Source organism: Pristiophorus japonicus, chromosome 8 (assembly GCF_044704955.1).
Source record: "Pristiophorus japonicus isolate sPriJap1 chromosome 8, sPriJap1.hap1, whole genome shotgun sequence".
In the NCBI taxonomy this organism is placed as follows: domain Eukaryota; kingdom Metazoa; phylum Chordata; class Chondrichthyes; family Pristiophoridae; genus Pristiophorus; species Pristiophorus japonicus.
Window position 1 is genome coordinate 47,088,950 of NC_091984.1, and position 72,089 is coordinate 47,161,038.

The 72,089-nt window shown below is 45.4% G+C and overlaps 1 protein-coding gene across 1 annotated transcript; it reads right to left on the minus strand.

Moving 5' to 3' along the window:
* Positions 1-4,417: 4,417 nt before the first annotated feature.
* On the minus strand, positions 4,418-56,668 carry LOC139269121 (bestrophin-4-like). The gene is made up of 9 exons (XM_070888223.1): positions 56,517-56,668; positions 41,994-42,088; positions 29,627-29,860; positions 26,072-26,226; positions 23,032-23,109; positions 13,647-13,799; positions 11,560-11,640; positions 10,556-10,710; positions 4,418-4,751 (listed from the first exon to the last, which is right to left on the minus strand). The coding sequence occupies exons 1-9, from the start codon at positions 56,666-56,668 to the stop codon at positions 4,418-4,420; spliced, it is 1,437 nt and encodes a 478-aa protein (XP_070744324.1).
* Between the last annotated feature and the right edge of the window lie 15,421 nt (positions 56,669-72,089).

Consider the following 72,089-nt stretch of genomic DNA (forward strand, 5'->3'; position numbering starts at 1 on the left):
CTCGGCTCTTCTAGGCCCCATACCCCATTTGCCGCACCTCCGTCATGATCTCTCACCGCTCCTCCACCACAAAACATTCACCGCACCTCTGCACCAAACATTTGCCGCACCCTCTGCCGCAAACACTCTCCGAATCTCAGCCGCGATCCCTCACCGCTCCCCCGCCCCGATCATCCGCCGCATTTCTGCCTCGATCTCTCGCCGCTTCTCCGCCTCAATCATTCGTCACACCTCGGCCACGATCTCTCGTCGCTCATCTGCCCTGACCTTCGCATTCCTCTGCTGTACCTGGGCCCCGCCAATGTTCCTGCCCACGCTCCATACGGCGACCTGGGTTTTGATGACGTCACCCAGTCGCCCACCTCGAAGCCATCGCACACTTGGAGCATCTCGTGCTGGAAGTTGTAGTGGCTTTTATCCTCCTGACCTGCGGTGGTGTCCTCTCGCAGGTCGGTGTGGCCTTGCATTGAAGTATATACCGTTTAGCACTGCCAAACTCCCTTGTTGTCAACTTTCTAGCCTTTGTTTCCTCTGCCTTCCAAACTCACTTACTAATTTTCTGCCCTCCAACTCCAGCTTTGTTCCTCTCCCTTCTGAAACGACTCTCGGGTTCCCAACCCCCTGCCAAGCTAGTTTAAACCCTCCCCAACAGCACGAGCAACCCTTCTGATAGAACATTGGTCCCGGTTCTGTTGAGGTGCAACCCATCCAGCTTGTACAGGTCCCATCTCACCCAGAAACAGTCCCAATGCCTCAGGAATCTAAAGCCCTCCCTCCTGTACCTTCTCTCCAACCACACATTCAATGGCTCGATCCTCCTATTTCTGTACTCACTAGCACGTGGCACGGGGAGTAATCTGGAGATTACTATCCTTGAGTTCCTGCTTTTTAATTTCTTTCCTAGCTCCCTAAAATCTGTCAGCAGCACCTCATCCTTCTTTCTGCCTATGTCAGTACTAATATGGACAACTACCTTTGGCTGATCACCTTCCTCCCTCAGAACTTCTGGACCTAGGACACCTAAATCTCTGAACACCAATATTTAATAGTTTCTCACCATTTAAAAATATATTCTAGTTTCCTACCAAAGTGAATAACCTCACATTTCTCCACATTATACTCTGTCTGCCACCTTATTGCCCATTCACTTAACCTGTCTATAATCCTTTGCTAGCTCTGTCCTTGCAGCTTACTTTACCACCTATCTTTGTATCATCAACAAACTTGGATGCGTTACACTTGGTCCCTTCATCTAAGTCATTAATATACAGAGTGATTATCTGCAAGGACATCTTCATAGCCTTCTGCACATACGCGCTGTATCCCGGAGCTGTGAGCACCCGATACTTCTGCGCATGCCCGCTGTTTACGAAAGCCACGCATGCCCAGTACCTAACAGTTGCGGTCTGTAGTAGCCATGTTTTCCTCAGCTCCATGGGAGAAGTTCACTGGATCTGTGCTGGCTAGGGAGAGGGAATCAGAGGGCTGGAGGATCAAAGAAGGAAGCAAGGAGGTCAGGAACACGGAGAGCAAAGTGGGATGGGGACGAACGTGATCCATATTTGGATTTTCAGAAGGCATTCGATAAGGTGCCACATAAAAGGTTACTGCACAAGATAAAGGTTCATGGGGTTGGGGATAATATATTAGCATGGATAGAGGATTGGCTAACTAACAGAAAACAAAGAGTCGGGATAAACGGGTCATTTTTCGGTTGGCAAACAGTGACTAGTGGGGTGCCGCAGGGATCGGCGCTGGGGCCTCAACTATTTACAATCTATATTAATGACTTGGATGAAGGGACCGAGTGTAATGTAGCCAAGTTTGCTGATGATACAAAGATGGGTGGGAAAGCAAATTGTGAGGAGAACACAAAAAATCTGCAAAGGGATAAAGACAGGCTAAGTGAGTGGACAAAAATTTGGCAGATGGAATACAATGTTGGAAAATGTGAGGTTATCCACTTTGGCAGAAAAAATAGAAAAGCAAATTATAATTTAAATGGGAAAAATTGCAAAGTGCTACAGTACAGAGGGACCTGCGAGTCCTTGTGCATGAAACACAAAAAGTTAGCATGCAGGTACAGCAAGTAATCAAAAAAGCAAATGGAATCTTGGCATTTATTGCAAGTGGGATAGAGTATAAAAGCAGAGAAGTCCTGCTACAACTGTACAGGCTATTGGTGAGGCCACACCTAGAGTACTGCGTGCAATTTTCATCTCCGTATTTAAGAAAGGATATACTTGCATTGGAGGCTGTTCAGAGAAGGTTCACTAGGTTGATTCCGGAGATGAGGGGGTTGACTTATGAAGATAGGTTGAGTAGGTTGGGCCTATACTCATTGGAGTTTAGAAGAATGAGAGGTGATCTTAGAGAAACAGATAAGATAATGAGGGGGCTCGACAAGGTGGATGCAGAGAGGATATTTCCACTCATAGGGGAAGCTAAACTAGGGGACATAGTCTTAGAATAAGGGGCCGCCCATTTAAAACTGCGATGAGAAGGAATTTCTTCTCTCGGAGGGTTGTAAATCTGTGGAATTCTCTGCCACAGAGAGCTGTGGAGGCTGGGTCATTGAATGTATTTAAGGCGGAGAAAGACAGATTTTTGAGCAATAAGGGAATAAAGGGTTATGAGGAGTTGTGTCCTTGATCAGATAAGCCATGATCTTATTAAATGGCGGAGCAGGCTCGAGGGGTCAAATGGCCTACTCCTGCTCCTATTTCTTATGTTCTTATGTAAAGGTGGGGGGGTAGAGTGAGAGTGAATGTCATCCAGATGGTCAGATGGATCGTGTTCTTCCAACACGCACCACGTTCTCCCCCTAGACCTGGTTGATTTCTCAGAAAGCTCAATGCATGTGTGGCAAGGGACATCATTGGACTGGACAAAGTCCAGAGGTCATAGCCCTGTCACTATTCACTTCATACCCAATAAACCTGTTAACAATCCGTGGCCCACACACAATGCCCCATCAATGGGGTGGGTTGGGAGGGGAGGGATGTCATGGTGAGGAACTTGTTGGGGCCTGGAAATTTCAGAAACATGGGTTGGGGGGGTGGGGGGAAGGTAGGTTAGGAACTCTTAGGGGGATAGCAACTTGTTTTCGGGGTGGGAGTATGTCTTCAGATGCAAGGATGAGCCCTGTCTGTTCTATGCATGCTCTGTTCTGACTGGAGACTTTACAAAGTAATTGATTACTTAGGCAGGCAGGATCTAATTACACATTCCAGAGAAACTGCTGGGTATGTCTTGTCCTCCAAGGGGACCAATCAGAAATCACGTCTTGTCCTCCAAAGTGACAAATCAGAAATCTGGTGTTGGAAAGAAACACGACCATTAATATAGATTGTAAATAGCTGTGGCCCAAGCACTGATCCTTGTGGCACCCTACTAGTTACAGCCTGCCAACCTGAAAATGACCCATTTATCTCTACCCTCAGTTTTCTGTCCATTAAGCAATCCTCTATCAATGCTAATATATTACCCCCAACCCCATGATCCCTTATCTTGCGTAACAATCTTTTATGTGGCACCTTATCAAATGCCTTTTGGAAATCCAAGTATACTACATCCACCGGTTCCCCTTTATCTACACTGCTAGTTACATCCTCAAAAAATTCAAATAAAGTTGGCAAATTTATGTTGACTCTGCCTAGTCTCATTATGATTTTCTAAGTTCCCTGTTACCACTTCATTAATAATGGATGCCAGCATTTTCCTGATGACAGGCTAACTGGACTGTAGTTTTCGCTCTCCCTCCTTTCTTGAATAGCATATTTACATTTGCTTCATAATGAAATTCACATTCATGTTTAAAGATTTATTTACATTTCTGAACTTCAGTTGGTTAAGGGTTAAGCTTTAACTTGAAGATTAGACACTTGCAGTTTGAGTCAAGTTTTTATTTTTTCAACAATGATTATATCAATCTCAACAGAAGATCACTAGTTCACACATGGCAAGGTTTTGCTCTTGGGAGGATGGATAACAGAGTTGCATTAATTAGATTTTATGCTGCCTGTAGAAAATACAGTCCTGTTACCAGAAATGGGCACCAAGATCCAGTTGACCATAGCTAGGAATTGGTGCCTGAGGATGTGGGGTTGGATTGCAAAAGGGATGAGTATATTTTATATGCAAGACTGGGCTAACAAGATTTAGATTCTAAACTTGCATTTATATAGTGCTTTACACATACGTGAGACAAAGTCAGTTCTTTCTTGGAGAAGAAGGGACAGCCAGCATGGATTTGTTGAAGGCAAATTGTGCCTGACTAACCTTGATAAGTTCTTTGAATTAAGGCACAGTCAGTCATTGGAGTGAAGATACAGGGAGTTGGAATTCAAGGGTATTGTAACTGGACAAAGAATGTTCCAGTTAGTGCTTACATTTTTCATTGGGTTTTCTGCTGTAATTAGCAAGGGTTGTCCCTTTTTTGAAATTCTGATGCTTCGAATCTATGAGGAGCCTTTAGCATGACACTAGGACTAGAAGGTTCACTTTCTGAGCCCTCTTCACTGATGCGAGTGACCAAATCGAGTTCTTCATTAGGCTGGCAATTGGAAGAGGTACTCTCCACACGGTTACGTAACAAATTTACCCCTCGATTGCCTCTGCCAAAGTTTTTCAGACTAATAGCTGGTGAGGCAGCAACATTAAGGAAGCGATTGAGCAAGGGGGTGTGCAACTTGAGCTCCATTTCTGACTCTCGCTCGACTTGTCTGTTGAGAACCGGGCTATCAATCACACTGAAACACAAAGTGAAAACATGAACAGCGCAAGTCTAATAATCTTGCCATACACTTTACAATAGACAGTAAAAGAATTGTTTTCACTTTTTCCATCTGAGGTACCAAACCATTTTTATTTAATTGATATCCATTTCCAACATGGGCTGTCCTTGTAGCTTCTGCCAATTGGAACAGAATTATAACATACTTCATGGTGTGGACTCAGCTCAGAAATCAGCCCAGGTTCCAGAAATGAATTGGAGCTTTAATTTCTGGTGGCTCTTCAGAAAAGTTGTAAGTTCAGTATTATGCATTTGTTGAGCAGATGAGGGATTTAACTTGGTTTTGCAGTTCTATGCCCATAAATGGGGAATAACTGACGGAAAGAGTTCATATGCAGTGTGTCTTGGAGATTTAAGCCATGGTATATATATATAGATTATCTACAAGTGTGAGTGAGGAGAGCTAAGCATGAAGTTTTCTGGTGCTCTGTACTGGTAGAGTCTTTGCATTGAGCTGGTTAAACTACAATACTTTTCATGGGCAATGCCAACCCATCACTGAGTTCTCTGGAATAAAAACACAAAATGCTGGAAATACTCCACAGGTCAGACAGCATTTGGAGAGAGAAACCATTTGTCAGAACTGGAAAATTTTAGAGATACACGAGTTGTTAAGTGGGGGAGGGGGGGTCGGGGGAAGAACAAAAAGGAAGGTCTGTGATAGGTGGAAGGCAAAATTGGGAGGTAATGGGACAAGTAAAGAAACAATCGTCGTAAATGGCAACCGCAGAATTATTACCAGCACCTGTTATCTGAAAATATGGGAGCAGTAGTTTTCATCTGAAATTGTTGAACTCAATGTTGAATTAGAAAAGTTGTAAAGTGCCTTATTGAAAGATGAGGTGCTGTTTCAATGAAGCTCAACAGAAGGTCGAGGAACAGTGTAGGAACCAAGGTCAGAGTGGGACAGAATTAAAATAGCAAGCTTGGTCATGCTTGCAGACTGAACAGGTGTTCAGCAAAGTGATCACCCAGTCTGCGTTTGGTCTCCCCAAGGTAGAGGAGACTACATCGTGAGCAGTGAATACAGTATACCAAATTGAAAGAAGTACAAGTAAATCGCTGTTTCACCTGGAAGGATTGTTTGCGACCTTGGATGGTGGGAAGGGAGGAGGTAAAAGGGCAGGTGTTGCATCTGTTGCACTTGCGTGGGAAGGAGAGCAGGTATTGGGAGTGATTGAAGAGTGAACCAGGGTGTCGTGGAGAGAACGGTCCCACAGAATTCTGAAAGGGGAGGGGAAAGATATGTTTGGTGGTGGCATTGCGTTGGAGGTTGCACAAATGACAGAGGATGATCTGTTGAATGTGGAGTCTGGTGGGGTGGAAGGTGAGGACCAGGGGAATCCTATCGTGATTCTGGGAGGGAAGGGAAGGGGTGAGGGCAGAAGTGCGGGACATGAGACGAAAACGGGCAAGGGCCCTGTCAGCCATGGTGGAGGGGAATCCTCGATTGTGAAAAAGGAAGGTATATCAGAAGCACTGATATGAAAAGTGGCATCAAACGACGGAGACACAGAAACTGGGGGAATGGAGTTGGGTGGGAGGAAGTGGGCTTATAATAGATATTGGTTGACAACCTATCCCCAGATATGGAGATAGACAAGTCGAGGAAGGGAAGAGTCGAAGATGGACAATGTGAAGACAAGGGTGGGATGGAAATTTGAAGTGAGGTTTTACAGTTCAGAACGAGAACAGGAGGCGTCACTGTATCAGAAAAAGAGTTGAAGGAGGGGACCTGGTGAAACAGCGATTAATTATACCTCTTTCAATTTAGTAGTATTCCAGTTCTGATGAAAGGCCATCGACCTGAAACATTAACTCTGTTTCTCTCTTCACAGCTGTTGCCTGACTGGCTGAGTATTTCCAGAATTTTCTGGTTTTATTTCAGATTTCCAGCATCCGCAGTATTTTCCTTTTGTACTGAGTAGTCTGGACTTGTGTAGCGAGAATTTCTCCGTGTAGAGCCGATATGTACTCAGTATCAGGCAAATAAATTTTAGGGGGTGACATTAACTCTGCCTGCTCAGCAGAAACCGAGCAATTAATGGCCCAGAAATCCCGGTCAGCTGCTTCCCACGGGTGATCGAGGGAAAAACTTAAAAAAGATGCGCACCTACCAGTTCCTGCTGCACCCACGCGAGTTCCCAGTCCTGAGGCCTACACTGACTGCGCATCGGAGCACGTGCACATCAGGGCATGCGTAGGGCTGGAGCTGCAGTCACGTGGCTCAGGGCAATCAAGGTAAAGTATGTTCTCATTCAAAATAATGGGAACTCTGTAAGTTGGAGTTCCCATTACTATGAATGAGAAACCTCCCCTAAACTCACAAAAATTATAAAAAATAGAAAAAAATACACGACATATTTTTATTAATTTAAATTAAAGTTATTTATGTATTATAAAAAAAATATACTTTTCCGATTTTTAAAACATTTTTTTAAATTATGGTTTAAAATAAACTTACCATAGTGGGGAGGGTTTTTAACAATAAAATGTGCTTTTATAATTTTATTTTTAAATGCTTTTGTGTATTTTAAAACTCTTATGCCTGTAAAAGTAGGCCATGTGCCTGCTTTTATCAGGCGCAAGAGTTTTCAGGACATTTGCTGGGCAAGATATGGGTAAATCCTGCAATCTTGCCCATGCGAATGTCCTCGCTCCCGAGATGTGGAGGATCTGTCAAGCTCCAGCTTGACCGATCGGAAAAGCCGGTTTTCAGAGCATGCGCATTGTGCGCTGAAAGCCGGCTTTTGCGATGCCTTCCCGGATCCGTACACACTCCGTATGTACCCGGGAGACAGGAATTTCTGGCCCAATATCACCCAAGTTACTTATCCGGCTGGGAGCAGACCAGTTTATATTTTCACCTGCTCACCTGCACAGATAGCAAGGAATACCTCCCAAACCTGGCGCAGTCCTTATTAGCATGATAAAGTCATCGGGACCCGACTGCAATTTTAACTCGGCAGCCTAGGTGGGTTGTGGTAGTGAATTTTCTGCCAAACCGACTAAGGGATTGAGGCCAGAAAAAACCTAAAAAGGTAGGTTTTCAAACTTTTTTTATCCTTCCCTCATGGGCAGAGGTGGAGCAGAAGTGCTCCTAAAAGGAAAACTTAGGCCTCCTCAGCTGCTGACTCGTCACCCATTCCTGATCGGGAGCAGCAGTCCGCGACAGAAATTAGTGGTGGGATTTAATGGAGGCCTGGGAGTTAAAATACTCTGGGCCTCATTTCTTGCTCACCTGCTGAAAACTGGCCTGGAGTTAAAATCGGGGTGAGATCTATCCGGATTTCTTGTTTGAAAGATTCTTACACGTGGTATTGGGTTTGCATATATATCAGTATTGTCTAATTGGTAACATTCTTATCTTAGTTGTAAAGCTTGTGGATAAACTGTAAAAGCGGATGGTCCCAGCATTCTGGACAAATTTTCACCCCTCAGACAACTCCACCAAAAACAGATTATCTAGTAATTCAGGAACTTGCTGTGTACAAAAAGCTGCTGTTGCGTTTGCTGATTGGAGACTGAACTTCAAAAATAATCTATTAGTTGTACAGCTCTAATGGGATGACCTGAGGATATGATAAGGATATATGTATATAGATGCACTTTCCTTCTTTCTTTATATGTGACTGACTACACACAGTTTTTCTTTTATACTTTCTATTTTCTTTTCTCTTCTGCTTGTCTGAATTCTTGTGCCCATATTATACTGGCCAAGACAGCAGGTAGACACTCATCTATGAAGTATGACTGAGTCTCCTAATTTAAGGGTGGGGAGAAGCTACTAGTCAGTGGTACATAAAGAAAGACTTGCATTTCTATAGTGTATTTCATGACCACCAGACATCCCAAAACACTTTACAGCCAATGAAATACTTTTGGGTGTAGTCACTGTTGTAATGTAGGAAACATGGCAGCCAATTTGCACACAGCAGGGTCCTACAAACAGCAATGTGATAATTATTGTGTTCTGAACACAGATGAGACTGCACACAGGGTGGTTAAAGTAACAGTGACCTCAGTCTTTATTAAGACACTCCAGCGTGAGGAACAGGCCTTAGGGGCTGGCTTATATACAGTTCAGGGGATGCACTCCCTGGTGGCAGAACATGGGAGTGCATACTTTACAGATACACAACAATAATGACCAGATAATCTGTTTTTGTTATGTTGATTGAGGGATAAATATTGGCCAGGACACCAGGGATAACGCCCCTGCTCTTCTTTGAAATAGTGCCACGGGATCTTTTATGTCCACCCGAGAGAGCAGACCTGGTTTAACATGTCATTCAAAAGACGACACCTCCGACAGTGCAGCACACCACTGGGGTGTCAGCGTGGATTTTTATGTTCAAGTTTTTGGAGTGGGACTTGAACCCACAACCTTCTGACTCAGAGGCGAGTGTGCTACCCACTGAGCCACTTGTATGAAAGTGAGTGGTTATTGGTCATCAACTGACCATTAACCACTCAATGTTTAGCTGACATACAGCAAAAAAGGGATAATATTTTGGGACTGAGACTTGATTTTATTAAAATGAACATTTAACACCAAAAAGGCATCTGGCTTGAAGTTAATTAATGTGACAGATTTTACTGTTGGGTATGGGAATCATCATCATCATAGGCAGTACCTCAAAGCGAGGATGACTTGCTTCCATACCAAAAAGGGATGAGTTCACAGGTGTTTCAATGAAGGACCTAATATTCCAGATCCAGAACTACATGTTGAAGTGTGGAAGATGCCTGTGCATGGATTTTTTTTAACGTGTAGTGACCGTTGCACATCAGCCACCACACGGGCTTGACAGAGCTAGGTCTTGGTCCAGTGGCAAGGATTACCCAAGACTAACTGGAGACCAGCTCTGCTACACAGAGCGAGCGCGCACACATATCGCAGTGTGGGCTGGCCCGTGCTACCCCTGGGCCCTCGCCTCTCCTGGGCCCCGAACTCACGCCTCTCCTGGGGCCCGGTCATTCCCCTCTACAGACTCTTGCCGCTCCTTCGCCCCTCCTGGTGTGCCTGCCCGCACTGCAATCAGCGACCTGGCTTCGTAGCCGTCGCCCTCCTGCAGCAGCACGCGCTGCTCCCTGCAGTGGTATGCCGCCACATGCTGCTCCCTCCAATGGCCCCAGCCTGCTGATGGTCTTGCAGGCTGGGACCGCGCTGATTTCCGGGCCAGACCGCTGCACAAACACACACACACACACACACACACACACACACAGAACACACACACACACACACACACACACACACACACACACAGAAAATACACACACACAGAAACACACACATACACACACAGAAACACACACACACACACAGAAACACACACACAAACACACACACAGAAAATACACACACACAGAAACACACACACACAGAAAAACAGAAACACACACACAGAAACACACACACAGAAACACACACACACACAGAAACACGCACACAGAAACACGCACACAGAAACACGCACACAGAAACACACACACACAAATACACACACACAGAAAAACACACACACAGAAACACGCACACAGAAACACACACACACACACAGACACACACACACAGACACACACACAAACACACACACACAGAAACACAGACACACACACACACACACACACACACATGTGAGCTAACTAGCTCCAAACTTTATTAACCAGGATAAGTTTTTATTTTTTAATTACTTTTTCTACCAGTTTTCTCTCAGCACTCTTGTGGAGATGTGAAATGGAACTTTCACTGACCGCATGTCAAAGGTGGATCCTAAAAATGATGGTTTGTGAGTCTCGTTGGCAGTGGCGATGGTGTAAGGTGGCTGAGCTGTGGATTCATTCCAATATTTGTCCTTTTCCATGGGCGGAAGGTTCTGGTACATATCGTCCACCGAGAGAAAGGACACCTGCAGATAGACACAGTTCTGAATGTGCAATTTTATATGTATGTTTATTTATTGGTGGTTTTTTGCTCAACATAAAGAAGTCAGTGCTGGGAAATAAAATATATGTTTTAAACCCGTCAGCATCAAACAGTTCCAATATAGATATAACATAGAAAAGCTCCCTTCAGTCTGGTTGACTAATGTATCCTCCTTCTGCTCTGTTGTAACCGTGTGAGATATGTTCTCCTCCCAATCATCCTTATGGCCTGTGAAGCACTGCATTGTGGTTGGTTTTGTGCTAAGAACTGGGGTGATGCTGCCTGAAAGATTTTGCTTATAGAAAGCCATTTTTACAGAAGTAGGACTGTATAGCAGGCAGAACAAATTCCAAAGGAAATCTTTAAGACATTGTTATTATTTAAGGCATTACTAGATAGCAACATGGAATCACTGATTCTTATTTTTCCGTTCTACCACCCATCCCCATTTTATAACACATGTGATTCTCTTTCCCCCAGCATGTCCTGACTGTATGATCAGCTGCTATTGTAACCACCTTGTGTTCCAAACTCAGCACACACTCCATATTGCATGAGCTGCTGGCACTTTAACGCAAACGCTAAACAGCACTGTGAAGTGGAGCTAGGCACTTGCCAACTGTGCAACCACCTTTTCGTTGGGGTGAGTTGAGAGAGACAGAACAGTGGCACTATACAACAAACTGCTGATTAAAATTAAAGCACAAGTGAAAAAATAAAACTAAGGAAAGAATCTCCTGTAACTCTCTGCAATTTTAATCATTTTCACATGCACCAAATCACTTGCCTTACTCATAATAGTTAATGGTCTAAAACCACAAGGTTAATGTACCTGAAGGTTGCGGTCAATCAGCTTGTTTGTTTCAAAATCATCATCATCCTCTCCAAATGGATTAATGATCTGCTCTGCTACCTGATTGGGGAAAAAGACAGTGAACCAGCTTCATTATTAATGTTCATTTCTTCTGTGGCTATTTTTGTCTTGTTCACTTTATCTCCCTGAAAGTATTGACACGTTGGAGTACAAGAACTGCTTGCATTTATACAGTGCTGCTAATGCAGCGAAACATCCTAAAGTGCTTCGCAGTTGGCCATCAAAGCTGAGCATGAGTAGGAGAGGAAGGTTAGGGGAGGTGATCGAAAGTGCAGTTTCAGAGGATGGTTTTAAAAAGGTTTTTTTTAGGGCGGAGAGAGATATAGGAAGTCAAAGGAGCTTAAAGAATGTTCCAGAGTTTGGGGCAAGATGTCTGATGCCTTTCTCACTGATAGAGCAAAGGGAGGGGAGATGCAATGTAGACCAAAGGGCAACAGTGAAAGAGGTTGCAGAGATAAGAAGGGGCAAGGTCTGTGGAGGGATTTGAAGACAATAATGAAGGTTTTAAAACTGATGTGCCAAGGGACAGGAAACAAATGGAGGTTGATAAGGATTGGGCTGATAGTCAGTTAGATATTTAATAGGGTTGGATGCAGACAGAAGAGTGCTGAATGAGTTGGAGTTTATTTAAGGTAGAATTCTGAAAGTCAGCAGGATGTGTGAGATAGTATGTATGCAGAGGAGATCTGGATAAGTTGGGGGTTTATGTAAAGAGGTAATCAGGAGGCCATTGAGGAAGTTGTTGGAAAAGTTGAATCTAAAAATAACAAAAGCATGCATGATAGTTTATCAAGTGTGGAAATGCTTTGGAGGTAGAATGTGGCGGTCATGGTGATGGACTGTCTTGTGTATGTAGGCACTTTGTTAATGACTCCACAAGGCAGGGATATGGCACTTGAACGGTACAGACTGTAGTCCTTTATTGCAACTGAGATGAGGATACCAAGAGGTGAGCTCCCTTTTATTCTGGGTTACCTGCAGTGTACAGGTGACCCTTAGGTCTCCAACAGCAGCACCCTCTGGTGTACAGGTAAGGTATATACAGGATGAAGGTACATTCAAGTCTAGTGTTACAGTACATCAGTACATCATTGGCATGCATACATAACAGACTGAATGTAGGATTTGACGTCAGCTTTCATTGGTTGAGATTGAGTGGGCAGAGCTAGTGCACAACGTTTCTGGTGGATGCGAAACAGGATGGTTATGTCTTTCCAATGTTGAGCTGCAAGATATACTTGCATTGGAGGCTGTTCAGAGAAGGTTCACTAGGCTGATTCTGGAGATGAAGGGGTTGACATGAGGATAGGTTGAGTAGGTTGGGCATATACACATTGGAGTTCAGAAGAATGAGAGGTGATCTTATTGAAACATATAAAAAATGAGGGGCTAGACAAGGTGGATGAAGCGAGGATATTTCCACTCATAGGGAAAACTAAAACTAGGGGACTAAAGTCTTAGAATAAGGGGCCACCCAATTAAAACTGAGATGAGGTGAAATTTCCTCTCTCAGAGGGTTGCAAATCTATGGAATTCTCTGCCACAGAGAGCTGTGGAGGCTGGGTCATTGAATATATTTAAAGTGGAGATAGACAGATTTTTGAGCGATAAAGGAGTAAAAGATTATGGGGAGTGGGCAGGGAAATGGAGCTGAGTCCATGATTAGGTCAGCCATGGTTTTATTAAATGGCGGAGTAGGATCAAGGAGCCAAATGGCCTACTCCTGCTCCTATTTCTTATGTCCGTATGTTCTTATATTTAGGTTAATCCACAGCTTGGTGTTGGATAGGCTGTTATATAGCACAGTAACAGTCATGGAATTAAGGGGGTAGTCAGAGAGTAAAGTTGGGCATTGTTGACATACATACAAGAACTTACTCCATGCTTGTGCATAATATATTTCTGAGAAGCAACATATAGATGGAAAATAGGAGGGTCCAAGGATGCAATCCTGCTCAATATTCATGCAACCAGCTACACCATCCAAATGCCTGTGAACCAGCCCCTTTAAATGCAATTTATCGAACTGATAGCAAAGCCCCTACCTTAAGCCAGCCTGCATAAAAGAAGAATTGCAGCAGGGTGAAGATGGGAACATAGAAGTCTATCTTATCTTCTTCGTAGCCTGCCTTTGGTTCAAGAAACTGGCGTCCAATCAGACAGAAAGCAAAGAAGGAATAGACTGCAATAGTAACCACCTGCGGAGAAGCAAAACAGAAGAGATAGTCATTAATCATGGAATGTGGACCATGTGAATACTTAGGGAAAGGTTATTCCTTGTTCTACACCCATGTTAGATATCTGGTGTATACATCCCTAAGTTTACAGTATTTCTGGAGATGAATGTGCAGGTCACAATTCACAGAACTGACTGAAAATTAACTCAGGGCACCAAACTGCTCCGTCAGGTTCATGATGCCCTGATGTAAACACCGAACAAAAATGTGGTGACTGGCAGCTCAGCAAACTGTACCGATGAAAAGTGTCAACAAGTGGTAGGACATATGTTAGTGCCTATGAATTTTCCATGCAGAGAATTCCAGATTTCAGTGAAACGGCAGTGAAGTAGATGTTCCAGCATTGGATAGGAGTTCTCTCCCCTACCCTAGCACAAAATATAAAAACCGATAGTAAGAGTTTCAACAGATGCATAAAAAGGAAAAGAGTGGCTAAAGTAAATGTTGGTCACCTGTAGGATGAGGCTGGGGAATTAATAATGGAGAACAGGGAAATGGCAGAGACGTTGAACAAATATTTTCTATCAGTCTTCACGAAATCATAGAAATTTACAGGACGGAAGGAGGTAATTTCGGCCCATTGTGTCCGTGCCGGCCATCAAAGAACTATCCAGCCTAATCCCACTTTCCAGCTTTTGGTCCATAGAAACATAGAAACATAGAAAATAGGTGCAGGAGAAGGCCATTCGGCCCTTCGAGCCTGCACCACCATTCAATAAGATCATGGCTGATCATTCACCTCAGTACCCTTTTCCTGCTTTCTCTCCATACCCCTTGATCCCTTTAGCCATAAGGGCCACATCTAACTCCCTTTTGAATATATCTAATGAACTGGCATCAACAACCTTCTGTGGTAGAGAATTCCACATACTCACAACTCTCTGAGTGAAGAAGTTTCTCCTCATCTCGGTCCTTATCCTTAGACTGTGACCCCTGGTTCTGGACCTCCCCAACATCGGGAACATTCTTCCTGCATCTAACCTGTCCAATCCCGTCAGTATTTTATATGTTTCTATGAGATCCCCTCTCATTCTTCTAAATTCCATTGAATATAAGCCTACTGCAGAAGATAAAGGTACGTGGAGTCAGAGGAACTGTATTAGCATGGATAGAGAATTGGCTGGCTAACAGAAAGCAGAGAGTCGGGATAAATGGGTCCTTTTCGGGTTGGAAATCGGTGGTTAGTGGTGTGGCACAGGGATCGGTGCTGGGACCACAACTGTTTACAATATACATAGATGACCTGGAAGAGGGGACAGAGTGTAGTGTAACAAAATTTGCAGATGACACAAAGATTAGTGGGAAAGCGGGTTGTGTAGAGGACACAGAGAGGCTGCAAAGGGATTTAGATAAGTTAAGCGAATGGGCTAAGGTTTGGCAGATGGAATACAATGTCGGAAAATGTGAGGTCATCCACCTTGGGAAAAAAAACAGTAAAAAGGAATATTATTTGAATGGGGAGAAATTACAACATGCTGCAGTGCAGAGGGACCTGTGGGTCCTTGTGCATGAATCCCAAAAAGTTAGTTTGCAGGTGCAGCAGGTAATCAGGAAGGCGAATGGAATGTTGGCCTTCATTGCGAGAGGGATGGAATACAAAAGCAGGGAGGTCCTGCTGCAACTGTATAAGGTATTGGTAAGGCCGTACCTGGAGTACTGCGTGCAGTTTTGGTCACCTTACTTAAGGAAGGATATACTAGCTTTGGAGGGGGTACAGAGACGATTCACTAGGCTGATTCCGGAGATGAGAGGGTTACCTTATGATGATAGATTGAGTAGACTGGGTCTTTACTCGTTGGAGTTCAGAAGGATGAGGGGTGATCTTATAGAAACATTGAAAATAATGAAAGGGATAGACAAGATAGAGGCAGAGAGGTTGTTTCCACTGGTCGGGGAGACTAGAACTAGGGGGCACAGCCTCAAAATATGGGGGAGCCAATTTAAAACCGAGTTGAGGAGGAATATCTTCTCCCAGAGGGTTGTGAATCTGTGGAATTCTCTGCCCAAGGAAGCAGTTGAGGCTAGCTCATTGAATGTATTCAAATCACAGATAGATAGATTTTTACCCAATAAGGGAATTAAGGGTTACGGGGAGCGGGCGGGTAAGTGGAGCTGAGTCCACGGCCAGATCAGCCATGATCTTGTTGAATGGCGGAGCAGGCTCGAGGGGCTAGATGGCCTACTCCTGTTCCTAATTCTTATATTCTTATGTTTAGTCGATCCAGTCTTTCTTCATATGTCAGTCCTGTCATCCCGGGAATCAGTCTGGTGAACCTTCACTGCACTCCCTCAAAAGCAAGATTAGGAGACCAAAACTGCACGCAATATTCAAGGTGTGGCCTTACCAAGGCCCTATACAATTGTAGTAAGACCTCCCTACTTCTATACTCAAATCCTCTTGCAATGAAGGCCAACATGCCATTTGCCTTCTTCACCTGTTGTACCTGTATGCCAACTTGCAATGACTGATGTACCATGACACCCAGGTCTCGTTGGACCTCCCCCTTTCCTAATCTGTCACCATTCAAATAATAATCTGCCTTCCTGTTTTTACCACCAAAGTGGATAATTTCCACTGTTATCTACATTATACTGCATGTGCCATGTATTTGCCCACTCACCTAACCTGTCCAAGTCACCCTGCAGCCTCTTAGCATCCTCCTCACAGCTCACACTGCCACCCAGCTTAGTGTCATCTGCAAACTTGGAGATATTACATTCAATTCCTTCATCTAAATCATTAATGTATATTGTAAATAGCTGGAGTCCCAGCACTGAACCTTGCGGTACCCCACTGGTCAGTACGTGCCATTCTGAAAAGGACCCTTTTATTCCTACTTTTTGCTTCCTGTCTGCCAACCAGTACTCTATCCACGTGAGTACATTACCTCCAATACCATGTGCTTTAATTTTGCACACCAATCTCTTGTGTGGGACTTGTCAAAAGCCTTTTGAAAGTGTAGATACATCATCATAGGCAGTCCCTTGGAATCGAGGAAAACTTGCTTCCATTCTTAGCATGAGTTCTTAGGTGGCTGTACAATCCAATAGGAGAACCACAGTCTCTGTCACAGGTCAGACAGATAGTCGTTGAGGGAAAGGATGGGCGGGGAGCCTGGTTTGCCGTACGCTCCTTCTGCTACCTGCGCTTGATTTCTGCATGCTCTCGCCGACGATACTCAAGGAGCTCAGCGCCCTTCCGAATGCTCTTCCTCCACTTAGGGCGGTCTATGGCCAGGGACTCCCAGGTGTCAATGGGGATGTCGCACTTGATCAGGGAGGCTTTGAGGGTGTCCTTGTAATGTTTCCTCTGCCTGCCTTTGGCTCGTTTGCCGTGGATGAGTTCCGAGTAGAGCGCTTGCTTTGGGAGTCTCATGTCTGGCACGTGAACCATGTGGCCTGCCCAGCGGAGCTGAACAACTGTGGTCAGTGCTTCAATGCTGGGGATGTTGGCCTGGTCAAGGACGCTAATGTTTGTGCGTCTATCCTCCCAGGGGATTTGCAGGATCTTGCGGAGACATCGTTGGTGGTATTTCTCCAATGACTTGAGGTGTCGACTGTACATGGTCCATGTCTCTGAGCCATACAGGAGGGCAGGTATTACTATGGCTCTGTAGACCATGAGCTTGGTGACAGTTTTGAGAGGCTGGTCTTCAAACACTCTTTTCCTCAGGCGGCCGAAGGCTGCACTGACGCATTGGAGGCAGTGTTGGATCTCGTCGTCAATGCCTGCTCTTGTTGATAGGAGGCTTCCGAGATAGGGGAAGTGGTCCACGTTGTCCAGGGCCACGCTATGGATCTTGATGTCTGGGGGGGTAATACTGTGCGGCGAGGACAGGCTGGTGGAGGACCTTTGTCTTACTATTATTTACTGTAAGGCCCATGCTTTCATACGCCTCGGTAAATACGTCGACTATGTCCTGGAGTTCAGCCTCTGTCTATGCACAGACGCAGGCATCATACACTACATTTACTGGCTCCCCCTTGTCCACTCTACTAGTTACATCCTCAAAAAATTCTAGAAGATTTGTCAAGCATGATTTCACTTTCATAAATCCATGCTGACTTGGACCGATCCTGTCACTGCTTTCCAAATGCACTGCAATTACATCTTTAATAATTGATTCCAACATTATCCCCACCACCGATGTCAGGCTGACTGGTCTATAATTCCGTTTTCTCTCTCCCTCCTTTTTTAAAAAGTGGGGTTACATTAGCTACCCTCCAGTCCATAGGAACTGATCCAGAGTTTATAGAATGTTGGAAAATGACCACCAGTGCATCCACTATTTCTAGGGCCACTTCCTTAAGTACTCTGGGATGCAGACTATCAGGCCCTGGGGATTTATCGGCCATCAATTTTCCTAACATAATTTGCTGACTAATAAGGATTTCCTTCAGTTCCTCTTTTTCGCTAGACCCTCGGTCCCCTAGTATTTACAGAAGGTTATTTGTGTCTTCCTTAGTGAAGACAAAACCAAAGTATTTGTTCAATTGGTCTGCCATTTCTCTGTTCCCCATTATAAATTCACATGATTCTGACTGTAAGGGACCTACATTTGTCTTCACCAATCTTTTTCTCTTCACATATCTGTAGAAGCTTTTGCAGTCATTTTTTATGTTCCCTGCAAGCTTCCTCTCATACTCTATTTTCCCCCACCTAATTAAACCCTTTGTCCTCCTCTGCTGAATTCTAAATTTCTCCCACTTCTCAGGTTTGCTGCTTTTTTTGGCTAATTTATATGCCTCTCCTTAGATTTAACACTGTCCCTAATTTCCCTTGTTTGCCACGGTTGAGCCACCTTCCCCGTTTTATTTTTACGCCAGACAGGGATGTACAATTGTTGAAGTTCATCCATGTCTGCCATTGCCTATCCATTGTCAACCCTTTAAGTATCATTCGCTAGTCTATTCTAGGCAAATCACATCTCATACCGTCGAAGTTACCTTTATTTAAGTTCAGGACTCTAATCTCTGAATTAACTGTGTCACTCTCCACCTTAATGAAGAATTCTACCATATTATGGTCACTCTTCCCCAACGGGTCTCACACAACAAGATTGCTAATTAATCCTCTCTCATTACGCAACACCCAGTCTAGGATGGCGAGCTCTCGAGTTGGTTCCTCGACATATTGGTCTAGAAAACCATCCCTATACACTCCAGGAAATCTTCCTCCACCGTATTGCTACCAGTTTATTTAGCCCAATCTATATGAGTACTGGAAAGGCTCCAGGAAAGGATGGTATCCCTGCCGAAATCTACAAGACAGTAGGCCCAGCAACTCTCAAGGCCTTTCATGACATAATAACTAGCATGTGGGAAGATGAAGACATGCCACAGGACTTCCGTGACGCTATGATAGTTTCCCTCTACAAGAACAAGGGCAACAAAGCAGACTGTGGCAACGACAGGGGAATATCGCTTCTGTCTATTGCTGGGTAGATCATCGCCCGCATAGTATTGAACCGACTCATAGTTAGTGTCTCAGAAGTAAATCTTCCAGAAACACAATGTGGCTTTCGACCTGGTTGGAGCGCAGTGGACATGATCTTTGCACTCAGACACGTGCAGGAGAAGTGCATTGAGCAGAACATGGACTTGTACGCTGTATTTATTGACCTCAAGGCCTTTGATACTGTCAACAGAGCAGCGCTGTGGTCAATCTTGACAAAACTTGGGTGCCCAAGGAAGTTTGTCCACATCATTGAGCTGTTTCATGACAACATGACAGGGGAAGTGCTCTCAGACGGCACAACCATGGCCCCATTTGCCATTTCAAATGGAGTGAAACAAGGTTGTGTACTCGCTCCAGTTCTGTTCAACCTATTCTTTACCTGCGTCTTGAACTATGCCATAAAAGACTTGGAGTTTGGGGCCTACCTGAAATATCGATTAGATGGTTCACTGTTTGACCTCTGCCGCCTTGCTGCAAAGACCAAAGTACGGAAACGACTCATCCTAGAGGCACTCTTTGCTGACGACTGCGCCCTTATGGCACACAAGGAGAGTGACCTACAATTCATACTCAGCAAATTTGCTGAGGCAACAGAATTGTTTGGCCTAACCATCAGCCTTAGTAAAACCGAGGTTCTCTATCAGCCTGCCCCTGGCAATACAGCACCTGCTCCCACAGTCTTCATCGGCAATATATAACTAAAGTCAGTGGACAGCTTCAAGTACCTTGGCAGCACCATATCAAGTGATGGATCCCTTGACAAGGAGATTGATGCAAGGATCTGTAAAGCCAGCCAGGCACTTGGTCGCTTGCGCACTAAGGTGTTGAGTCACCACCACATCCGACTGTCAACTAAACTGTTGGTGTATAGAGCAGTCGTTCTCTCATCTCTCCTTTATGGATGTGAGACCTGGACACCCTACAGGCGTCACATCAAAAAGTTGGAAGCTTTCCACATGCGCAGTCTCAGATCTATACTCCACATACGCTGGCAAGACCGGGTTCAAACTTTAAGGTTCTGGAGAGAGCACAATCAACTAGCATCGAGGTGATGATCATGCAAGCCCAGTTCCTGTGGGCTGGACATGTCATCCGCATGGATGAGTCAAGGATCCCTCGTCAGCTTCTTCACGGCGAGCTCTGTGAAGGTCGAAGACACCAGGGGCACACCCGCAAGCGCTACAAAGATTGCAATAAGGCTAACCTCCAGTACTGTGGCATCCGACCAAAGGACCTCGAGAATACAGCAGCTAATAAAATCCAGTGGCGTACCCTCACGAGGACTGCCTGCCAGACCTTTGAAGAAAGCCGATGCCTGCGGGACACTAGAGATAGATGACATCAGGTGGCAGTACTGTCAGCATCAGGCACATCGAACTTCCCTTGTCCGATGTGCAAGAGACTATGTGCATCCAGAATTGGCCTATACAGCCACTTGAAGACACATGCCATTGATGATTAGCACATCAACGTCTTTGTTGGATACGACAGACTACCAAAATATGTAGATTAAAGTCACCCATGATAACTGCTGTACCTATTGCATACATCCCTAATTTCCTGTTTGATGCCATCTTCAACCTCACTATGATTGTTTGGTGGTCTGTACACAGCTCCCACTAGCGTTTTCTGCCCTTTGGTGTTCCGCAGCTCTACCCATACAGATTCCACCTCATCCACGCTAATGTCCTTCCTTACTACTGCGTTAATCTCCTCTTTAACTTGATGAGTCTGACAGTCCACATCACCAGAGAGAGGAAGAGAAGGACAAGGAGGCAGATGCTGACATTGGCCCAGACAATCAGGCTGACGCTGAAGCCACGCCCCCGCCCCCCTGTAGACTGCATGAAATGGTCCGTGGTGGCATGATAGCTGCAAGAGCCTTAAGTCAGGAGCTCATCAATGATCGCTTTGCCTGAAAGAACATTGGTGTTATTTACAAAGCTGACACACTGCTGGGTGTGCCGGTGGGCATCACCTTGGTGACAGTTAAAGTTTAAGTTGATTGAAGTTAAGTGTCATAATACCCTTTGATGTTAAGGAATCACCAGCGTGTAACGGTGCAACTATCTGAGCCAATGCGCAACAAGGTTTTGTTAAATAAAAAACATTTAAACCGAACATTTGTCGAAATCATCAGTATTTCTGTAAAAAACAACCCTTCTCCCCCCACCCCCCCACCCCCACCACTTCTCCTCCCCACCTCTACCCCTTTCCCTTCCCTTCCTGGCTCCAAGCCGCTTGGCTGAGGAGCTCCTCAGGCGATGCTTCATTGGGGGGTGGGGTCGGGGGATGACGGCCGAAACGCTGCTTGGATGGATACGGGAGAGGATGGTCCCGAGGTGGGAACGTGCTCCGAGCCAGAAGCAAGATGTTGCTGCTGGCTCTCATGTGTGATTGGCAATGGGGGTGCGGCACCTTGGGGGTGCAGTGCCACGCTCCGGGACCACTGGGAGCCCTCTGCCACCAGTGTTCCTGGCTACCCACTCCAGGGCCTCCACCATCCCTTCCGTGTTATATCTTATTTGTTGGACAAAAACTCAGTGCCAACTATGTTCTTGGTGCTTAGTAGGCTTTTTGCTGCTGGTGAATCTCCCTCGTGCCTCCCACAACAACCAAACAAGCACACACCACAGCCACACACGCTTTCAGTCCCTCTCCGCTCCCTATATCTCTGTCTCCTCTTCTGCACATGTCATGATGACCCTTGACCTCCTGAATCGCGCGACTTGAGCATTGCCATGCCGTTGCTAAGGATGGCGACACTGTAGGGCAGAAGGTCAGTGAGATTTAACGCTACCGCCCATTTCATATCGCTCGCGGTAATGCCCATTTTCAAAAATGGAGACTAGGTGCTTTAAGAATGGGCGAGAAGCCGGCGATCTGAAAACCCTTTTTTACCACCCACGTCAGAAATTTTTGGCCAATAAGCACAAAAGTGGAAAATCTAACCCATAGTCTCAGAATAAGTGGCCGCCCATTTAAAACTGAGATGAGGAGAAATTTCTTCTCTCAGAGGGTTGTAATTCTATGGAATTCTCTGCCCCAGAGAGCTGCAGAGGCTGGGTAATTGAATATATTTAAGGTGGAGATAGATAGATTTTTGAGCAATATGGGAGTCAAAGATTATGGGGAGAGGGCAGGGAAGTGGAGCTGAGTCCATGATCAGACCAGGCATGATCTTATTGAATGGCGGAGCAGGCTCGAGGGCCAAATGGCCTACTCCTGCTCCTAATTGTTATGTTCTTATGTTCTTAAAGGGAGGAAAAATGAATCAACAATTGAGTGAAATTAGGCTAATTGAGTTGATTAATACCAAAAAATAGTTCAGCAAAACTTCTATGAAAGATATTCCTTCCTTTAATTTTTTTTGTCTCTTCAATTTTCTTCCCTCCACTTCTCTTGCCATTATTCACGTGTGAGCATTGACAGGAGTTGAAAGATTATCTAACTGTTGAGCCAAATCTTTCCTCACCCAGCATGTGGTGGGACTACTAGGAGACTACTTTCAGGGGCTTTCTGGCTCACAGAATGGAGGGGGATCTTTGGCTCATTGTCTTCTCCTTAACCTGGAGTGCTAAGGCCAATTCCAGCATCCTTACTGCTAGTCCAGCTGAGATCAGCTAACTCAGCATAAATCGAGGATTGAAGCTGGGACCTTGATTTTCTGTATAGCCATAGATGGGATTTTCTAGTTTCTGCAGCTCATGAAGTGGAGTTCAAGGAAACTCTGACCTGTGTGTACACTAGGGGGATGCTGATCCAGTCATAGTGAAATAACAGACTGCATTTTGCCCGATGCCGATTCAATTCCTGCAAGTGTGAAAAGGAGAGAGCTCCGTTACTAGATTATATTATATATAATAATTATATTAATATGGTCCATTGAGTTTCTGAGACAGCTCAAAATTCATAATTGTTTCATCCTACAACAGCTGCGTAATGACATCTATTTAACACAACAATGCCAGTAATGTAGTCCTGGCACTGCGTGCCCCTTTGCACAAGAGAGCTGATCGCACTGTTAATGTGGACTCAGCTCATTCAAATATTTTTTTGACCATTGCTCATGACATGCTGGATGGGTGGTCGAGAAACGTGAGCCACAATTCCAGGCATCAGCAGCCAATGCAGGGCAGATGGCTGCCCTTAGTGGGCTGGCAGCTTTGCTGCGGTGGGAATGAGGGAAAGAGGAGAGAAGGAGGGGGAGAAATTGGGAGGCAGGGGGAAGGGCAGGTGGGAGTTTTAAACATTGTTTTTAATAAGGTGACCCTGGTACTGCATGACTGGAGTGCTGCTTAGGTGCTCCAGTCACGGTAAAGAATAAAAACAAATTTAAGCGGAGAAGGATTATAGGGAAGGTCTTAATAAATATTTTTGTGTCTCTAATCAGTATAGCACATTGTTTGTGTGTAGGCCCCCAGCCCCCATTGCACTGGTTGGTTGTATTGAACTATGCTGAGCCTGTTGGGCAGGTTTCACGGCCAACAATAAGAGAAGCGGGTGACCAAAATGCTTCAGCGTATTAAACGGGGAAGGTGGCTCAACCGTGGCTAACAAGGGAAATTAGGGATAGTGTTAAATCCAAGGAAGCGGCATATAAATTGACCAGAAAAAGCAGCAAACCTGAGGATTAGGAGAAATTTAGAATGCAGCAGAGGAGGACAAAGTGTTTAATTAGGAGGGGGAAAATAGAGTATGAGAGGAAGCTTGCTGGGAACATAAAAACTGACTGCAAAAGCTTCTATAGATATGTGAAAAGAAAGAGATTAGTGAGGACAAACATAGGTCCCTTGCAGTCAGAATCAGGTGAATTTATAATGGGGAACAAAGAAATGGCAGACCAATTGAACAAATACTTTGGTTCTGTCTTCACGGAGGAAGACACAAATAATCTTTCGGAAATACTAGCGATCGAGGATCTAGCGAGAAGGAGGAACTGAAGGAAATCCTTATTAGGCAGGAAATTGTATTGGGGAAATTGATGGGATTGAAGGCCGATAAATCCCTGGGGCCTGAGAGTCTGCATCCCAGAGTACTTAAGGAAGTGGCCCTCGAAATAGTGGGTGCATTGGTGATCATTTTCCAACAGTCTATCGACTCTGGATCAGTTCCTATGGACTGGAGGGTAGCTAATGTAACAACACTTTTTAAAAAAGGAGGGAGGGAGCAAACGGGGAATTATAGACCGGTTAGCCTGTCATCGGTGGTGGGGAAAATGTTGGAATCAATTATTAAAGATGAAATAGCAGCACATTTGGAAAGCAGTGACAGGATCGGTCCAAGTCAGCATGGATTTATGAAAGGGAAATCATACTTGACAAATCTTCTGGAATTTTTTGAGGATGTAACTAGTAGAGTGGACAAGGGAGAACCAGTGGATGTGGTGGTGTATTTGGACTTTCAAAAAGCTTTTGACAAGGCCCACACAAGAGATTGGTGTGCAAAATTAAAGCACATGGCATTGGGGATAATGTATTGACGTGGATAGAGAACTGGTTGGCAGACAGGAAGCAGAGAGTCGGGATAAACTGGTCCTTTTCAGAATGGCAGGCAGTGACTAGTGGGGTGCCGCAGGGCTCAGTGCTGGGACCCCAGCTATTTACAATATACATTAATGATTTGGATGAAGGAATTGAGTGTAATATCTCCAAGTTTGCAGATGACACTAAGCTGGGTGGCGGTGTGAGCTGTGAGGAGGATGCTAAGAGGCTGCATGGTGACTTGGACAGGTTAGGTGAGTGGGCAAATGCATGGCAGATGCAGTATAATGTGGATAAATGTGCGGTTATCCACTTTGGTGGCAAAAGCATGATGGCAGAATATTATCTGAATGGCGGAAGATTAGGAAAAGGGGAGGTGCAATGAGACCTAGGTGTCATGGTACATCAGTCATTGAAAGTTGGCATGCAGATACAGCAGGCGGTGAAGAAGGCAAATGGCATATTGGCCTCATAGCTAGAGGATTTGAGTATAGGTGCAGGGAGGTCTTACTGCAGTTGTACAGGGCCTTGGTGAGGCCTCACCTGGAATATTGTGTTCAGGTTTGGTCTCCTAATCTGAGGAAGGATGTTCTTGCTATTGAAGGAGTGCAGCGAAGGTTCACCAGACTGATTCCCGGGATGGCAGGACTGACATATAAGGAGAGACTGGATCGACTGGGCCTGTATTCACTGGAGTTTAGAAGACTGAGAGGGGATCTCATAGAAACATATAAAATTCTGACGGGACTGGATAGGTTAGATGCAGGAAGAATGTTCTTGATGTTGGGAAAGTTCAAATCCAGGGGTCACAGTCTAAGGATAAGGGGTAAGCCATTTAGGATTGAGATGAGGAGAAACTTCTTCACTCAGAGAATTGTGAAACTGTGGAATTCTCTACCGCAGAGAGTTGTTGATGCCAGTTCATTAGATATATTCAAGAGGAAGTTGGATATGGCCCTTATGGCTAAAGGGATCAAGTGGTATGGAGAGAAAGCAGGTAAAGGGTACTGAGGTGAATGATCAGCCATGATCTTATTGAATGGTGGTGCAGGCTCGAAGGGCCGAATGGCCTACTCCTTCACCTATTTTCTATGTTTCTAAGTATAGGCTGCGCATCATCATATTGGCCCCAATGTCATATGCATTCCAGTGAAGAATCAAAGAAGAAGATCCTATATTTGTTTAAGTGGTGCTACATGCTAGTAGTCATTTACACTTTATCATTGACATGTCCACTCTTTGAATCCAATCTTTTATAATTTCTCAGTGTTAGACTAGAGTATCATGCTTACATCCATCAGTAGTCTTAGAGCCACATCATCCCGGATTCGTCCCTCTATCCGTGCCTGAGCAGCTAGGTTCGTAAACCATACGCAAGGAATCCAGTACTTGTTAAAATCAGAGTAAAGGCTTTCAAATTTCTTTAGCTCATCACGGGTCATAAAACCTGGAAAAAGGATAACCAGCAGAGGCACATCGTGGGAGTTTACTTATGCGTTTGATTGGTTAAAATCATATTGGGGCAGATTTTCCAATTCCTGCATCTGGCTGTATTAGATCACCTGGGCCTATTGGATCATCTTGGTGTCATGGATCTCCAGGGTATATTGGATCACCTGGGTGTAGTGGATCACCTGGTGTATTGGATCATCTTGTGTAGTGATCACCTGGGTATATTGTATCATCTGGTATAGTGGATCATCTGGTGTAGTGGATCACCTGGGTATATTGGATCATCTGGTGTAATGGATCATCTGGTGTAGTGAATCGTCTGGGTATATTGGATCACCTTGGTGTAGTGGATCATCTGGGTGTATTTGATCACCTGGGTGTAGTGGATCACCTGAGTATAGAGGATCATCTAGGTGTATTGGATCACTTTGGTGCAGTGGATCATCTGGTATATGGATCATCTGGTGTAGTGGATCACCTGGGTCGAGTGGATCACCATATGTAGTGACCACCTGATGCAGTGGATCACCTGATGTATTGGATCATCTGGGTGTATTGGATTACTTGGATGTAGTGGATCATCTGGTGTATTGGATCACCTAGCGTATTGGATCACCTGGGTGTCATGGATCACTTGGGTGTATTGGATCACCTGGGTATATTGGATCACCCCTGGGTGTATCGGATCTCATGGTGTATTGGATCACCTGGTTGTATTGGATCACCTGGTGTAGTGGATCACCAGGTGTATTGGATCACCTGGTGTAGTGGACCACCTGGGTATATTGGATCACTTGGCGTAGTGGATCACCTGGTGTATTGGATCACCTGGTGTAGTTGATCACCTGGTGTAGTGGATCACTTGGCTGCACAAATTCAGGTAAATCTGGTGGCGAGGAACACGTGCCCGTATGGGACCCTGCCCAAATTTCCATCCGTTTCAATTAATGGATGTTGGCTGGGTTCCCTTGTAGACATGTGCTCCTCCCACATGATTTCCTGTATTCGCTGTGTCCATCTGGTCCAATATGCCCAGACACAGAATCGGAAATTCTGCCCCATCTCAGGCATAATTACATTCTTATAGATTTTTGTCCAAATGGCAGAATATTGTAATTAAGGCACCGATTACCTGATTTTCTATTTTGTGTGCATATTTGACTTTGGGACAAGTTTAAGCTTTCCTGCATGTTGGTTCATATTTCTAATAGATGTATCTCTTCAAAATAAACAATTGTCTTTGAGCGATTCCTTTCCAATACTTCACAGGAAATTAGTTTTTATTGCATATTTGTGGAGTTTGAAAAGACCAACAAACTGGTCAAAATATTTGAAAATGTACAAGATGGGTGGAGGGGATCTGTTACAATATTATGACACATGCCCAATTGTCATCATCATCATCATCATAGGCAGTCCCTCGGAATCGAGGAAGACTTGCTTCCACTCCTGAAGTGAGTTCATTGGTGGCTGAACAATCCAAGACTTGAGCCACAGACTCTGTCACAGGTGGGACAGATAGTCGTTGAGGGAAGGGTGGATAGGACTGGTTTGCCACACGCTCTTTCCGCTGTCTGCACTTGATTTCTGCATGCTCTCGGCGTTGAGACTCGAGGTGCTCAGCGCCCTCTCGGATGCATTTCCTCCACTTAGGGCGGTCTTGGGCCAGGGACTCACAGGTGTCAGTGGCGAAGTTGCACTTTATCAGGGATGCTTTGAGGGTGTCCTTGTAGCGTTTCCGCTGCCCACCTTTGGCTCGTTTGCCATGAAGGAGCTCCGAGGAGAGCACTTGTTTTGGGAGTCTCGTGTCTTGCATGCGAACTATGTGGCCTGCCCAGCTGAGCTGATCGAGTGTGGTCAGTGCTTCAATGCTGGGGATGTTAGCCTGAATGAGGACGCTGATGTTGGTGCATCTGTCCTCCCAGGGGATTTGTAGGATCTTGCGGAGACATCATTGGTGATATTTCTCCAGCAACGTGAGATATCTGCTGTACAACATGGTTCATGTCTCTGAGCCATACAGGAGGGCAGGTATTACTACAGACCTGTAGACCATGAGCTTGGTGGTAGATTTGAGGGCCTGGTCTTCAAACACTCTTTTCCTCAGGCAGCGAAGGCTGCACTGCCGCACAGGAGGCAGTGTTGGATCTCGTCGTCGATGCCTGCTCTTGTTGATAAGAGGTTCCCGAGGTATGGGAAATGGTTCACGTTGTCCAGGGTCGCGCCGTGAATCTTGATGACTGGGGGGGAGTGCTGTGCGGTGAGTACAGGCTGGTGGAGGACCTTTGTCTTACGGATGTTTAGCGTGAGGCCCATGCTTTCGTATGCCTCAGTAAATACGTCGACTATGTCCTGGAGTTCAACCTCTGTATGTGCACAAATGCAGGCGTCGTCCGCGTACTGTAGCTTGACGACAGAGGTTGGGGTGGTCTTGGACCTGGCCAGGAGACGGTGCAGGTTGAACAGGTTCCCACTGGTTCTGTAGTTTAGTTCCACTCCAGCGGGGAGCTTGTTGACTGTGAGGTGGAGCATGGTGGCGAGAAAGATTGAGAAGAGGGTTGGGGCGATGATGCAGCCCTGTTTGACCCCGGTCTGGATGTGGATTGGGTCTGTGAAGGATCCGTTGGTAAGGATCACGGCCTGTATGTCGTCGTGGAGCAGGCAGAGGATTGTGATGAACTTTTGGGGGCATCCGAAATGGAGGAGGACGCTCCATAGACCCTCGCGGTTGACAGTGTCAAAGGCCTTTATAAGGTCGAAGAAGGCCATGTATAAGGCCCTGTAGCAGTCGCGCTGCAAAAGTCATGTCCATTGTGCCTCGTAGGGGACAAAATCTACACTGTGACTCCGGGAGGAGCTCCTTGGCCACAGGAAGAAGACAGTTGAGGAATGCCCAGATGTATCGTAGCATCAACTGATGAGAAGATAATTTAATTGAGAAATAATAAAGGTTTGTCATATGCACATGTAAAATACAGTGTATTTTACAATAACATGTTGCGCTTTACTAAAGCATGACACCGGGTGGCTGAGAGAGAACTGGAGGCACAACAGTTGGCATGGGAGCGGAAATCAGCCAGGATATCTGCTCCTGAATGTTGTCCAGGTACCCCACCTGCTAGAAAGTGTGAGTGTGAGCATCCTTGATGAGAACACAGAGGCTTCAGCTGTGATGCTCCTTATGCATGAATATCCTGCGACAGCGATGCCTATAGCTGCACATGTCTAGTACTAGATGGAGCTTTATAAGCCCCAGGAACTGCAGATCCCCATAGTTCTATCTACAGCATCACTAATGCACTCAGGGAAATGTGCGTTGTCCTGACTAACTGCACTCGTAAAATATTCACGTATCTGTCAAGTCAGTATTTTAATGAAAATATGGGTTATATTACCTGCTTCTACCACATGCTCAATGGAAGGGAATCGCTTTCGGACTCTCGTACTGATGGAGCGGAGGATGAGCACCGAGGAGAGATTGGCGTATCGGATCAGTGTGCGCCGCAGAATCCGGCCCCTTTCATCAACACCGTGAACGTTACTGGACACCACGCACATCAGCTGATCCGGAAGCGGGATATTCGTGTACTGGTTCCACCAACGGTTAATAATAAGCGTAACATAAAACCCTGCCGGGGTGGGGTGGGGGTTAAGGGTCACAGGTTATGGTTAGTGCACACTCAGCATTGGAATATGAGAGCATGGCACAATGACGCATTGGCCAGGTACAAATACACTTCAGTTGTTTATGGCAGGTACAGAATGATTTTTTGACTGAATGATTTTTTGCATTCATCATTGGATATCATACTAAGGTGTGTAGCTATTGTACAAACATCCACAAATTTATTACTTTACCATTTCCTTGTGTGCCATTCTATCTTTCACAGTTCAGAGGACAGGATAGCAGTTGCCAACAAAACTGCTCTGTAACCAGAACCCTAAGAGTAGGAACAGTAATCTGCTTACAGTTTACATGAAAATGGCCCCAGGGAGGAGGAGGGAGTGACTCTCTACAAATCCGATTTTCTCTGTAGAGTGAAGCTGCTGATCTCCACTTGGGATGGTACACAGCCTGAAATCAAGAACTTGTCATGAGGGTCTGCCCCCAGGGGTGGATTAACCATGGGGCGGAGGGGGCTGCAGCCCCAGACCCACCAAAGAACATAGGCCCACCAAATAAATGCAGGAAAAAAAATATAAGGCCTCCCAAATAGGCCGAGAGAAATTTGCATATATGGAATCTAGTATTGCAATGTTACCAGAACCAGAATATATACCTACTTGATACAGAATATATGCTTTTCATTGTTGAATATACTGACCTATATTTTCATACTCAGAATCGGAATCATATACGTAATATAATGAACAGGAACAAACATAGCTATAGGCCCATTTGGATCAGCTTGGCTCAGGCCCATCAGGCCCTTAATCCGGCCCTATCTGCCCCGACCCTGTCAGTCCATGGCACGGTTTACTGGAGCTCCAAGGAACAGGTCCACTTTTTTCTTTCAATTTTTTAAATAAATAGGTTGACTAGAAAAATCTAAAAATAAGCTACATTGGAATTGTTCTTCCAATGAGCCCAATAGTTATTAATTTCAGTCAACGACATTCTTGCAAATAACTTAATCGATTGGTTCTCACAATGTCTAGCCACAATCAATTCACTGGCAAGTAACGGCCATTCTCGATGATCCATGAAGTTGGCTAAAGTGGATTGGAAAAATAGATTAAAGAATGAGACGGTTGATGAGCAGTGGCAGGCATTTAAGGAGATATTTCATAACTCACAACAAAAATATATCCCAATGAGAAGGAAAGACTGTAAGAGAAGGGATAACCATCCGTGGCTAACTAAGGAAGTAAGGGAGGGTATCAAATTGAAAACAAGAGCATACAATGTGGCGAAGACTAGTGGGAGGACAGAGGATTGGGAAACTTTTAAAAGCCAGCAAAGAACGACTAAAAAAATGATAAAGAGAGGGAAGATAGATTATGAAAGTAAACTAGCATGAAATATAAAGACAGTCAGTAAGAGTTTCTACAGGTACATAAAAAGGAAAAGAGTGGCTAAAATAAATGTTGGTCCCCTGAAGGATGGGACTGGGGAATTAATAATGGAGAACAGAGAAATGGCAGAGATGTTGAAGAAATATTTTGTATCGGTCTTCACAGTAGAAGACACAAAAAACATCCCAATAGTGGATAATCAAGTGTCTATAAGGAGGGAGGAACCTAATACAATCACTATCACCAAAGAAGTAGTACTCGGTAAAATAATGGGATTAAAGGTGGACAAGTCCCCTGGACATGATGGCTTACATCCTAGGATCATAAAAGAAGTGGCTGCAGAGATAGTGGATGCATTGGTTGTAATCTACCAAAATTGCCTGGATTCTGCGGCGGTCCCAGCGGATTGGAAAACCGCAAATGTGACGCCCCTATTTAAAAAAGCCAGGTCCAGGTCGTTGCCTCTGGAGGTCCAGTTTCTGAAGGAGACCCAGTCTTCATCGGAGACCCATTCACCGCAGGAGGCCCAGTCACTCGGGAGCAGCAAAGCAGCATTACAGGCGGCTCAAGGCTAAGATCCAACAAAAAACCCGAACCTAAAGAACAGATGGTGGATGGAGAAAGCACAGGAGATACAGCAGCTGGCCGACAGCCATGATGTGCGAGGATTCCTCATCGCAGTCAAGGCCACCCCTACGGTCCAAACACCCAAGGCCCCACCCCAATGCTGGCCAAGAACGGGCAAACACTCATCAAGGACACCGAGGCAGTCAGGACCCGCTAGAAGGAGCACTTCAAAGATCTCCTCAATCGAGATTCTGCCTTTGACTCGAGTGTCCCCGACTCCATCCCGTAGCATGCTACCTGCCACCACCCCAGTAAGACCCCAACGCAGCATGAGGTAGAAAAAGCGATATGACAGCTTAAAAACAAGGCTACGGCTGCGGATGGAATCCCTGCTGAGGCACTAAAGTATGGTGGAGAGGCGCTGTTGGCGCGAATACATGACCTCATCTCTCTCATCTGGAGGGAGGAGAGCATGCTGGGAGATCTCAGAGAGGCAGTGATCCTGACCATCTTTAAAAAAGGGGACAAGTCCGACTGCGGCAACTACAGAGGAATCTCCCTACTATCAGCCACTGGGAAAGTCGTCGCTAGAGCCCTCCTCAACCATCTTCTTCCTGTGGCCAAGGAGCTCCTCCCGGAGTCACAGTACAGATTTTGTCCCCTACGAGGCACAACAGACATGATTTTTGCAACGCGACAGCTACAGGAAAAATTCAGGGAACAGCGGCAGCCCCTATACATGGCTTTCTTCGACTTTAGAAAGGCCTTTGACACTGTCAACCGCGAGGGTCTATGGAGCGTCCTCCTCCATTTCGGATGCCCCCAAAAGTTCGTCACCATCCTCGACGACATGCAGGCTGTGATCCTTACCAACGGATCCTTCACAGACCCAATCCACGTCCGGACCGGGGTCAAACAGGGCTGCGTCATTGCCCCCAACCCTCTTCTCAATCTTCCTCGCCGCCATGCTCCACTTCACAGTCAACAAGCTCCCCGCTGGAGTGGAGCTAAACTACAGAACCAGTGGGAACCTGTTCAACCTTCGCCATCTCCAGGCCAGGTCCAAGACCACCCAAACCTCTGTCGTCAAGCTACAGTACGCGGACGACGCCTGCGTCTGCGCACATACAGAGGCTGAACTCCAGGTCGTAGTCGACGTATTTACTGAGGTGTATGAAAGCATGGGTCTTACGCTAAACATCCGTAAGACAAAGGTCCTCCACCAGCCTGTCCTCGCCGCACAGCACTGCCCCCCAGTTATCAAGATCCACGGCGCGGCCCTGGACAACGTGGACCACTTCCCATATCTCGGGAGCCTCCTATCAACAAGAGCAGGCATCGACGATGAGATCCAACACCGCCTCCAGTGCGCCAGTGCAGTCTTCGGCCACCTGAGAAAAAGACCAGGTCCACAAAACTGCCACCAAGCTCATGGTCTACATGGCTGTAGTAATACCCGCCCTCCTGTATGGCTCACAGATATGGACCATGTACAGTAGACACCTCAAGTCGCTGGAGAAATATCACCAATGATGTCTCCACAAGATCCTACAAATCCCCTGGGAGGACAGATGCACCAACATTAGCATCCTCGACCAGGCCAACATCCCCAGCATTGAAGCACTGATCGCACTTGATCAGCTCCACTGGGCAGGCCACATAGTCCGCATGCCAGTCACAAGACTCCCAAAGCAAGCACTCTACTCGGAACTCCTTCACGGCAAACGAGCCAAAGGTGGGCAGCGGAAACTCTACAAGGACACCCTCAAAGCCTTCCTGAAAAAGTGCGACATCCCCACTGACACCTGGGAGTCCCTGGGTAAAGACCGCCCTAAGTGGGCGCTGAGCACCTCGAGTCTCATTGTCAAAAGTGTTATATATGTGGACTTGTATTTACTCTGGACAGCCACCAAAGGGCTCATCCCTGGAGTCCCAAGGACCCCATAATCCCTTGGGAGCACAGGTATTTAAGGAGGCTTCACAGGTTGGAGAGGCACTCTGGAGACCTGCAATAAAAGACTATGGTCACACTTTACTTTGAGCTCACAGTGTTCAGTCTGACTCTTTCTCCATACACAACAGAAAGCATGCAGAAATCAAGCGCAGGCAGGGGAAAGAGCGTGCGGCAAACCTGTCTCACCCATCCCTTCCCTCAACGACTATCTGTCCCACCTGTGACAGAGTCTATGGCTCTCGTATTGGACTGTTCAGCCACCTAAGAACTCATTTTAAGAGTGGAAGCAAGACTTCCTTGATTCCAAGGGACTGCCTATGATGATGATTTAAAAAGGAGGCAGACAAAAAGCAGGAAACTATAGACCAGTTAGCCTAACATCTGTCGTTGGGAAAATGCTGGAGTCCATTATTAAGGAAACAATAGCAGAACATTTGGAAAAGCATAATTCAATCAAGCAGAGTCAGCATGGTTTTATAAAAGGGAAATCATGTTTGACTAATTTGCTCAAGTTCTTTGAGGATGTAACGAGCAGGGTGGCTAGGGGGAACTAGTGGATGTGGTGTATTTGGATTTCGAGAAGGCATTCGATAAGGTGCCACTTAAAAGGTTACTGCACAAGATAAAAGTTCACGTGGTTGGGAGCATGGATAGAGGATTGGCTAACGAACAGAAAACAGAGAGTCGGGATAAATAGGTCATTTTCCGTTTGGCAAACAGTAACTGGTGGGGTGCCGCCGAGATCAGTGCTGAGACCTCAACTATTTGCAATCTGTATTAATGACTTGGATGAAAGGACCGAGTGTAATGTAGCCAAGTTTGCTGATGATACAAAGATGGGTGGGAAAGTAAATTGTGAGGAGGACACAAAAAATCTGTAAAGGGATATAGACAGGCTAAGTGAATGGGCAAAAATTTGGCAGATATGGAGTATAATATGGGAAAATGTGAGGTTATCCATTTTGGCAGAGTAAATAGAAAAGTATATGATAATTTAAATGGAGAAATATTCCAATGTGCTGCAATACAGAGGGACCTGGGGGGGGGGGTCCTTGTGCATGAAACACAAAACGTTAGTATGCAGGTACAGCAAGTAATCAGGAAGGCAAATGGAATGTTGGCCTTTATTGAAAGGGGGCTGAAGTATAAAAGCAGAGAAGTCTGCTACAACTGTACAGGGTATTGGTGAGGCCACACCTAGAGTACTGTGTACAGGTTTGGTCTCCGTATTTAATAAATGATATACTTGCATTGGAGGCTGTTCAGAGAAGCTTCACTAGGTTGATTCCGGAAATGAGGGGGCTGACTTATGAAGATAGGTTGAGTAGGTTAGGCCTATACACATTGGAGTTCAGAAGAATGAGAGGTGATTTTATCAAAACATACAAGATAATGAGGGGGCTCGACAAGGTGGATGTAGAGAGGATATTTCCACTCATAAAGGAAACTAAAACTAGGGGACATGGGGCTAGAACCTCCACTTTTTTTGCCTGCTTATCGCTCACTTAACGCCCATTTTATCGCTGAAATAACGTATAACGCCCATATATCGCCTATTTTGGCACAAAATGGAAACTGGCAGGCATTTTTCAAAAACTTATTGGCGAGCGTTACTTTCCCCATGTGCTTAACGGCGAAAATATATTACCGCCCGCCCACTTTTTTTGGCGGAATCAGCAGGATGGGCGACTTCAACGCCCATAATATCGACCACTGTTACTTTCCACATGGAATTAACGCCAAGATTCAGTATTAACACCCAGCGACTGTTTTTTGTCGTAAAGAGCAGATTGACCCAAACTATCGGCAATGGAGATCGCCCATCGTCAATTTCACCACCTCGCACACATTTCGCTCGCTCAAAAAACTGCCCACAAAAAGTGGAACTATGTTGCGTCCTTTAAAAGGCTGCTGTGCTTCAACCTCGGCGGAGTTCGAATGTACTCTGCAGGTCGTTGGAGTTGATGTGAACATCTCTAACAACATCTTGACCACACTGTGACCGATTGGAATTGAAGAGGTGCGTTCATCGGGACATTCCTTGTTTGTGTGCAATCGGTGCAAAACAGAGAGCTACTGCAATGGTGCCTGTCGTTTGTCACCCTCTCTTGGTGATCAAATACATGCAGCAGACTCGACATCGCCGAAGGAAAACTGCACTGCGTTGTGTACCCAATGAACGAAGTGACAGACAGATGAGGAGGATCCCCCCGCAAGTACAAGGAGAAGCATTCTTACCTCAATTTGCCTGACACCACCTGCCTTCGGAGACTGCGCTTCCACAAATAGGTTATAACTGAGTATGCCAGCTGATAAGAGCAGATCTGCAGCCTGCCAGCACCATCAGGTCTGCACTGTCCGTCAAGGTCAAAGCCACCGCAGCACTGTCGTTCTATGCCTCGGGTTCTTTTCAGGCCACAGCTGGTGACATTTGTGGACTTTCTCAGCGTGCCACGTGTTAAATATTGAATAACTCCACGAGGCTAAGTACGGTGAGTTAATTCAGGCATGACCTTACTCCAGTTTATTTATTCTCAAAGTGAGGATTCAAGATGGCTCCCAACATTATATACACGGCTTGCACGTGTCTGCCAGTGACCGTTAGGACTCTGACAGTCGCGCCCTCTGGCGGCAGGAAAACCCAGTTAACATACGTAACATCATTCCCCCCAAAGTCCTTGGTACAGGTTGTATTTACAAGTTGAGACGGTCCGGGGCCTTCTGCTCCCTGGTTGATCTTCTCAGTTCGAACCCAAGCTTGGGTGAGTTAGTAGGACCATTGCTGCATTGCGGAGCAGTTGGTCTGACAGGACTGTCGGGGATGGTAGGTTCGTCTTCGTGAATGACACAAAGGTCAACTGATGGTTGGATGTGTGTTGGTTGGTTGATGATGATGTCATCTTCAATTTGTTCTGGGTTGTCTGTGAATCGCAGTTTGGTTTAGTCGATGTGCCTCTTGCACGTTTGATCATTTAACAGTTTGACTACAAACACCCTGTTCCCCTCCTTGGCCAAAACCATGCCAGCAACCCATTTTGGACCGTGACCATAATTCAGGACAAACACAGGCTCATGAACAGCAATGTCACGTGATACGGCCGCACGATCGTGGTACCATTGCTGCCGTTGCCTTCTGGTTTCGACATGATCATTGAGATCTGGGTGTATAAGGGAGAGCCTGGTTTTGAAGCCTCTCTTCATTAACAGCTCGGTAGCAGGGATTCCAAGGAGTGAGTGGGGTCTCGTCCGGTAACTGAGCAGAATGTGGGACAAGCGGGTATGTAGGGAGCTGTGAGTCACGCATTTTAGGCTCTGCTTAATGGTTTGGACAGCCCGCTCTGCTTGACCGTTAGACGCGGGGCTGGGGTGGGGGGGGGTGGGGAGTGGTGGTGACGGCCGAAGCGCTGCTTGGACGGATGCGGGAGAGGATGGTCCCGAGGTGGGAGCGTGCTCCGAGCCATAAGCAAGATGTTGCTGCTAGCTCTCATGTGTGGTTGGCAATGGGGTGCGTCACCTTGGGGTGCAGTGCGGCGCTCCGGGACCACTGGGAGCCCTCTGCCACCAGTGTTCCTGGCTACCAGCTCCAGGGCCTCCTCCACCCCTTCCATTTTATATGTTATTTGTTGGACAAAAACTCAGTGCCAACTATGTTCTTGGTGCTTAGTGGGCTTTTTGCTGCTGGTGAATCTCCGTCTTTCCTCCCACTACAGCCAAACAAGCACACACTACAGCCACACACGCTTTCAGTCTCTCTGAGCTCCCTCTCTCTCTGCCTCCTTTTCTGCGCAAGTCATGGTGACCCTTGACCTCCAGACTCATGGGAATGGAGCGTTGCTAAGGACGGCCACACTTTACGGCAGAAGGTCAGAAAAATTTAACGCTACCGTCCATTTGATATCGCTCGCGGTAACAGCCATTTTAAAAAATGTAAACTCGGTGTTTTGAGAATGGCCGAGAAGCCGGTGATCTGAAAACACTTTTTTAACACTCACGCCAGAAATAACGCCTACTTTTAGGCGCTAAGCTGAAAAGTGGAGGTTCTAGCCCACGGTCTCAGAATAAGGGGCCGCCCATTTAAAACTGAAGAATTTCTTCTCTCAGAGGTTTGTAAATCTATGGAATTCTCTGCCCCTGAGAGTTGTGGAAGCTGGGTGATTGAATATATTTAAGGCGAAGATAGACAGATTTTTGAGCATTAAAGGAATAAAGGGCTAAGGGGAGCAGTCAGGGAAGTGGAGCTGAGTCCATGATCAGATCAGCCATGATCTTATTAAATGGCGGAGCAGGCTCGAGTGGCCAAATGGCCTACTCCTGCTCCTATTTCTTATGTTCTTATGTGCTTATGTTCGACATGTATTACCTTTATCTGATGTCACCTGAGCATATGTTGTTTACAGAGGTAGCCATTTTTAGCTGGAGGGATTCTTCAGAGACTGTCAATTTTTCTTAAAAGTTACAATGCAGATCACAGAACGTACTTTGGAAGGACTGACCTTGATAGTTGCTTTTTCCTTTAAATAAGATCAGTACTGTAGGTGAAGCAAAATAATGACTGGTCTGCTGTGCATTTCTAGAATTTTCTAGCAGCTTATACCTTATCCCCTGACACACTAGGAATTGATAGTCACATCCTCTCCCAATCATCAAAATCACTACATGTTTTTTTAAGTATACAACGTAAACACCAACAATTTGCTTTTATATTGTGCTCCTCACATGGATGAAGATCTCAGAATTGTTTACAAGAGGAAAAGGTGGATACTGGATAGGAAGTGAAGGAATTTATTGGGGGAGATGAATAGCACAATTAAAGAGTTAGGAGGTCTTTTAAGGTTCGGTGAGTGGAGCGAGGTAAGGCAAAGCGGTTTTGGAAGAGACATAAAGATCAGCGTCCAGTGCTGGAGCAGAAGGAGTGGGAAATAAGCAGTATTTGAGAGTCAGAGGAATGGAGGGTGCAGTCTGGGATGTAGGACTGGAGAAAATTTCACAAATAAGGTGGAGTGAGAATGTGAAGGGATTTGAAGATGAGAATTTTGTGGATGTTGTTGCTGAGAGGTAGGATAGAGATGATGAATAAGAAAGGGCCTTGCAGCATGAGAGTGGATCAGGCAAAGGAGAAGGAACCATTGAAGGGGGATTTGGTGACTGCATTGGAACAGATAGGAATGGAACCCTGAGAGGGTAGTGCAATGAAGCTGGATCAAGGAGGTGAGGCAGCAGAGGAGAATAGCCTAGTCAATAACGTTAAAGGAATCAGAGAGGTTGATTTTCTGACATAATTGCTTTCCCCTACTTGCTGTAGATGACCATGAATTGCCTTTCAAACAAAACACAGCTTAGTCTGAAGCCCCAAATTCTCCATGGCCATTGGATTTACCACCTTCTCAAGTGCTTGAGTCATGAGTACCTTTAAGCATTGCAACTTCTATGTGCCAATCTCCAGTTTGCAATTTTAAAAATGTATTAATTCACAGGATGTCAGTGTCGTTGGCAAGGCCAGCATTTATTGCCCATCCCTAATTGCCCTTGAGAAGGTGGTGGTGAGCCGCCTTCTTGAACCGCTGCAGTCCGTGTGGTGAAGGTTCCCCCACAGTGCTGACTCTGTCGGATGCGGTTTGGTACAACTGAGTGGCTTGCTAGGCCATTTCAACCACACTGCTGTGCATCTGGAATCACATGTAGGCAAGATCAGGTAAGGATGGCAGGTTTCCGTTCCTAAAGGACATTAGTGAACCAGTTGGGTTTTTTACAACAATCTGGTAGTTTCATTACAGACGCTAGCTTTTGAATAAGAACATAAGAATATAAGAAATAGGAACAGGAGTAGACCATACAGCCCCTCGAGCCTGCTCTGCCATTCAATAAGATCATGGCAGATCTGATCATGGACTCAGCTCCACTTCCCTGCCTGCTCCCCATAACCCCTTATCCCCTTATCATTTAAGAAACTGTCTATTTCTGTCTTAAATTTATTCAATGTTCCAGCTTCCACAGCTCTCTGAGGCAGCGAATTCCACAGATTTACAAACCTCTGAGAGAAGAAATTTCTCCTCATCTCTGTTTTAAATGGGCGGACCCTTATTCTAAGATCGTGCCCTCTAGTTCTAGTCTCCCTCATCCAGATTTATTTAATTAACTGAATTTAAATTCCCCAGCTGCCATGGTGGATATTTGAATTCACGTCTCTGGAATATTAGTCCAGGCCTCTGGATTACTAGTCCAGTAACAAAACCACCATGCTACCGTACTTTTGGCATTTGAGGTACCTTGCTGTTTGTCAGGACTCCAAAAAGATTGTGAGTTTACCTTGTGGGGTGGAGTGGTATAAAATTGTAATGATGCAGAAAAGTTTGAGATATTTGGCATTTAATTCCATGCAATGCAGCAGCAAGAAACCGAACTCAGTAGATAAATACAGGAGAGTCATACTCATAACAAAAACTAAATGCATTTATTGACTTGCAACAGGAGGTAGATTAGAGTAGGGGAAATCAGATTCTTCCTTTCTAACCCCTGAAAGAGGTAAAGGATTAATTACAATGTAGTTTTCCATTTGGGTGCCCATATCAGAAATAATAAAATAAAACCTCCCAAGCTGAGGGCAAGAAAAGGCCTTGGGACATTTTATTACATTAAAGGCACTAGATAATTCCCTGGATTCTGGGGAGGTCCCAGCAGATTGGAAAACTGCAAATGTAAAGCCCCTATTAAAAAAAAAAGGCAGACAAAAAGCAGGAAAATATAGACCAGTTAGCCTAACATCTATGGTTGGGAAAATGTTGGAGTCCATTATTAAAGAAGCAGTAGCAGGACATTTGGAAAAGCAAAATTCGGTCAGGCAGAGTCAGCATGGATTTATGAAGGGGAAGTCATGTTTGACAAATTTGCTGGAGTTCTTCGAGGATGTAACAAACAGGGTGGATAAAGGAGAACCAGTGGACGTGGTGTATTTGGACTTCTAGAAGGCATTTGACAAGGTGCCACATAAAAGGTTACTGCACAAAAAATAAATGTTCACTGGGTTGGGGGTAATATATTAGCATGGATAGAGGATTGACTAACTAACAGAAAACAGAGAGTCAGGATAAATGGTTCATTTTCTGCTTGGCAACCATTAACTAGTGGGGTGCCACAGGGATCAGTGCTGGGACCCCAACTATTTACAATCTATTTGGAAGAAGGGACTGAGTGTAACGTAGCCAAGTTTGCTGACGATACAAAGGTGGGAGGAAAAGCAATGTGTGAGGAGGACACAAAAAATCTGCAAAAGGACATAGCCAGGCTAAGTGAGTGAGCAAAAATTTGGCAGACGAAGTATAATGTTGGAAAGAGTGAGGTCTTGCACTTTGGCAGAAAAAAATCAAAGAGCAAGTTATTATTTAAATGGAGAAAGATTGCAGTGCTCAGTACAGCAGGACCTGGGGGTACTTGTGCATGAAACACAAAAGGATAGTGTGCAGGTACAGCAAGTGATCAGGCAGGCCAATGGAATCTTGGTCTTTATTACAAAGAGGATGGAGTATAAAAGCAGTGAAGTCTTGCTACAACTACATAAGATATTGGTGAGGCCACACCTGGAATACTGCGTGCAGTTTTGGTTTCCATATTTACAAAAGGATATACTTGCTTTGGAGTCAGTTCAGAGAAGGTTCACTAGGTTGATTCCGGGGATGAGGGGGTTGACTTATGAGGAAAGGTGAGTGCGTTGGGCCTCTGCTCATTGGAGTTCAGAGAATGAGAGGTGATCTTATCGAAATGTATAAGATTATGAGGGGGTTTGACAAGGTGGATGCAGAGAGGATGTTTCCACTGATGGGGGAGACTAGAACTAGAGGACATGATCTTAGAATAAGGGGCCGCCCATTTAAAACAGAGATGAGGAGAAATTTCTTCTCTCAGAGGGTTGTGAATCTGTGGAATTCGCTGCCTCAGAGAGCTGTGGAAGCTGGGACATTGAATAAATTTAAGACAGAAATAGACAGTTTCTTAAATGATAAGGAGATAAGGGGTTATGTGGAGCGGGCGGGGAAGTGGAGCTGAGTCCATGATCAGATCAACCATGGTCTTATTGATCGGCGGAGCAGGCTCGAGGGGCTGTTCTTATTTCTTATGTTCTTTTGTTTTTATAAATGCAAGTTGTTGTTTTTGATATATTACACTGGGACTCAACCACTCTTTAATAGTTTGATAGTAGTATTCAGAAGAAGACAACTTTAGATACAGACCTAAAACAAATGACATTGGGATAAGACTGGTCTGTTTGTCACAATACGTAGCCACCTTCTCGAAGAGAAGCTTCTGTTCATGTGACAGGAAACACCTACAAGAAATAGAAATAGAAACACATTCTCAAACAAAGGCAATTATCCACATAAAATAATAGAGTTGGCTGCCGCAAATACAAACCTAATTGTGTCAGAGTTTGAATTGTTTGTTTCAAACACTTAAGGATCAGACAATGTCTTTTGATTATAAGTTCATTAACGGCAGCCTACCTCTCATTTGAAGGAAATAATTGGCCCTATTTTATAAATTTTGTGTGCGATATTTTCATTGCAAATCTTCTTATCTCCTGGGATAATTCAATTATATTTAGTACATCTATTTATCATTATCCGTGGATCTCAGGACATCCCAAAGTGATTTACAGCCACTAAAGTGTGTTGGAAGTGCAGTCAATGTTGTAATGTAGAAAATGCGGCAGTCAATTTGCGCACAGCAAGGTCCGACAAACAGCAATGTGATAACAACCAGATCATTTGTTTTAGTGTAGTTGATTGGGGGATATATATTGGGCAGAACACCGGTGATAACTCACCTGCTCTTCTTCAAATAGTGCCATGGGATCTTTCACGTCGACCTGAGAGGACAGACGAGGCCTCGGTTTAACGTCTCATCTGAAAGATGGCACCTCCTACAGTACAGCACTCCGTCAGTATTGTACCAAAGTGCCATCCTAGTTTTGTGCTCAACTCTTTGGAGTGGGGCTTGAACGCACAACCTTCTCACTCAGAGACATGCGTGCTACCGCAGAGCCTAGTCTGACATGATACAATGTGTAAAATGTGCACGTCATTCAGACCAGGAAGGTCCCAAGTTCAGTCCCTGGTTTTTGCTCAGTCAGCAGATTTTAACCAAGGCAGTAGTATGGGTGCTACAATTGGCCTTAATGCCCCTGGATATAATCATAGAATCATAGAATAGTAACAGCACAGAAGGAGGCCATTCAGAGTATCGAGCCTGTGCCGGATTGGGGAAGAGAAAATCGACATTTATTAATCAATAAAAGTCACTAAAAGGAATGTATTACTATAATTTACAATTCAGTACATTGCCAGAGAGAGGGAAATTATTTACTTTTAACAAATTACTTTAATACTTTGGGGTCGATTTTCATCAAGGCCTCTGCCCGCCCAAGTGCCACTCAAAGTGCCGCCGATGGCCGCTGAGGTACCGTACATACTTTGGGCGTGATATTCATGGCCGCGGTCCCTCAAAGGTCAGCAGGTGGCAAATGGATGACGTACGCCTCCAATCTGGGTGGCAGCGGGCAGGAAGTCTCATTCTCGGCGGCAGAGGCCCAAGTGCCGCCAAGGATGGAGTCGGGCCCACGGAGGGTCGAAGAACAAAAATCACCAATAAAATATAAAAAAACTTTCAGAAGACCTCCAGGGGAGCCCCATACAGGTAAGTCACTGTTGAAAATGAAAAAAACAATGTTCACTTACCTTTTTTTTTCAGGTTCTTCCTACTTACCGCCAGGAACAGACCAGCCTGCAGCCAACGGTCCACCCCCGTTCTGCCGCTGAGTCCCGCCGACTCCCGCCCGCAGGAATCTGGGAGCGCAGCGGGCAGGAGCTCAATTGCACCACGCGCCTGTCCGCTGACGTCAGTGGCCGGTTCCCGGCGGCTATCCCCTCCCACTCGCTTCAGGCTACCTCGAAAGTGGCACTGGGCGAATCAAGAAGAGGAATGTCGGTGGCAGTGGGTGGCAATTGCCGGCAGCTGGCGGTGAGTGATTAATTTCATCATCTTTAGGTCTGCATCTAAAACTGTCTTCATAGAATCATAGAAATTTACAGCACTAAAGGAGGCCATTTTGGCCCATCGTGTCCACGCCGGCCGACCAAGAGCTATCCAGCCTAATCCCACTTTCCAGCTCTTGGTCCATAGCCCTGTAGGTTACGGCACTTCAAGTGTACATCCAAGTATTTTTTAAATAAGGTGAGGGTTTCTGCCTCAATCACCCTTTCAGGCAGTGAGTTCCAGACCCCCACCACCCTCTGGATGAAGAAATTTCCCCTCATATCTCCTCTAAACCTCCCCTCAATTACTTTAAATCTATGTCCTCTGGTTGCTGACCCCCTCTGCCAAGGGAAACAGGTCCTTCCTATCCACTCTATCCAGGCCCCTCATAATGTTATACACCTCAATCAGGTCTCCCCTCAGTCTCCTCTGTTCCAAAGAAAACAGATCCAACATCTCCAACCTTTCCTCATAGCCAAAATTCTCCAGTCCAGGCAGCATTCTTGTAAATCTCCTCTGCACCCTTTCCAGTGCAATCACATCTTTCCTGTAATGTGGTGACCAGACCTGCACGCAGTACTCCAGCTGCGGCCTAACCAATGTTTTATACAGTTCAAGCACAACTTCCTTGCTCTTGTATTCCATGCCTCGACTAATAAAGGCAAGCATTCCATATGCCTTCTTAACCACCTTATCTACCTGGCCTGCTACCTTCAGTGATCTGTGGACAAGCACTCCAAGGTCCTTTTGTTCCTCTACACTTTTCAGTATCATACCATTTAATGTGTATTCCCTTGCCTTGTTAGACCTCCCCAAATGCATTACCTCACACTTATCCAGATTGAATTCCATTTGCCACTGTTCTTCCCACCTGACCAGTTGATTGATATCTTCCTGCAGTCCTCAGCTTTCTTCTTCATTATTTAGTGTCAGCTGCAAACTTCTTAATCAGTCTTCTTCTGAATACTATTATAAAACTATGAAGGAGTTGTTGTGCCCCAGTGTAATATATCAATAACAATAAAAATGACTTGCATATAACTAGTACCTTTAATGTTGTAAAATGTTCCGAGGCGTTTGCTTGCCCTCAGCTTGGGAGATTAACTTTTATCATTTCTGATATGGGTACCCAAATGGAAAACTACATTGTAATTGCTACCATTTCCTCTTGTAGAGGTTATAAAGATAGGGCCTGATTTGCCTGTCCCTCCCTCACCCACTAGAATAACCTTCTGTCAGTTAATGTCCAGGCATACCTGTAAAGGTACCAGACGGTATCTGACACCCGTTCCTCAGCATGGAGTCAATACCTTCAGGAGAGGAGGGGCCACAGGAGAAGAAAATTATCGCGGAAAAAAAGAAGTGAAAATATATTCATGTCTATTTGGTCCTTTTAATTACAACAGTTTTGTATAATTATTGTTTAAATTGATTCAGTGGGCTAGAACCTCCACTTTTGTGCTTATCACCCAAAAATGGCCGTTATTTCCGGCGTGGGCATTAAAAAAGGGTTTTCAGATCGCCGGCTTCTCGCCCATTCCCAAAACACCTAGTTTACATTTTTGAAAATGGGCGTTACCGCGAGCAATATCAAATGGCCAGTAGCGTTAAATTTTTTTGATCTTTTGCCGTAAAGTGTGGCCGTCCTTAGCAAAGGCATGGACATGCTCAATTCCCGTGATTCTGGAGGTCAAGGGTTCCCATAACATGCGCAGAAGAGGAGCCAGAGAGCGAGGGAGCTCAGAGGGACTGAAGGCATCGTTGGGTGTGGTGTGGCTGCTTTGGGAGGAAGGAGGGAGACTTCAGAGCTTCACAGCAAGTAGGCAAACAAAAAATAGCTGTTAACAGCCACATAGTTGACCGAATTTGCCCTATAATGGAGAGAGAGGAGGAGGCATCACAGCACGCTGTGGAGACTGATGCTGGAGAGAGCAGTGAGGTGGGAGAGGAACAAATTGGAGGCAAAAGAGCCAGGAGGTTCTCGAACGAGGCAAATGCCTCCCTCCTGCAGGAGTCGAGTTACGCTGGGGTGATTTGACACAGGGAGGGCGTGGGAAGCTCACCCCAAAGGCCTACCAGATGATATGGACCAAGATAGCAGAGGTGGTCGAGTCAGCGACCAACAAGGTATGTGAGGGCAACCAGTGCCGCAAACGATGGAATGACCTTGTGGGATCCGCAAGAGTAAGTATTACATTGATTTACATGTACTTATGAATTTATATAATTTGATTTGTAAAAGTTGTGAGGGACTATCAGCAAATGTGAGGTCTTTTACGGGAATGTTGTACTAAAAGCCTGCAGTCATGGTGTATGTCTTCAGGTAAAGAATGATAATAATCATAATAATCATGATTACATCTGTCGGTTATAGAAACATAGAAACATAGAAAATAGGTGCAGGAGTAGGCCATTCGGCTCTTCTAGCCTGCACCGCCATTCAATGAGTTCATGGCTGAACATGCAACTTCAGTACCCCATTCCTGCTTTCTCACCATACCCCTTGATTCCCCTAGTAGTAAGGACTTCATCTAACTCCTTTTTGAATATATTTAGTGAATTGGCCTCAACAACTTTCTGTGGTAGAGAATTCCACAGGTTCACCACTCTCTGGGTGAAGAAATTCCTCCTCATCTCGGTCCTAAATGGCTTCCCCCTTATCCTTAGACTGTGTCCCCTGGTTCTGGACTTCCCCAACATTGGGAACATTCTTCCTGCATCTAACCTGTCTAACCCCGTCAGAATTTTAAATGTTTCTATGAGGTCCCCTCTCATTCTTCTGAACTCCAGTGAATACAAGCCCAGTTGATCCAGTCTTTCTTGATAGGTCAGTCCCGCCATCCCGGGAATCAGTCTGGTGAACCTTCGCTGCACTCCCTCAATAGCAAGAATGTCCTTCCTCAGGTTAGGAGACCAAAACTGTACACAATACTCCAGGTGTGGCCTCACCAAGGCCCTGTACAATTGTAGCAACACCTCCCTGCCCTTGTACTCAAATCCCCTCGCTATGAAGGCCAACATGCCATTTGCTTTCTTAACCGCCTGCTGTACCTGCATGCCAACCTTCAATGACTGATGTACCATGACACCCATGGTCTCTTTGCACCTCCCCTTTTCCTAATCTGTCACCATTCAGATAATAGTCTGTCTCTCTGTTTTTACCACCAAAGTGGATAACCTCACATTTATCCACATTATACTTCATCTGCCATGCATTTGCCCACTCACCAAGTCGCTCTGCAGCCTCATAGAATCCTCCTTGCAGCTCACACTGCCACCCAACTTAGTGTCATCCGCAAATTTGGAGATACTACATTTAATCCCCTCATCTAAATCATTAATGTACAGTGTAAACAGCTGGGGCCCCAGCACAGAACCTTGCGGTACCCCACTAGTCACTGCCTGCCATTCTGAAAAGTCCCCATTTACTCCTACTCTTTGCTTCCTGTCGGACAACCAGTTCTCAATCCATGTCAGCACACTACCCCCAATCCCATGTGCTTTAACTTTGCACATTAATCTCTTGTGTGGGACCTTGTCGAAAGCCTTCTGAAAGTCCAAATATACCACATCAACTGGTTCTCCCTTGTCCACTCTACTGGAAACATCCTCAAAAAATTCCAGAAGATTTGTCAAGCATGATTTCCCTTTCACAAATCCATGCTGACTTGGACCTATCATATTACCTCTTTCCAAATGCACTGCTATGACATCCTTAATAATTGATTCCATCATTTTACCCACCACCGATGTCAGGCTGACCGGTCTATAATTCCCTGTTTTCTCTCTCCCTCCTTTTTTAAAAAGTGGGGTTACATTGGCTACCCTCCACTCCATAGGAACTGATCCAGAGTCAATGGAATGTTGGAAAATGACTGTCAATGCATCCACTATTTCCAAGGCCACCTTCTTAAGTACTCTGGGATGCAGTCCATCAGGCCCTGGGGATTTATCGGCCTTCAATCCCATCAATTTCCCCAACACAATTTCCCGACTAATAAGGATTTCCCTCAGTTCCTCCTCCTTACTAGACCCTCCGACCCCTTTTATATCCGGAAGGTTGTTTGTGTCCTCCTCAGTGAATACCGAACCAAAGTACTTGTTCAATTGGTCCGCCATTTCTTTGTTCCCCGTTATGACTTCCCCTGATTCTGACTGCAGGGGACCTACGTTTGTCTTTACTAACCTTTTTCTCTTTACATATCTATAGAAACTTTTGCAATCCGTCTTAATGTTCCCTGCAAGTTTCTTCTTGTACTCCATTTTCCCTGCCCTAATCAAACCCTTTGTCCTCCTCTGCTGAGTTCTAAATTTCTCCCAGTCCCCGGGTTCGCTGCTATTTCTGGCCAATTTGTATGCCACTTCCTTGGCTTTAATGCTATCCCTGATTTCCCTTGATAGCCACGGTTGAGCCACCTTCCCTTTTTTATTTTTACGACAGACAGGAATGTACAATTGTTGTAGTTCATCCATGCGGTCTCTAAATGTCTGCCATTGCCCATCCACAGTCAACCCCTTCAGTATCATTCGCCAATCTATCCTAGCCAATTCACGCCTCATACCTTCAAAGTTACCCTTCTTTAAGTTCTGGACCATGGTCTCTGAATTAACTATTTCATTCTCCATCCTAATGCAGAATTCCACCATATTATGGTCACTCTTCCCCAAGGGGCCTCGCACAACGAGATTGCTAATTAATCCTCTCTCATTACACAACACCCAGTCTAAGATGACCTCCCCCCTAGTTGTTTCCTCGACATATTGGTCTAAAAAACCATCCCTTGTGCACTCCAGGAAATCCTCCTCCACCGTATTGCTTCCAGTTTGGTTAACCCAATCTATGTGCATATTAAAGTCACCCATGATAACTGCTGCACCTTTATTGCATGCACCCCTAATTTCATGTTTGATGCCCTCCCCAACATCACTACTACTGTTTGGAGGTCTGTACACAACTCCCACTAACGTTTTTTGTTATTTGGTATTCTGCAGCTCTACCCATATAGATTCCACATCATCCAAGCTAATGTCCTTCCGAACTATTGCCTTAATTTGCTCCTTAACCAGCAATGCTACCCCACCTCCTTTTCCTTTTATTCTATCTTTCCTGAATGTTGAATACCCCTGGATGTTGAGTTCCCAGCCCTGATCATCCTGGAGCCACGTCTCCGTAATCCCAATCACATCATATTTGTTAACATCTATTTGCACAGTTAATTCATCCACTTTATTGCGGATATTCCTTGCATTAAGACACAAAGCCTTCAGGCTTGTTCTTTTAACACCCTTTGTCCTTTTAGAATTTTGCTGTACAGTGGCCCTTTTTGTTCTTTGCCTTGGGTTTCTCTGCCCTCCACTTTTCCTCATCTCCTTTCTGTCTTTTGCTTTTGCCTCCTTTTTGTTTCCCTCTGTCTCCCTGCATTGGTTCCCATCCCCCTGTCATATCTGTTTAAATCCTCCCCAACAGCACTAGCAAACACTCCCCCTAGGACATTGGTTCCGGTCCTGCCCAGGTGCAGACCGTCCGGTTTGTACTGGTCCCACCTCCCCCAGAACCGGTTCCAATGCCCCAGGAATTTGAATCCCTCCCTGTTGCACCACTGCTCAAGCCACGTATTCATCTGCGCTATCCTGCGATTCCTACTCTGACTATCACGTGGCACTGGTAGCAATCCCGAGATTACTACTTTTGAGGTCCTACTTTTTAATTTAGCTCCTAGCTCCTTAAATTCGTTTCGTAGGACCTCATCCCTTTTTTTACCTATGTCGTTGGTACCAATGTGCACCACGACAACTGGCTGTTCTCCCTCCCTTTTTAGAATGTCCTGCAGCCGCTCCGAGACATCCTTGACCCTTGCACCAGGGAGGCAACATACCATCCTGGAGTCTCGGTTGCGGCCGCAGAAACGCCTATCTATTCCCCTCACCATTGAATCCCCAATCACTATTGCTCTCCCACTCTTTTTCCTGCCCTCCTGTGCAGCAGAGCCAGCCATGGTGCCATGAACTTGGCTGCTGCTGCCCTCCCCTGATGAGTCATCCCCCTCAACAGTACCCAAATCAGTATATCTGTTTTGCAGGGGGATGACCACAGGGGACTCCTGCACTATCTTCCTTGCACTGCTCTTCCTGTTGGTCTTCCATTCCCTATCTGGCTGTGGACCCTTTGCCTGCGGTACGACCAACTCGCTACACGTGATACTCACGTCATTCTCAGCATCGTGGATGCTCCAGAGTGAATCCACCCTCAGCTCCAACTCCGCAACGCGGACCGTCAGGAGCTTGAGGTGGATACACTTCCCGCAGATGTAGTCGTCAGGGACACTGGTGTCGTCCCCGAGTTCCCACATGGTACAGGAGGAGCATAACACCCGACCGAGCTCTCCTGCCATGACTTAACCCTTACACTTAAATTGGCAACAACAATGTTAAAAGTTACTCACTGATATAGAAGAGAAAAAAGAAAAACTACTCACCAACCACCAGCCAATCACTTACCCTCTTGGCTGTGACGTCACCTTTTGATGTGTTGTATCAGTCTCTGTGACAGTACCTAGCAGTGATATCATGCAATGATCTCATGCCATGTCGTCCTGTCACCTTTTACAGAAGAAGCTATCAACGATGAGGTCCGTGCAGAGACGAACTGATGGGGGGGCCATCAGTCCCCAGCGACATCACAGAGATGGAGGAGCGTGTACTCGCACTCATGGGGAAGCACCCCCGGACAGCCACGGACGCATCTGCAGACCCTGAAGTGATGCCACGTGAGTAAAGCTTACACCATTCCATGATGTAAAATCAATAAATGCCACACTCACTCATATCCGAACAATCATATATGTTAGATGATTTCTAAAAGTGTCATAGAAATAATGCTGGCCGAATGAAAATCACTGCAATACACAATGTGTTGATGGTCATGAAATGTGATTTCTGTGATGATTTTGATAGTGGTGGTGCTTTTGTCGTACGTATGCTGTGTGTGGCACTCATCATCATCATAGGCAGTCCCTCGGAATCGAGGAGGACTTGCTTCCACTCCCAAAGTGAGTTATTTGATGGCTGAACAGTCCGATACGAGAGCCACAGACCCTGTTACAGGTGGGACAGACATTCGTCGAGGGAAGGAGTCAGTGGGGCAGGTTTGCTGCGCACTCCTTCTGCTGCCTGCGCTTGGCCTCTTCCTACTCTTTGCGTTGAGACTCGAAGAGCTCAACGCCCTCCCGGATGTACTTTCTCCATCTCGAGCGGTCTGTGGCCAGGGTCTCCCAGTGTCAGTGGTGATGTCGCACTTTACCAGGAAGGCTTTGAGGGTGTCCTTATAATGTTTCTGCTCTCCTCCTTTGGCTCGTTTACTATGAAGGAGCTCCGCATAAAGCACTTGCTTTGGGAGTCTTGTATCTGGCATGCGTACTATGTGGCCTGCCCAACGATGTTGATCGAGTGTGGTCAATGCTTCAATACTGGGGATGTTAGCCTGGTCGAGGACACTGATGTTGGTGCGCCTGTCCTCCCAGGGGATTTGCAGGATCTTGCGGAGACATCGTTGGTGATATATCTCCAGCGACTTGAGGTGCCTTCTATACATCATCCATGCCTCAGATCCATACAGGAAGTCGGGTATTACTACAGCCCTGTAGGCCATGTGTTTGGTGGTAGATTTGAGGGCCTGGTCTTCAAACACTCTTTTCCTCAGGCAACCAAAGGCTGCGCTGGTGCACTGGAGGCGATGCTGAATCTCCGCATCAATGTCTGTCTTTGTTGATAAGAGGCTCCCGAGATATGGGAAATGGTCCACGTTGTCCAGGGCCGTGCCATTGATCTTGATGATTGGAGGGCAGTGCTGTGCGGCGGTGATAGGCTGGTGGAGGACCTTTATCTCACGGATGTTAAGCATAAGGCCCATGCTTTCATATGCCTCAGTGAATACATTGACTATATCCTGGAGTTCAGCCTCTGAATCTGCGCAGACGCAGGCGTTGTCCACGTACTGCAGTTTAACGACAGAGGTTGGGGTGATCTTGGAGCTGGCCTGGAGGAGGTGTAGGTTAAACAGCACGGGACTCACCTTGTCACCCTAGCACCCCCTTCTCCTCTAATAACCTCATTTGTGTTTTGCAGCTCAGCCAGCAGCGCAGCCCCAGGCAAGACCACAGAGGCCAGAAGGTGGGAGCGCGGGGCAGGAGTCGGCAGACAATCCTACTACATCTGGTGCTGAGGAGCCCCAATTCTCGCTCATCAATCCACTGGGTTTGTTCTCCACGGATGAGAGCGCGGTCTTCGACGAACCTGCATCGCCACACTCCAGAAGCCATTCCACCCCAAGGCCATTTAGTGGTCCTCCGGTCATTCCCACCTCCACTATGGAGGTACCGGCCCCAAGCACCTCTTTACAGCGCACGCCATTTGTCCCCAGGACAGCGCCGACACCGCGGAGCCCTCGTGGACATGGCAGGTCTGTTTCACGAGCGCGACATGACAGTGGAGAGATGGTACTGTTGTCCAGGAGGACTGTAGACATTGGTGACCAGCTCATCGAAGCATTAGGGGGCATATCCCGACAGCTGGCCACCATGATCGAGTACATTCCACACATGGCGGGGTCCCTGGATGCGATAGCCAGGAACACTGCTGCCACAGCCCTCCCAGTGATCCCAGAACGCGACACTCCACTCCTGGGTCCCACAATACCACTGCGAATGACAGATGAGAGCAAGGACCAAGATCCTGCTTCTGCATCAGAGAATGTTGCCCCCTTGGCACCTCCCCACTCCCGTACCCGTGAAACCACTGCATCTTCCTTCATCCCCCCCCCAGTGAGGCACCGCATGAGGAGCTCCTTGGCCAGGCGCCGTGGAGCGAGGAGGGGAAGGGGTAGAGGTCGGGAGAAGAAAGAGAGGGGTGAAGGAAAGTGAGGTGTATGTGCGCAGGTGATGGCTGTGTTATATCTCCATCTGGGTGTATGCAATTTGTTGCAATGTATGGGGGCTGGGGACCACGCTCCTGCTTTGCCTTTGTATTGTGTGTTGCTGGACATGTTGAACATTTGATTTATGTCAATGGTGGAAAAAGTGGGGTGTGGGTGGGGGTTGGGTGTTATTTGCTGTAATACTTATGATTTCCAACCAATGTTGGTATTAAACTTTTGTTATTGAACATAACCTTATTGCGCATTGTCTCAGATAGCTGGACTGTTACACACTGGTGATTCCTTACCATGAAAGGGTTAAATACAACTTAACATCAATCAACGTAAACTTTAACTGGCACCAAGATGATGGGCACCATTGATGTCTGAGCTGCACACACACATCAGTGTGTCAGCGTTGTCACTCACATCAGTGCTCTTTCAGGCAAATCTTTCCGATATCAGCTCCTCATGCAAGAGTGGGATTTAACAAATGCCAGCCACACCACTGGCTTTCATTCCGGTTAGTTCCACTTTTTGTGGGCGTTTTTATGAGCGAGCGATATTCTGGGCGATATGTGTGCGAGGTGGTGAAATTGACGATGGGCGACCTCCATGGCCGCTAGTTTGAGTAAATATGCTCTTTACGACAAAAAACAGTGGGCGGGCGTTCATATTGAATCTCGGGGTTAATTCCGTGCAGAAAGTAACGCTGGGCAATATTATGGGTGTTGATTTCGCCTATTCTGCTGATTCTGCCCCCAAAAAATGAGCGGGCGGTAATATTTTAAGCACATTGGGAAAATAATGCTTGGCGATAAGTCTCCTAAAAAAGCCTGTCAGTTTCCATTTTGTCTCAAAATGGGCGATATATGGGCGTTATACGTCATTTCAGCGGTAAAATGGGCATTAAGTGGGCATTAAGCATGCAAAAAAAGTGGAGATTCTAGCCCATTGTTTTTCTTATTTTCATCTTCAAGTATTTATTTTTAAACTTCTGGGATTTTTTTCCCTTGTTGAATTTCTGAAAACTTTCTGAATTTCCCAGATTTTTAAAGTTTGGGTTGGAGCAAATCCAGGTGAAATTCCCTGATTTCAATACATCAAAATGTTTAATAATATGTGGAATTATTCAACTGATTGACCAGTCAACAAGAGTTGAAATTTTGAGTTGACTGCATGTAGTTATCTCTGCAGACACACCTGAGATGTATATAAAAGGCTCAGTAATAAGCTGTTCTGGGTGAATGCTGCAATGAATGCCTACTGCAAAGTATGAAGAGACTGTGACCAGCTTCTCTGAATTTTGAGAGGTTTTTTTTGGAAACCTTGTCAAACATTACAAGTTAGTATTTCATATAAATTAATAACCTGTTGATCATCCAAGTTGTTTTAGAGAAGGAAACTATTAGCATAGATCAGTCATTTAATTTGTTGTTGGTAACTTGATTAATTTGATGACATTCTCCTCCCTTATCTAAACTGAACGCACAATAACAGTGCCACCAACTTGAGAAAAAAATATTTTCTCCACTGCTTGGGGAGGTTGCATAAGAGGCTGGAGTAAGAGGAACAGAGACTACAAGTTTGGAGAAAGGGAAGGGAAAGGCCATGGATACATTTAAACAGAAGGGTTAGCATTTTAAATTGGAGGTAATCAATGTAGGTCAGCGAGGATAAGGGTGATGGGTGAGTGGGATTTAGTGCAGGATAGGATACGGGCAAAAGTTTTGGATGATCTGCAGTTTATGGAAGGTGGAGGATAGGAGGCCGACCAGGAGAGCATTGGAATAGTGGTGTTATTGTAGGTGACAAAGGCATAGATAAGGCTTCAAGCAGCAAATGGGCTAAGGTAAGGGTGGAGGTGGGCTTCATTATAGAGGGTGAAAGGCAGTCTATGCGATGGAGGGGATACAAGGTTGCAAGCTCAGCTTGGCTCAGGGTGGAATAGAAAGCCAAGGTTGCAAATCATTGGGTTCAGCTTGAGACGGTGACTGGAGAGGAGATGGAGTCAGCAGTGAGAGCATGAAGTTTGTGGCAGGAGCTGACACAATAATGGCTTTGGTTTTCCCATTGTTTCGCAGGAGAAAATGTCAGCTCATCCAAGACTAGATGTTGGACAAGCAGTCTGATCACACACAGGTAATAGAGGGATCAAGGGAGGTGGCGAAGAGGTGCAACTGGTTGTCATCAGTGTATATTTGGAAGCTCATGTAATGTCTGTGGAAACTGTTACTAAAGGGCAGCTTGTAGATGAGAAAGGAGAGGGGGCCTTCCCAAAGTGATGGCGTGGGCTGGGAACAGGAGTCATTGCTAGAAGTGTTCTGGCTATGATTCAATAGGTAAGAATGCAACCATGCAATGGCAGTCCAACCAAGATGGACAATGGAGGATATGTGTTGGAGGAGGATGTTAGGGTTGACTGTTAAAAGCTACAGAGAGGGATAATGAACCACGGTTACAGTCACAGAGAATATCGTGGACATGGGGGTGATATAAAAAACCAGACATGGAATAAATATCTCGACAGGGAATAAAAAATAGCTTACTGCCATCTCACTGCTTGCCCTGTATTTCCCTCCATCCATCCCCATTGCGACTGCTGCAACAGGCTGCAGAGAGGCCAAGGAACTCAAAAAGGGATAATGCATCACTGTCACAGCTACAGAATGTCATGACATTGGTTTGGGCAGTTATGGTGCTGTGGGAGGGGTGGAAACCTAATTGAAGGGAGTTAGATAAGGAATTGCAGGAGAGGTGGACATAGATCTGGAAGGTGACAACATAGTCAAGGAATTTGGAGAGGAAAGAACAATTGGAACATAGCAACAGGAGTACGCCATTCAGCAATCGAGCCTGTTCCGTCATTCAATGAGCTCATGGCTGATCTGCAACCTAACTCCATATACCTACCTTTGGCCCATATTCCTTAATACCTTTGGTTAACAAAAAGCTATCAATCGCTGATTTAAAAATTAACAGTTGATCTAGCATCAATCGGCATTTGCGGAAGAGAGTTCCAAAATTCTACCACCCTTTGTGTGTAGAAGTGTTTCCTAATTTCACTTTTGAAAGGTCTGGCTCTCATTTTGAGACTATGCCCTCTAGTCCTAGATTCCCCAACCAATGGAATTAGTTTCTCTATCTACCTTATCTGTTCCCCTTAATATCTTTAAAATTTTGATCAGATCACCCCATACCTTCTAAATTCTAGGGAATACAACCCTAATTTGTCTAATCTCTCCTTGTACTTAACCCTTGAAGTCTGGGTATCATTCTGGTAAAACTACACCACACTCCCTCCAAGGCCAATATATCCTTCCAAAGATGTGGTGCCCAGAACTGCTCACAGTACTGCAGGTGTGGTCTAACCAGGGTTTTGTGTGGTTGCAGCATAACTTCTACCCCCTTGTATTCTAGTCCTCTGGATATAAAGGCCATTAGTCTTTTTGATTATTTTCTGTACCTGTTGATGATATTTTAATGATCTATGTACCTGGACCCCAAGTCTCTTTGGAACTCCACTGTTCTTTTTAGCTTTTCACCATTTAGAAAGTAATACGTTCTTTCCTTTTTAGGTCCAAAGTGCATGACCTCAACGTTTGCCTACAATGTCACCTATCTTAGTGTCATCGACAGTAGTTATTTTGAGGAGGGTATGATGTCAATGGTTTTGATAGGAAATGGGACATTACCCGAGGAGAGAGAGCCATTTACAATACCAGCTATAACGGGAACCAAGAAGAGAAGTTCAGTGGTCAGGAGAATAAAACTACAAAGAAAAAAATACCTTTCTGAAAGACACTCTTACCTGTATGTAACACTGAATATTGAATATAGGCCGATGAACACAATTAACTCCTTGTACAACAGCTTGTAAATACTTCCTTTCCAACGAAAGAGTAGCTTGGAAAACCCAGCAAATCGGGCATCTGCAACTTTTAATGTGTAAGAGATTGTCATGGTTCCCCTTGGTTGTAGTAATCTGAAAGTTCGGTGAAAATCTCAAATTAACATATACAAAGATAATATAATGAGTGCATTGCTTAGAGTTTTCAAGTGTAAGTGATGCTGACAGATGCCAGGGAGCAGGTAGTGTACCCACCCTCTGAAAATTGAGAAATTTATGAGGTGGAATTAACTGAAGATGGGGAAGTGGAGAAAATATAAAGGAAGGGGGTTGGGAAATCTATTATATGTACATCAAAGAACAAATGGAATGGGTCTGCAGCACTCTAAGTGTTAAAGTAATTTGTTACAACTAAATCATGTCCCCTTCTCTAGTAACGTACTGAATCATAAATCATAGTAATATATTCCTTTTAGTGACTTTTATTGATTACTAAATATCTGGAAGAATGATTAGTGGGATGCTATCGGTTTCTAGTATGTTCAATGAGCTCACCGATAGAAGGTGAGAATTCAGTTTTCTTCCACCTTCCGGCCTGGATTGGTGTCAAAGGTTCAACATTTTTATGCTATAAAAGCAGAATCTGAACCTGTGCCTGGAATTCTGAGGATTCTCTGGCGTGAGTTCAGCGGAAACTCTGGAGAAACAGCATAAATAGATAAAAATGGTAATTTACACCATTTCTCTGGGGTGTTTCCACCAATATCCTACTGAAGTTGTAGCAGATGATTGTGATCCCAGCAGAAATTCATGCCCAGATGTCTGAGGCATTTTAAATTGGTGGATGATACTGACAAGGCTGCATTTATTGACATCCCAAGTTTCCTCGATATAGCTGGGTGGTTTGCTCTCTTCAGAAAGCATCAGGAATCAACTACTGAAGTCACATATCATCCAGACCAAGTATGGTTGGGAGGTTTCCTTCAATGAAGAACAGTAGTGAACCAGTTGGGTTTTTGCAACTTTCATAGCTGACAAAGTACCAAATTTATTGAACTGAATTTCACAACTTGCTGTGATAGGATTTGCGCTCATGACCTCTGGGATATTTGTCCACTACCATAACCACTACACTAACCCACCCACTTTGAGGTGAGTTTCAATGGTCAGAAGTGGATAATACTGTGGAGGTAGAAGTAAACAATATAGGTGATGGATGGATAGGGTTTGATGGTCAGCTGTGGGTTTGACAGGATGCTAATGTTTCATATGGTTAGGCTCTGCCTCAGCAAGGGACATGGGAGAGTAATGGAGTCATGGGCAAGCGAGTAGAGTTTATGATGGGGGCTGGAAACAGTGGCATTAGTCATCTCAATGTTCACTTGTTGGCTCGATGTTAGATAGGCAGGTGGTCATGGGGTGCAATGATATGGTGGAGTAAAGTTGGGTGTCATCATTGTATATGTCGAAGCAGGCCCCATGACTAGAGGTGATGTCATTGAGGGGCAGTATGTAGATGAGCAAGAGGAGGTGGCCAACGATCCTTGGGGGGCTCTGGAGGTGACATGGCAGGGGCAGGAAGGGAAGCCACTGTTAGACATGGTGGCTATGTTTGGAAGTGAGACACCCCCATGGAGCTGGACGATGGAAATGGATGGTATCCTCAACTATACTGAATGCTGTGAGCAGCTCAAGAAGTACAATGAAAGATAATGTGCACAGTCACAAAGGATGTAATTTGTGACTTTGACCAGAGTGGTATTCATGCTGTGAACAGGGTGGAATGAAAGGATTCAAACAGGGAGTTTTGGCAGCGATAGGTATGGAGCTGTGAGGTGAAGACACATTTGAAGACATTAGAAAAGGGAGGTTGGAAATGGGGAAGTAGTTGACGGGGAGGGCTGCAGTGAGGTAGGATTTTTGAAGAGGGAACTAATGTCTGTTTAAAAGGGACGGGGATGGTGGCAAAGAGCCATTTACATGAGTCAGCAGATGTAGTTGAGTGGTCAGGAGTTACCTGAGAAAGTATAAGGAGGTGAGCTTCATGGACGAGATGAGCAGGAAGAAAGGAAGAGAAAGTGTTAAGAGGGATTTGAGACTGGGTGGGTGACGGCTGGGTAAGGAGAAGTGGAGAGAAGGAGGATGATGAGATAGCAGCAGCATGGATGGTCTCAATCTTTCAGACTGTTGACACACCATTATCCATTTGATGAACATAAGAACATAAGAACAGGCCATCTAGCCCCTCGAGCCTGCTCCGCCATTCAACAAGATCATGGCTGATCTGGCCGTGGACTCAGCTCCACTTACCCGCCCGCTCCCCGTAACCCTTAATTCCCTTATTGGTTAAAAATCTATCGATCTGTGATTTGAATACATTCAATGAGCTCCCCTCCTTGGGCAGAGAATTCCACAGATTCACAACCCTCTGGGAGAAGAAATTCCTTCTCAACTCGGTTTTAAATTGGCTCCCCCATATTTTGAGGCTGTGCCCCCTAGTTCTAGTCTCCCCGACCAGTGGAAACAACCTCTCTGCCTCTATCTTGTCTATCCCTTTCATTATTTTAAATGTTTCTAACAGATCACCCCTCATCCTTCTGAACTTCAGTCTGCTCAATCTATCATCATAAGGTAACCCTCTCATCTCCGGAATCAGCCTAGTGAATCGTCTCTGTACCCCCTCCAAAGCTAGTATATCCTTCCTTAAGTAAGGTGACCAAAACTGCACGCAGTACTCCAGGTGCGGCCTCACTAATACCCTATACAGTTGCAACAGGACCTCCCTGCTTTTGTACTCCATTCCTCTCGCAATGAAGGCCAACATTCCATTCGCCTTCCTGATTACCTGCTGCACCTGCAAACTAACTTTTTGGGATTCATGCACAAGGACCCCCAGGTCCCTCTGCACTGCAGCATGTTGTAATTTCTCCCCATTCAAATAATATTCCCTTTTACTGTTTTTTTTTTCCAAGGTGGATGACCTCACATTTTCCGTCTGCCAAACCTTAGCCCATTCGCTTAACCTATCTAAATCTCTTTGCAGCCCCTCTGTGTCCTCTACATAACCCGCTTTCCCACTAATCTTTGTGTCATCTGCAAATTTTGTTACACTACACTCTGTCCCCTCTTCCAGGTCATCTATGTATATTGTAAACAGTTGTGGTCCCAGCATCGATCCCTGTGGCACACCACTAACCACCGATTTCCAACCCAAAAAGGACCCATTTATCCCGACTCTCTGCTTTCTGTTAGCCAGCCAATTCTCGATCCATGCTAATACATTTCCTCTGACTCCGCGTACCTTTATCTTCTGCAGTAACCTTTTGTGTGGCACCTTATCGAATGCCTTTTGGAAATCTAAATACACCACATCCATCGGTACACCTCTATCCACCATGCTCGTTATATCCTCAAAGAATTCCAGTAAATTAATTAAACATGATTTCCCCTTCATGAATCCGTGTTGCGTCTGCTTGATTGCACTATTCCTATCTAGATGTCCCGCTATTTCTTCCTTAATGATAGTTTCAAGCATTTGCCCCACTACAGATGTTAAACTAACCGGCCTATAGTTACCTGCCTTTTGTCTGCCCCCTTTTTTAAACAGAGGCGTTACATTAGCTGCTTTCCAATCCGCTGGTACCTCCCCAGAGTCCAGAGAATTTTGGTAGATTATAACGAATGCATCTGCTATAACTTCTGCCATCTCTTTTTTAATACCCTGGGATGCATTTTATCAGGACCAGGGGACTTGTCTACCTTGAGTCCCATTAGCCTATCCAGCACTACCCCCCTAGTGATAGTGATTATCTCAAGGTCCTCCCTTCCCACATTCCCGTGACCAGCAATTTTTGGCATGGTTTCTGTGTCTTCCACTGTGAAGACTGAAGCAAAATAATTGTTTAAGGTCTCAGCCATTTCCACATTTCCCATTATAAAATCCCCCTTCTCATCTTCTAAGGGACCAACATATACTTTAGTCACTCTTTTCCGTTTTATATATCGGTAAAAGCTTTTACTATCTGTTTTTATGTTTTGCGCAAGTTAACTTTCGTAATCTATCTTTCCTTTCTTTATTGCTTTCTTAGTCATTCTTTGCTGTCGTTTAAAATTTTCCCAATCTTCTAGTTTCCACTAACCTTGGCCACCTTATACGCATTGGTTTTTAATTTGATACTCTCCCTTATTTCCTTGGTTATCCACGGCTGGTTATCCCTTCTCTTACCGCCCTTCTTTTTCACTGGAATATATTTTTGTTGAGCGCTATGAAAGAGCTCCTTAAAAGTCCTCCACTGTTCCTCAATTGTGCCACCGTTTAGTCTGTGTTTCCAGTCTACTTTAGCCAACTCTGCCCTCATCCCACTGTAGTCCCCTTTGTTTAAGCATAGTATGCTCGTTTGAGACACTACTTCCTCACCCTCAATCTGTATTACAAATTCAACCATACTGTGATCACTCATTCCGAGAGGATCTTTTACTAGGAGCTCGTTTATTATTCCTGTCTCATTACACAGGACCAGATCTAAGATAGCTTGCTCCCTTGTAGGTTCTGTAACATACTGTTCTAAGAAACAATCCTGTATGCATTCTATGAATTCCTCCTCAAGGCTACCCCGTGCGATTTGGTTTGACCAATCGATATGTAGGTTAAAATCCCCCATGATTATTGCCATTCCTTTTTCACATGCCTCCATTATTCCCTTGATTATTGCCCGCCCCACCATGAAGTTATTATTTGGGGGCCTATAAACTATGCCCACCAGTGACTTTTTCCCCTTACTATCTCTAATCTCCACCCACAATGATTCAACATTTTGTTTATTAGAGCCAATATCATCTCTCACAACTGCCCTGATATCATCCTTTATTAACAGAGCTACCCCACCTCCTTTCCCTTCTTGTCTATCTTTCCAAATTGTCAGATACCCCTGTATGTTTAATTCCCAGTCTTGGCCACCCTGCAACCACGTTTCTGTAATGGCCACCAAATCATACCCATTTGTAATGATTTGTGCCGTCAACTCATTTACTTTATTTCGAATGCTGCGTGCGTTTAGGTCGAGTGTTTAAATACTAGTTTTTAAACCATGATTTTTAGTTTTGACCCCTCCTGCAGCCTCTTTATATTCATGCATATTGTCCCTTCCTATCACCTTCTGGTTTACACTTACCCCAGTGCTACTCTGCTCTGTTGCCTCCTGCCTTTTGCATTCTTTCTTGAGGTCCTGTTCATCTGAGCTCTCACCCACTCTGACTAGCTCAGAGCCCTCTCCTGGGTTCCGGATACTCCTTGCATTGAGGCACCGAGCTTTCATGCTTGCCTTTTTATTACACTTTGACCCTTTAGAATTTTGCTGTACAGTGGCCCTTTTTGTTGTTTGCCTTGGGTTTCTCTGCCCTCCACTTTTACTCATCTCCTTTCTGTCTTTTGCTTTTGTCTCCATTTTGTTTCCTCTGTCTCCCTGCATTGGTTCCCATCCCCCTGCCATATTAGTGTAACTCCTCCCCAACGGCACTAGCAAACACTCCCCCTAGGACATTGGTTCCGGTCCTGCCCAGGTGCAGATCGTCCGGTTTGTACTGGTCCCACCTCCCCCAGAACCGGTTCCAATGCCCCAGAAATTTGAATCCCTCCCTGATGCACCACTGCTCAAGCCACGTATTCATCTGAGCTATCCTGCGATTCCTACTCTGACTAGCTCGTGACACTAGTAGCAATCCTGAGATTACTACTTTTGAGGTCCACGTTTTAATTTAGCTCCTAGCTTCTTAAATTCGTCTCGTAGGGCCTCATCCCTTTTTTTTTACCTATATCGTTGGTACCAATTTGCACCACGACAACTGGCTGTTCACCCTCCTTTTTCAGAATGTCCTGCACCCGCTCCGAGACATCCTTGACCCTCGCACCAGGGAGGCAACATGCCATCCTGGAGTCTCGGTTGCGGCCGCAGAAATGCCTATCTATTCCCCTTACGATTGAATCCCCTATTACTATCGCTCTCCCACTCTTTTTCCTGCCCTCCTGTGCAGCAGAGCCAGCCACGGTGCCTTGAACTTGGCTGCTGCTGCCCTCCCCTGATGAGTCATCCCCCTCAACAGTACTCAAAGTGGTGTATCTGTTTTGCAGGACGATGACCGCAGGGGACCCCTGCACTACCTTCCTTGCACTGCTCTTCCTGCTGGTCTTCCATTCCCTAGCTAGCTGTGGACCCTTCACTTGCAGTAAGACCAACTCGCTGCACGTGCTACTCACGTCATTCTCAGCATCGTGGATGCTCCAGAGTAAATCCACCCTCAGCTCCAATTCTGCAACGCGGACCATCAGGAGCTGGAGACGGATACACTTTCCGCACCGTAGTTGTCAGGGACACCGGAAGTGTCCCTGAGTTCCCACATGGTACAGGAGGAGCATATCACGTGACCGAGCTCTCCTGCCATGACTTAACCCTTAGATACACTTAAATTACTCTTACTAAGCGAACAACTGACAATACTCTCAGTTGATTGGTGCAAATTTTCTGCCATTTCAATAAGCTACCAAATTATGGTGATGCACAGTAACAACTCCATCAAACACTCTGAATTTCAGACCATCCTCCCAAATTCAGCACTTACATAAATACCTTTTTGGGTTCAATGTCATCAATTGCTCCCATAAGTGGCCTCAGCATCTTATATTTATGGGAATTGACTCACAGTGCCGTATATCTAACTGTACAGGGACGTACCCAGGGTGTATTAACAGTATCCCCTCGTGACCTAAACCAGATATTTATGTCTTTTTGCACATGTGCTTCAATTTCTCCAAAGGTGGAATGAACAAACCCTCGGTGAGACAAGGCCAGATACAAATTGCTGAGTTGCTTTACTTCACAGTAAGATACAGATACAGAACAGCAGTTATGATTGGACTCACTAAAATTCAATCAGAACAACTTTGTATAATACAAAGTAAAGAACATGCCTCACTTCCCTCATAACAGAGGGCCATCTTACTTGACTTAAATAAGATGATTTCTAATTGCCCCCTACATTTCTGACCTCAATCTTCACAAAAATCTTTGCAGCTTTCTATTTAAACACCCGACTGACTGCTTGTGTCTATCTCTGTTTTACCTTCTCTGTTGACAGCCAGCAACATTTTTTCAACACAATAGGTGTGAGGTATTTTCAATTGCCATGGTAGGCTATTGAATTGCTTATTATTTACAAGCTGTACAAAGGGTACATTCATCACATGAATATAACCTAACTCCCTTTTAATTTACAGTCTTTTACGGCTCAAACAGATTGTGGCTTCGATTTCCCCACATGATGAACGACCAATTCCATCCAAATGAATCCCCAGGCATAGACAGAGGGAATACACTTCAATAGAGAGAAACTAAATCCCTGTCACCTCCTTCTCTCACAGCTCACAGGATCCAGTTAAACTGAAATATCATCAGAACTCTGGGATGTGGCCAACTGCCCACATTTCTTGGTTGAGTGCATGATCCATTGCAAGGTAGGGGCAAGGAGACTTGAGTTTAGGAGATAATGAACAACAACTTGTATTTATATAGCATCTTTACCACAGTAAAATGCCCCAAGGCACTACACAAGGAGTGTCATAAAGCAAAATTTGACACTGAGCCACACATGGAGAAATTAGGGCAGATGATAAAAGCATGGTCAAAGAGGTTGGTTTTAAGAAGTGTCTTAAAGGAGGAAAAGAGGTAGAGAGGCGGAAAGGTTTAGGCAGGGAATTCCAGAGCTTAGGGCCTAAGCAGCTGAAGGCAAATAATAATAATTAGAAAGGAAAAACAATTAAGCAGTAATAATTTCTCACCTAATAAGCACGGGATACTGCCCACAGCAGCATGTTATGCGAGGAAGATTTGAGGGTTTGGGCTTCCTTTTAAGTGTAGGGTTTTCAGACACTATCTGCCCATCAGTGATTTACTGCTCCAATATCACCACAAATAATTCCACAATCTCTTACACAATGAGTTACAGTCCTCTGTGTATTGACACAAACAGCGACATATCGTCCAATGGGGACATATTGCTATTTGAGATCCAGAACTTGAATTATCGTTTGGTTGGTAGTTCTCACAGATTATTATTCATAGTCTGGTCTCCTTAAGGGTATAAGTGAATGTGTAGTTACCTCTGTAACTATTCGTGTATACATATATACGTAGGATTAGGATTTGGTTTGATCCCATGTGATTAATGTTTTTTCTTTCTCTTTAACTTGTGGATCTGTACTGCAGATAGAAATAATCAAATGGTTAAATTGTTCATTCCCAGGATGTTTTAGGGATTGATGTATCAGCTGACTGTGCTGTTGAGATGCAGGTGATTTGTGTTAATTTTTAATAAAATATATATTTTAAATTATAATTGAATCATTTACATTATTTGTTCCATTATTAACACAACTTTTTGAACTAAAGAAGAATCATTTCCATTATTTGTTCCATCAACACAACACTATGGAACAGGTCCAAACAGTAAACATGGTCCATTTTGAATAGTTGCCGCTGAGCCTTCAGGTAGCAAAGCATTCACGGATGAATTGCTGGTACAAGGCTCGAGCAATTGTTAAAGGGGCACGACGGCCTGCCCTCTTCTGCCATCGTGTTCCAAGTTCAGGTAGTTGCATGGCTTCCTCGTCCTCCTCATCCTCCTCCTTGTCATCTGCATCTTCCTCCTCATCATCAGCCACTCTCACCTCAGGTGAGTCTTCTACTACCAGCTGCTGCTGCCTCATGATGGCTAAGTTGTGCAGCATGCAGCAGACAACAGTGAACTGACTGACAATCAGGGGGTTGACTTAGGAAAGGTTGAGTAGGTTGGGCCTCTACTCATTGGAATTCAGAAGAATGAGAGGTGATCTTATCGAAACGTATAAGATTATGAGAGGGCTTGACAAGGTGGATGCAGAGAGGATGTTTCCACTGATGGGGGTGACTAGAACTAGATGGCATGATCTTAAAATAAAGGGCCGCCCATTTAAAACAGAAATGAGGAGAAATTTCCTGAGGGTTGTAAATCTATGGCATTCGCTGTCTCGGAGGGCTGTGGAAGCTGGGACATTGAATAAATTTAAGACAGAAATAGACAGTTTCTTAAACAATAAGGGGATAAGGGGTTATGGGGAGCGGGCGGGGAAGTGGAGCTGAGTCCATGATCGGTTCAGCCATGATCTTATTGAATGGCGGAGCAGGCTCGAGGGGCCATATGGCCTACTCCTGCTCCTAATTCTTATGTTTTTATGTAATCTCAGGGAGTACAGCAAGTAGCCTCCAGAATGGTCCAGGCATCGGAAACGCTGCTTCAAGATGCCAATGGTCAAGAGCTCTGCCCTTCTGGCTGCTGCTGAAACATGGCAGAAATAGTGCTCTCGCACAGAATGAAAGCATCATAGGTGCTCCCAGGGTATCTCGCATCAACTGCCATGATGCAATGCATGTCGTCACAGGCGAGCTGCACGTTCATGGAGTGGAAGCCTTTTCGGTTGCTGTACATGTCGGAATCCTCCAAAGGTGCTTGCAAGGCGATGTCAGCACAATCAATGCAGCCTTGGGGAATCCAGCAATCCTGGAGAGGCCCACAGCCCTTTTATGCATGCCTGGCTGGTCATGAACTTTATGTAGTCATTACTCTGGGCATACAGTGCAGCAGTCACCTGCTGAATGCAGATATGTGTTGCATGTTGAGAAATGGCGTACACATCCCTAATTGTGACCTGGAATGATCCAGATGCATAAAATTAAAGCGCAGCTGTAACCTTTACTTCAACTGACAAAGCAGTCCTTCTGACGCTTCTAGGGTGCAGGTCTGCTTTTATTAACTCAGATCTCAGTTACAACTTCTTTGCGGAAATGCAGCCTTCTCACACAGTCTGCCTCAATCAAGTGCAGGTATGAATGCCTGTCTCGATATACCCGATGTGGATAAGGTCTCCTGCCCATCATCCTCTGTGCTCTGAGGTTCCTCAGGTGATGATGCCTAATCAATCTTTGCCTCCGCAGCACCATCATGCACGCGGTATGGCATTGTTAATATTGCCCCCATAATTAAATTGTAGCTTTGCAACAACCTCAAAACATTGGGACAAAGCACTCACACCTCTTCTTCCCTCTGTCTCTCTCTCTCTCCAAGGTGGAAGCCCTACTATGGACCACACCCTGGTCTGCGCATGAGCAATAGGCTTGCTTACAACGCAAAGCTAGGCATTCAGTGAAGACATTTGGGGCAATAAAGTGTAATGCAATTCTTGAATTTTTGATTTATTTCAAAGTACCAGCCCACCACCGAACCTCTCCTCAGTGGGCTCAAGGGTCGGAGCGTCGGCTGTCGGAATTGCTCCCTCGCCCGGACACAGGATCTCGGGGCGAGGCTTCAAAAGAAGCCGGGGTGGAAGCCGAGCCCCGAGCCTCTGTGTCTGGGTGAAGGAGCGATTCTGCCGGCATCAGGAAACCTGGCAGCTAAAGGAAGGTGAGGACTGCTGCACGGAAAAAGTAAGTGCCGTTACAGCACTGCTGGTGGGCCATAAAGAGCAGCAAACCTGTTAATCCCTCCAGCGATCAAAACCTCTCCTCCCCGCAATCCATGTCCTCCGACACCAACAATCTCCTTCTGGTCCCTCCACGGCCCCCCCACAATCTTCTTTCCTCCTCCCCCAAGCTCTCCTGTCCCGCTGATCTCTCCGGGACACCATCAATAATCTCCCCAGACCCCCAATCTCTTCCTCCCTTCTCACCACTCCCTGGCTGTGGCCTGGTGCACAAGGCTCACCCCAGCCTCTCAACCTGGCTGGCTGCAGCCGGGAAAAGGAGTCCAAAAATGCTAATCAGATCCTGCCGTTAAATTCGACAGAACCAGATGGCAACCCAGTCTTCCGGGTTTCCCGACTGCTAAACTTCCCCTCGCTCCTTTCCCATTAATAGCGGCGCCATTAAGTGTGTCAAAGATTTGGTCAAACACACTAAAATGTTTACATTGCAACCATATTTGGAGTCCGATTCGAATTCTCTTACACTTCTGCTTCAATCCTTTAATGTTGTAGAGGTATTGGGATTAAAAATAAACAACCTGATACGTTCCCCTAATGGTTCAGTGAGTAGCTGAGCAATACCGACTCCGGTTTGATCCAAAGTGTGTGTTTAGTTAACTGATCTCAGTCGGTGCAATAATTTAATTGTCACAGCTCTAGGTTATTGAGGAGAAAAATCAATACGTGTGTTCACACCTGATCACTGTGCAGTAACCCTTGAGGGAAGTGCATGTGGACATGGTGATGAAAACAGGATAGGGTTTAGTTGTAATGCAGCACACTATCGAGACTTGTATGTGAATGATGTGACCTCTTGGAAGAAGTACCAGAGGGTGACCAGCACCTGTGGATTCACAACCAGCGAGGAGTCAGCACCTTCGAGAGCGGATGGAAGAAAATGGGCAAGAAAATATCTTTAAAAATATAGCTTGATAAACAGTTTCGAAATATGATTCAAAGATTCCATAGTTCTGTGGGGTGGAGCCACTGAAAAGGATAGAACGGGCTTCCCTGTGAATCCCTGCAGAAATAATTAATAAAAACATCCAACAGAGAACAATAATGTGTTAAATGGCAGGAATTCCTGTACTTTCCACTGCGCAAACATCTGAAAAACTTCATAACACATTTATAATCCAGCTGCCACAATCTCAGACAATTCACCATTGAATTTCCCCTTTGAGGGGAAATTCCAGCCTTCATACAGAGTGTAAATTAATACACAGATCACAGGTTTTCTAGTCTAAGTCCCATAAGAACATAAGAATATACTTGTTTTATGCCCTCTAAATATAAAGATGAAAATTGTATACTGGATTTGTTTTAATAAACTAAAAAGGTATTTAGTGTTTATTGTCCTTTTTCCAAATCCTATCTTACTTTACACCATCTTGCACCATGAGAGCGGGGCAAGTAAGTTGCTCCCAGGTAGCCCTTACATTGCTCTGCCACTCATTCAAATAATGACTACAATTGGCTTTGGTGTTCTGGGCTGTGGGGAGGGGAAGAATCTGCCAGGATTCCAGCCCTAGTTGCTATCTAGAGTAAGCACAGCACAGATACAATCATTACAGGGGAAGATTATAGTGATGTTGGGGAAGAAGCATGGGGTATGGCACTGAGCACTATTGATGAGAGCAGCAAGTGGAGTTTTGTGAGGAGCCAAATGGTATAGGGAAGAGGTCCAGTATGCTGAATGCCCCTTCTGAGCTATATGGTGATACAAGCAGTTTTTCAGCACAGGCTATTAGATCATAGTCCATGTTGTACAATGCGTGTCTGCATACATACAGTATTGGAAGGTGGGATGGTTAGGGTAGACCAACAGTTGTCAGCTACTAAGCAATGGTAACGTTAGTGCCATCCACATTGGAGACATCAGTTATGTGGGCCATGGGCACTCTTGGAGCACCTCTCATAAATGCTTTCCTGCTGCCATGAAAGGGCCTAAAGACTAAATCCAACCATAATCGACTTCAACTTGCTTGGACAATGCTTACAGGCGATCATGAGGAAGAGCCTCCAAGACTACGTAGATGCTCTCACAGAGTAGGCATTCTGCCCTCCAACAGTGGGATACATGAAGTAGCATAGGAGCTGTTGGTTCTGTGGCAACAAAGCCCTTCATTTGTGACAGTGGATTCTTCTTCTGAAAGCATTGAGCACACAGGAACTCTAGAAAAATACATTCTTGTAGTGATGTAGGTCCATCAATTGGTAGCAGATGGAGATAGCAGCCTTCTAGTATCCCTAACTGTTTGACACTTGGCTACGTAGCCATCCACCCATGGTGTTCCCTCACCCACAGGAGCACTTAGCAGTAGGGCACGTTCGCAAGGAACATAGAAGTTCATGACAGACAAGGGACAAAACTGGGAGCAGAACACGTTAAACGTGCATACTACAAACATTGAGAAACTTAATGCAGTAAAATCAATTCACCATTAATGTAACCTGCTGTACAGAAGAGAAAGTGTCAGTTGTCAAAAAGGCAGACAACCAATGTGGCTGAGATCTGTGTGATCCCCTGTGGGTGCTGACGAGGTCCCTCTGGTATACAGGCTGAGTGTAATTGTAACCTTCACCGCTACTGGTGGTGCATGGATGATGTAGGTCTTTGTGGTCCCGATGCACATCTCTATCACAGCTTTTCTGGTATGTCTTATTTACTGTCCCACTGCCATCCATGGGTAGCTGACTGTGTTTTGATACACTTTTTAGCCTGGGTTAGAATCTTTTGTGAGTTGTGCAACCCTTTGCAGAGCGATGTGATCGGGGCCCAGGAGAGGCGAGAGTTCGGGGCCCAGAAGAGGCATGGGCCCAAGGACAACATGAGCCAGCCCACACTGCGATATGTGTGCGCACTAGGTCCGTGCAGCAGGGCTGGTCTCCAGTCGTCTTGGTTAACCCTTGCCACTGGACCAAGATCTAGCTCTGTCAAGTCCGTGTGGTGGCTGGTGTGCAACGTTAAAAAAATCCACGCACAGGCATCTTCTACCCTTCAATATGCAGTTTGGGACCTGGAATATTAGGTCCTTCATTGAAACACCTGTGAACTCATTGAACACATTCCTTTTTGGCGTGGACGCGGGTCACCCTCGATTCGAGGGACCACCGAAGAAGAAGAAGCACTCCTGAGGGACTATCACCACCTCCTCTTCCTCCTGCTTTGTTACTATGTCCACCAATATTCTTAGACAGAAAACTCCTCCGTACAGCTAGTACTACTTCAAAATCTTCCCTCCTTTAACTCAATAACCCAGGTGTGATTGGAATAGTAAACTTTTCAATTTGAATATGGAATCATCATCATAGGCAACTCCCTCGAACGAGGATGACTTGCTTCCATGAGAGGTCACAGATGTTTCAACGAAGGACCAGATGTTCCAGTCCTGAGCTCCAATTGAATGGGTGGAAGATGCCTGTGTGGTGTGGTGACCATTGCACACCAGCCACCACACGAGCTTGACAGAGCTCAGTCTTTACCCAGTGGCAAGGATTAACCAAGACGACTGAAGACCAGCTCTGCTGCATGAACCTAGTGCGCACACATATCGCAGTGTGGGCTAGCCCGTGCTGCCCCTGGGCCCTCGCCTCTTCTGGGCCCCGTACCCTCATTTGCCGCACCTCCGCCACGATTTCTTGCCGCTCCTCCGCCACAAAAACACTTGCCGCACCTCAGCCGCGCTCTCCCGCCGCACCTTGAATGCAATATGTATGGAATAACGCATTACCAATATGAAATACCGCATTACTAATAACCCTAAGAAGGTTGTAACAAGCAAAACTTGGCTTTTCCCTCACCTTGTAATTTTTAATGGTGTAAGAATCCTCAGAACACTAAGCGCAGACAAATACTCCATTAGTGCTTTATACAAACATGACATCACTTTTTGCATGTCTTTTAGTTGGTTCATATCAGTAAAGATAGTCTCTTTCTCTTCCCTCCACTCCTTGTCCGAAGAAGGTTCCTTTAAAATAAAAAAAACTGCTGGAGCCTACAGTGTAATCAAAGTAATATATTGTACATCTCAGCTGTTCTCAAACTTCCCCCAGGGTTGGTGAGTCTAAAGTACAAAACCTGCTATAAACGTTTGTCCAGTGATGATTTACAACATCGCTGATCATGATTCCCACCAAAAACATTGTTTTTTTTAAAACTGGATTTGTGACCTTTCAATAAATATTCATTATTTACAGCCTTTTCACCTTCCAGGGATTGTTCTACGTCATAAATCACCCGATGTTTTTAAAAGCACGGCTCACAGTCCAATTGAACGGAGCTTCATCTGCTATAATTGGTAGCCACCTATGAGAAGTTAACCTTTTTTGTATTGATTAAAAAATTTTGTTATGTATGTAAACATCACCAATGTGTAAGAGTTGCCACCAAGAGACGCACCTGTGGGAGACCCAAGGGTCACCCGCACACCCTGGGCAAGCAGATATAAAAGGCAGTCTACCACGCTGCCTCCTCACTCTGGAGTTACAATAAAGAGGCCAAGGTCACAACAGTTTTAGCTTAAGATATACAGTCTTGTGGAGTTATTCTGAACGTAACAATTGGCGGCGAGTAACACATCACGAACTTTCACGCAGTTATGGCAGCCGTTGGTATTTTTGAGAGATTTGTTGAGGGTGATGATAGGGAATCCTTCGTTGAGCGTCTTGACCAGTACTTCATGGCCAACGAACTGGAAAAGGAAGAAACCGCGATCAAGCACAGGGCGGTTCTCCTCACCGTTTGAGGGTCCATGATATATGGCCTCATCAAAAATCTGCTAGCATCGACGAAACCAACAGACAAGACATATGAAGAACTGTGTACGCTGGTTCAGGAACATCTCAAGCCGAAGGAGAGCATCGTGATGGGCAGGTATCGCTTTTATATGTACCATCGCTTCGAGGGCCAGGACGTGGCGAGCTATGTCGCCGACCTAAGACACCTTGTGGGACCGTGTGCATTTGCTGGATTTTTGGGGGAAATG

Excerpts from the sequence above, each read along its gene's own strand:
- LOC139269121 (XM_070888223.1), bottom strand. The coding sequence starts at position 56,668 with ATGACAATCTCTTACACATTAAAAGTTGCAGATGCCCGATTTGCTGGG. Across the intron at positions 42,089-56,516 it reads ATATTCAGTGTTACATACAG|GTGTTTCCTGTCACATGAAC; the intron begins GTAAGAGTGTCT and ends TATTTCTTGTAG. Across the intron at positions 23,110-26,071 it reads CTCTAAGACTACTGATGGAT|GAATTGAATCGGCATCGGGC; the intron begins GTAAGCATGATA and ends TCACACTTGCAG.